The sequence below is a fragment of the Poecilia mexicana genome, unplaced genomic scaffold (assembly GCF_051168715.1).
Source record: "Poecilia mexicana isolate PSO_F unplaced genomic scaffold, ASM5116871v1 scaffold_15, whole genome shotgun sequence".
NCBI lineage: Eukaryota > Metazoa > Chordata > Actinopteri > Cyprinodontiformes > Poeciliidae > Poecilia > Poecilia mexicana.
In genome coordinates this window covers 30,537,100-30,598,047 of record NW_028263384.1, presented here as the reverse complement: position 1 = coordinate 30,598,047, position 60,948 = coordinate 30,537,100, and the positions used below count along the sequence as shown (strand labels likewise).

The window sequence follows — 60,948 nt, the reverse complement described above, 5'->3', positions numbered from 1 at the left end:
TTGAAAATTTCCTCCAACTTTGATGTTTTCTTCAGTTCAACTGTGAGAAAATGACTGGAAGACTCCGGTCCGGTCCAGTCCGGTCCGTTCTACTCCGGTCCGGTCCAGTCCGGTCCGTTCTACTCCGGTCCGGTCCGCATAAAGTTTTGACATTTATCCATTTAATGATTAAAACTCTGCACAATAATTGCAGCTGTTTATTACGCTTTATTATTTTATTATCAAATATTAATCACCTATTGTGTCATTTGGTTTTTTCTCTTGGTTTAATATTTGACTCATATTCACTCAGGATACTTGAATAAAAACGACGCGCTTGTAAAAATATACTTGTAGAATAAAATGCAGCACAAAAGGGAAGCAAGAAAAATTTCAGGAAGTTTTGTCTTCATTTGTTAACACGGAGCCTCCAATAATCTACCGATCAGTTCATGAGCATAATTGATTCTATAAGCCTTTCTTACGGTGGCCGCCGTCATTTCTACTTTAATACAAGGTTATGTAAAGTTTTTCCATTAATGTTAATATCTCGTTGTGAAAATCTGACGTTTTATATCTTTTTCTGTAGTATAGAAAGGCACCGGCTGCACAGTGGCGCAGTAGAGCTGTTGCCGTGCAGCAAGAAGGTTCTGGGTTCAATTCCCAATTGCATGTTCTCCCTGTGCATGGTGGGTTTACTCCGGGTTCCTCCCACAGTCCAAAAACATGACTGTCAGGTTAATTGGCCTCTCCAAATTGCCCCTAGGTGTGTGTGTGTGTGTGTGTGTGTGTGTGTGTGTGTGTGTGTGTGTGTGTGTGTTGCCTGGCGACCTGTCCAGGTGACCCCGCCTCTCGTCCAGAACGTTAACTGGAGAGGCAGCAGCACCTCCTGACCCCACTAGGGGTTTGGGTGTACAGATAGAAAGGCACCACAAACTTAAGATATAAACAGAAACTTTCTGTAAGTAGGAAAGAAATAATAATACATCCAAACTATTTGGACTATTTCTGAGTTATTGTCGCAGGGTAATCAGTCATCTGCAGTTTTGATTGTCTCTTGTGCTGGTCTGAATGGTTTAAAGTGCTGCTTTTACACCTTAACACACCTGGTGCCTAACGGCTCATCAGCAGAACGAAAAACAGAAGACCGGCCCTCAAACGGCACGTCGGAGGAAAACACGTAAAACAGACACGTTCAATGACGTATAGGAAATGTTAGAACAGAGGATCAAGGCACAAAACAGACAAAATAAAATTCTGAAGGAATTAACTTATTATAATAAACAAAACAAACTGGGTGGGATACCTTTGAACTATGATAAACATGAACAGTAAAATAAATAAACAAACTAATAAATTCAGTGTCTCTCTCTCTATGACGTATTACCATCCACATCACCGTGCGTGGCCTGACGTCATTATTGCGCGCCGGTTGCAAACAGGAATGTAGTTTATCCGGAAGTTGACCGGGTCGGTACCGGTAGGTCCTGCTGGAGTCCAGCTGACCTGGAGCAGCGGACTGGTTCGGTTCGGTTCGGTTCAGGAACTGTCCGGTTCGGAGAGTTATTCCGGGTCATGCTCGGTTATTTGAACGGAACCTGAAGATCGACTGGGTTCAGTCTGAGCTGACCCGGTTCGGCACGCTATCATCATTATCAGAACCGTGTCGGAACCTGGGCTCGAACTCAGCCAGCTGTTTCCCTTCGGAACCAGGTGAGTTCTGCTTCCGTCTTTCAGATGGTCAGGAGGTTCTGGTTCTGCTCCCAGACCCGGTTCGGTTCATCATAAAGCTTTAGGCTGTTCTCACTGGACCGGCGGAACCGGGCTTACAACCAGCTCATTACAGGTCCATAAAGGTTCCGTTCAGAAGTCTCAGTCATCTGGTTCTGGTTCTGGACCTGGACTGATCTGTTCAGAACCAAACAGATCAGATAAACTGAGCCAGAACCTCCTGGAGGACATCTGGATCCAGAACCGGGTCTGATGAAACCAAAGCAGAACCTTTCTGATTCGGGATCATTTCGGTTTCGGTTATGGCAGCATCATGCTGCGGGCTGAACTGGTGGTTCTGACCCAAAACCTGGTGTGGTTCCAGAATGCGATCCAAGATGGCTGCCCTGTTCCTCCTCCTGGTTCTGGTTCTGGTTCTGCTCCTCTTCCTCCAGCGGTTCTCCTCCTCCTCCTACCGGCCGCCGCCGCACCGACCCGCCTCACACAGAACCGGGCCGGCCCAGCCCGGTTCCTCTGAAGGAGACGGACTCCAGTATGGAGTCATGTTTGATGCTGGGAGCACTGGGACCAGAGTCCACGTGTTCCGGTTCCGGATGGAGAACCGAGGTACCGGGTTCTGGTGGTTCTGAAGCATCTAACCACTGTTAACTGGGACAGACTGAGGTTCTGGTTCTGGTCGTGCTGAACTGGGTTTGGTCCTTCTCCTCAGGGTTTCCCAGTCTGGACCGGGAGACGTTCCGGGCCATAAAACCGGGCCTGTCCGCGTACGCCGACGACCCACAGAAGGTCAGAGGAGAAACTGGGTCAACCCGGTTCGGTGATGGTTCTGATCGGTGTCGTCTCGTCTCTGCAGTGCTCCGCCGGCATCATGGCGCTGTTGGACCTGGCCCGGTCCGTCGTCCCCCCGTCCCAGTGGACCAGAACCCCGGTGGTTCTGAAAGCCACGGCCGGCCTGAGGCTGCTGCCTGGAGACAAGGCCGAGCAGCTGCTGGACCGGGTGAGGTTCTGACCCGGTTCTGGTTCTGTCTGGATCTATTTGACCCGGGAGCTTTGGCTGTGAGGTTCTGGAAGAACCATGGAGGTTCTGTCCAGTTTGGTTCTGATGGTCGAAATCTGTCCAGCGGTTCTGGTTCTGATCCGGTTCTCTTGTTGTCCAGGTGAGGGCGCTGTTCCGGGAGTCTCCCTTCCTGTCCACAGAGGACGGCGTGTCCATCATGGACGGAACCGACGAAGGTACGTCTGCTCCAGAACCGGGTCGGTACCGGGGCGGATCAGCCGGTTCTTGGACCTGTGGAGGTTCTCCAGAACCCGCTCAGCATGTGGGAAACACCGGACTGGACATCGTTTATTAGGAGGGCCATATGGGCCTGGCGACCCGGGCCGGTACCGGTGGTACTGGAGGAGCCATGTGACGGCAGATAATCCGTCAGATTAACGGACGGTGAAACCAGTTCTGAACCCGGTTCTGACCCATATGGACTGCTTATGAATGACTTTAAAAAGATTAGGTTCTGGAGAACCACCCCGATTCCAGAACCTGGGATCACTGGGTCGGGATCTGGACCAGGAGGTCAGAACGTCCAGAACCACCCGAACCTGGAGGAATGGTTCTGGTCCAGTCCGGTCTGACTCGGTCTGGTCCAGCTGAGAGCCAAATGCTCCTGGAGAACTCCAGAGCCGACCCGATACCGGGTTCTGCCTCCAGCTTCAGTCAGAACCTTAAGAACCAAGAGGCGGAGTCTGGATGGGTTCTGGTGACATTTCAGAACCTGATCCGGTTCTTCTTCTCTCCTCAGGGATCTCAGCCTGGATCACCATCAACTTCCTGACAGGTGAGCAGAAACAGGAAGTTCTGATCCGATCCAACGCCTGGAGGACCAGTGGTTCTGAAGAACTGGGCTGGTTGGTCCAGTCCGGTTCTGTTTTCTGGACGGGAGCAGGTAGAGCCCGTCTCGACCTGGTTCTGGACCAGCAGAGAACCAGGCCAGAGGTCCTGGTGGTGCCTTCACTGAGCCTGGGAGACAGGGGATCTGGAGCTCTGAACCCGGTTCTGATAAAGCTGTGTTCTGGTTCCAGGCGGGCTGCAGGGTCCGGACCGGCCCACCGTTGGGATGTTGGACCTCGGCGGCGGCTCGACCCAGATCACCTTCAGTCCCCGTCATGAAGTGAGGACGGGTATTACATGACCCGCTTTGTTCACCTCGGTTCTGGTGGTCAGCAGCCCAGAACCAGAACCAGAATCTGTTGTTCTCTCTTCATTACAGAAAACCATCCAGATGTCACCAATCGATGACATCAGATCCTTCCAGATGTTCAACCGCACACACACCGTCTACACACACAGGTACACACACCGTCTACACACACAGGCACACACACCGTCTACACACACAGGTACACACACACCGTCTACACACACAGGTACACACACCGTCTACACACACAGGTACACACACACCGTCTACACACACAGGTACACACACCGTCTACACACACAGGTACACACACACCGTCTACACACACAGGTACACACACCGTCTACACACACAGGTACACACACACCGTCTACACACACAGGTACACACACCGTCTACACACACAGGTACACACACCGTCTACACACACAGGTACACACACACCGTCTACACACACAGGTACACACACACCGTCTACACACACAGGTACACACACCGTCTACACACACAGGTACACACACCGTCTACACACACAGGTACACACACACCGTCTACACACACAGGTACACACACACCGTCTACACACACAGGTACACACACACCGTCTACACACACAGGTACACACACCGTCTACACACACAGGTACACACACCGTCTACACACACAGGTACACACACCGTCTACACACACAGGTACACACACCGTCTACACACAGGTACACACACACCGTCTACACACACAGGTACACACACACCGTCTACACACACAGGTACACACACCGTCTACACACACAGGTACACACACACCGTCTACACACACAGGTACACACACACACCGTCTACACACATGTTTGTCTGACTATCTTTGTGGGGACTTTCCATTGACTTCCATTCATTTCTACAGCCTAAACCTTATCCTAATCCTAATCCCAACCAAAACTCAATTTACACTTAGTCCTAAATCTGACCCCCGATCCACAAACAGCATTTCCCTTTGTGGGCCCAGGCTTTGGTCCCACAAAGAGCAATTGGTCCCCACAGCGAAGTATGTGTCAGGAAAATGGTCCCGACAAAGTATTACAAACAAACGCGCACGCACACACACACACACACGCACACACCCTCTACCTGGGTCACACGGTGCAGTCATGTGACCCATTGGAGCCGTCGGTCAGTGACTTCCTGTCTGTCTGCAGCTATCTGGGTCTGGGTCTGATGTCAGCTCGGCTCGCTGTCCTTGGAGGCGTGGACACCCCCCCCTGTAAGTATCTGACCTTTGACCTGGCCTTAAGTCATGAGTCGTTTGTGGGTCCGGTTCTGGTTCTGTTCTGTAAACCAGGTGTTGAAATGAGCCATGTTGAACCAGAACCTGGTTCTGGTTTTGTGTGTTTCCTGTCTGACTTCCTGTGGCTGGGTGTGTTTTCAGGCTGGAACAGGAAACAGGAAGTGCCTGGCAGTGCTTCCTGTAGCTAAAGGCTAGCGTGTGTTTCTGTGTTCCGACAGCAGGGGGTAGTGCTGAGCGGGTCAGCCCCTGCCTTGCTCCAGGGTTCTCGGGCAGCTGGGAACACGCTGACATCGTCTACATCCTGAAGGGCCAGAAGGAAGGTAGAGGCATCTGATTGGTCTGTGACATTTCCCAGCATGCAGCAGGTAGGAACCTGAGTGCTTTCTGTGTTTCCAGGGGAGCCGGTTTACGAGGCGTGCCTGAACAAAGTCCAGAAGGTTCTGTACAGGAAGTTGAGCGCGGTGCCTGAGGCGGCGGACATCGACTTCTACGCCTTTTCCTTCTACTACGACCGCGCCGTCAACCTTCAGGCCATCGGTACGGAGAGCAGCAGCAGCTCTGGCTCGGCTAGTGATGTCTGCTAATCAAACTACATTTAGATCTGCCTGTTATCGCCATAACATCCTGGTGAGGTTTGAAGAGTCCAGAGCTCTGATTTAGCTCCGCCTAAGTAATCAGTGATGAAACATTTAGAGAAATCAGAGATTAGAAATCAATAACTGTTTGGATTATTGATTCTCAGTTTGCAGCGATGGATCTGATTTAGTCTTGGTTTCCTGATAATATTGTTTCTGAGCGGTTTGCTAGTGTTAGCATCTTAGCATCCATCGCTGCGTTTTGCTTAGCTAGCAGGGAAACTGGTAAAAACTTTTTTTTATCGTTATTTATATAAATCAACCTGATAAAGGTTCCATAATGTTTACATCATGAATTCATAGTAAACACATAAACAGAACAAAACTAACAGTAAAAAAACCAGAACAGACAAATTAAATACATCAGGACAAAGCAGGGCGACATAAATAAACAACATAAAGAAAAAACAAACAAATACTTCAAAGCATTTTTCGACTTCACCAAACAAAGATTATCAAACAAATTTAACTCATTCTTCCACTGTATGAAATTAGAAATGGTTTTAAAGAAACGACATTTGTGTTTAATCAATGATCTGGTCATTGATTAAACTGAAGATCTTTACAAAAATATTGAACAGTTTCATACGTGAAAAACAAATGATCTAAATCTTTAGTTGCTATTTTACGGTTCACATTTATCCACATCCATTTTAAACCTCAGGAAGTCATTAGTTGGATAAATTTTGTTTATAGTTTTAAATTGCATTTCTTTTATTTTGGAAAGATAAATATTTCAATCTTATCTTTCCAATTTGTTCCTGGTTAAAGTCTCTAAGGATATTCTCCCTTTTAGTGGCTCAATAACTGGATCAGCAGCTTCTCATAAACTTATTATTGCATTTGACAAAATGAAAATCAACATTTTCAATATAAAATCTGAAAACGAGGGAAAACCTTGGAGTATATTAAACCCTGTCGATACCAGCTGAGTGAATTAATATTTCCTAATATTTAATATTAATATTTGAAAACTGGTAAAGCAGCAACACATCGAGTGGTTAAACTGGCTGCTGATTAGTCGATAACCTTGTGAACGCAGCTGCTTCTGGCCAATCAGCTTCCAGGATTAAAACTCTTCAGGATCGTTTGGATCGTTTCACCCGGTTGGTCCTGATCAGTCCGCTGGTTACCGCACGCTGCGCTCTGATTGGTCAGGAAAGCAGACAGGATGAGCAGATCCATGGTGGTGCACAGAGGTCAGAGGTCAGGCTGGAGAGGACCAGACCTCCTGCAGACCCAGGATGAGACAGGTTCTGGTTCTGTTGGATCAGTGCTGGTTTCTGACGTTCTGGTTCTGGTTCTGCAGATGAGGCGACGGGCGGAACCATCAGAGTGTCGGACTACGGCCAAGCTGCTGAGAGAGGTGAGAGGGCGCCCCCTGGTGGCAGCTTTCACACCATGCTGTTAACGTCATCAGAATTAGGAGTCGGGTCCAGCAGAACCAGAACCTGGAGGTTCTTGCAGACCAGATTTTTATAGAATGTTAAACATTTATTTATATTAAAATGTTTGCTGTATTCATTACACTTTGCTGCCAAACCTTTTTTATATGAAATGTAAAAAACAATAAACTGTTTCTGAACATTTTTATCCGCCATTAAATACAGAAACACGTTTTCTAAAACACCAGATGAATTTGTACATCAGTTCATATAAAAAGCCTCTAGGAAGTCATGTGACCTGCTGCTTGTCTCTGATTGGTCGGCTGTCTGCAGTGTGCCGCGGCCCGCCGGACCTCCAGAACCCCTTTCTGTGTCTGGACCTGGTCTACATCTCGGTTCTGCTGCAGGAACTCGGCTTCCCGGCCCACAAGCAGCTCAGGGTGAGTTCGGACCTCCGGAACCCTCTGACCCGGTTCTGACCTGGAACCGACCTGTCCTGTGCTCTGGTTCTGCAGCTGGCCCGGACCGTCCGCCAGGTGGAGGCCAGCTGGGCCCTCGGCGCCGCCTTCCAGCACCTGGAGGCCCTCAGGAGAGACTGATGCTTTTATTCTGAAGGGCTCCACACAACATCCTGCTCCGATCCAAGCAATCTGGAGGCGACCTCTGACCTGCAGTGGGATCATCAAGATGCCATGGAGACGAACAGAAGCTGTGACCTATGACCTCACTTTCTGTGTTGGTTCTGGACCAGAACCGCTGAGTGGTACCGATGGGTCTGCAAACAGACAGGACCAGGTCTGGTTCTGAACTGGTACTAATTGGACTCTTGGACTGGTGAATAAAGCTGTGAACTTTGACCCCAGCCACCAGCTGCAGTCTGTTTTGTTTCTCACTGAAGTTTAGATCTGATTTATTGCTAAATATTGATCAGATTGTTATCGGGAGATTTTAACATCATGTTGTCTCCGAAGGTGTTAGCTTAGCTTTCATGCTAAGCTAACACCTTCCAGTCCAGTCCTCAAGGGCTACCGTTCTGCAGCTCTGCTCAACACACCTGGACCAGACAAACGGCTTGGTTCCGGCCCATTGCAGAACTGAACTAAATTCCTGAAGAAACTTAACCGGGGCCTGCCAAAGTGTGCTCAGTTTGGACCCAGTGTTGTGATGCTAAACCAGGAACATGTCCGTGCAGACCTGACCTGCTCCAGTCCTGGTCAGAGCCAGGAGCACGTCTCACGGTTCGAAATAAAAAAAAATAAAGACAGAGGAGAATTGTTTTTTTTAGCAAATTTTCAAGCTTCATATTCAGGATTTTAATTCACATTCAGAAATTCTGAGGAATAAATTTATGTAAGCGAAATAGAAATAGTCCTAGGAAATATTTATTTTTCCCACAATGCATTGCGAGACCGCTCTCTGCCCCTGTCTGGGCTCCGTTGCTATGGTAATTAATTACCTGCACCTGTGCTCTCTGTGTCAGACAGAATGGTGGAGAAAAACTTCCTATCTTTGTGAGACACTCAGTGTTGGTCTGAAGGACCTTGACAGAAAACCATAAGCCCTAGACCAGGGGTGTCCAAAGTTCCCTGGAGGCCCGGCAGCCTGCATGTTTTAGTCTCTCCCTGGTTTTACACACCTGGATCAAATGATGGCTCGTTAGAGGCCTAAGGAGAGTATGGACCTGCTGAGGAGGTTGTTACCACCAGGGAGAGAATAAAACACGCAGGATGCCGGGCCTCCAGGACCCACTTTGGACACCCCTGTTCTAGAAAAATTTCAAAAACATTTTACAGGAGAAAGCATGTGTATCTATGTCATGACCGACTTTGAGACCAATAGGGTGATATTTGTGGCCGTGAGGGGGAGTTGGTCATTAATCCACTGTGCTTTGTGTGTGTCAGACAGACTTTGAAAAAAACTCATATCCTTATGAGACACCCAGCCTTGTTTTTTGCAATTTATGTCACCATTTTAACTCCAAATCTCACTAAAAGTAATAGCTCCCTTCCCGGGATTGAGCCAGATGTTTTGATAGCACTTTTGTGGGGGAGCTCGCAGCGGTTCGAACCGCAGTAATGGTGACGGAAGAAGCATAAATAATAGAGACCACTTATTGGGTGTAGAACAGTAGGTTCCTGCCATGCATTGCATAGGCAGGCCCCAATGAACGCTGCTGAGGGAACTCGGATGTCTTGGAGCAGAGATGCAGCTAGAAGTTGCAGGATGGCAGCCCGTGAAGATGGGACTGGGAGACCCCTGATCTTTAAGGTTCTGGGGTCGAAGGAGGAGCTCCAGAACCTTCAGTCTGCTCTGAGGCTCTTTTCCTCCAGGCGGTTCTGAAACTTTGGACCAGAACTCTGATCCAAACCTGTCAGGGAACCCCTCACCTGCTGAACCTGCAGCTCTGACAAACGGCAACCTTCATCAGGAATCAGACAAACATCTGGGCAACGAGATTTAATGACAAACATTTACAGAATAAGGAGGAGAAAATCTGGCAGCTCAGAAAAGCAACGCAGAGCGGGAACTGGAGGGGCGGGGCCTCTGGAGGGGCGGGGCCTCCGGAGGGGCGGGGCCTCTGTGGAATGGGCGTGGCGTCCTCACAGGAAGGCGTCGCACCAGTCCTTCAGGCACTGGGCACAGTCATCAGCCTGCTTGCTATTGGCTGCGGTGACGTCCTTCAACCAATAGCAGAACAGCTCCGTGTCTTTTCTCAGCAACAGGAACTGACCCAAAACCACGTAGGCCTGGAAACAGAACCGAGTTGGGTCAGAGGTTCAGCTCAGGGCTGACCCATTTGGACTTGATCCAGTCCTGGTTCTGATCCCTGCAGGCACTGATGATTCAGAACCAGAACCAGGGTTCAAACCAGGTCAGACCTTCACATCTTAAACAAAAGGTTCATGCACAGTGCCTGTTGGAGCGGCAGCGACCCCTGGGGGCTGGAACGGGTCGGTGGCTCTGTCGGGTTCTACCTTATCGTAGCCCTGCTCTGTCAGGCTGTGGCCCAGTCTGTCTCCGATCCCGGCCAGCGCCGTGACCGGTTTGTCCGCCATTGGCTCCGATACAAAGTTACGGTGTTTCTGAGACGTCGTCGACATTCTGAGAGAAACAACATGGCCGTCAGCAGAACCAGAACCAGTCTGCTCCAGACTACACATAAAGTTCAGAGTTCTGATTCAGATAGATTCATTCTGGCTGCTGCAGGATTAGATTCTAAATATTTCAGTTTTCACATTCGTCCCAGCTCAGAGTGAGAAGCAGCCATCTTTGATTCAGGTGTAATAATTAACCCCATTAATGGCTGCAGTTCTTAGCCACCCTCATCCTCGCTGCTCGTCCAGCTGACGATCAGATTATTGGATCTGATCAGATCATCATGGTGGGAAATTTAACCTTCATATTGACTCTGATCCTGTTAGCCTGAATATAACTTCAAAGCTAGCTCAGACCGGTAGCTTCAATGCTAGCTCAGACCGTTAGCTTCAAAGCTACCTCAGACCGGTAGCCTCAATGCTAGCTCAGACCGGTAGCTTCAATGCTAGCTCAGACTGGTAGCTTCAATGCTAGCTCAGACCATTAGCTTCAATGCTAGCTCAGACGGGTTGCTTCAAAGTTAGCTCAGACCAGTATCTTCAATGCTAGCTCAGACCATTAGCTTCAATGCTAGCTCAGATCGGTAGCTTCAATGCTAGCTCAGAAAATTAGCTTCAATGCTAGCTCAGACCATTAGCTTCAAAGCTAGCTCAGACCGGTTGCTTCAAAGTTAGCTCAGACTGTTAGCTTCAATGCTGGCTCAGACCGGTAGCTTCAATGCTAGCTCAGACCATTAGCTTCAAAGCTAGCTCAGACCGGTTGCTTCAAAGTTAGCTCAGACTGTTAGCTTCAATGCTAGCTCAGACCGGTAGCTTCAAAGCTAGCTCAGACCGGTTGCTTCAAAGTTAGCTCAGACCATTAGCTTCAATGCTAGCTCAGACTGTTAGCTTCAATGCTGGCTCAGACCGGTAGCTTCAGTCAGTGGATTCAGTCCTCTCTCTCTCTGGTCTCCAGACCTCATGCTGAGTGAAGACAGAACGATACTTCTCCATAACTCTGATGGGTTTAATAACCTCTGACTTTATTTTCACTGAGTTTCACTAAAGGAGATCTATAACTCTAGAACCTGATGTGTCACAAACATGATGATCTTCCAAACCTTCATCATTTATGTTGGACTGAATCAGAACCAGATTATTAATAAACTGTTTCCTTTGATGGATCATATCCATCTGAGATATGATGAACCTTTCCTCACATCCACAGGCGTTAAGCTGGACTCAAACCTCCAATAAATCACTGATCTATACCTGATAAATCAGCTGATCTTCCTCTGATCTAAAATCGATCATGTGTCTATCACCATATTTATTGATTTAATATCCATCCCTACTGTAAGTTTTATGTTATAAGCTGGTGGTGCTGAAATAAACTGACATGAATAAATCGAACCAGCTGCTCAACCAGAACCAGAACCGAAGCGTTACTGTGTTACATAACCCAGAGAAACATTTACTTGAGTAACTTTTTAGGGGGAAAAAACTCTTCGGAGTATTTTTACTACATTACCATATACTTTTACTTGAGTAATTTTATAGTTTATTATTTTTACTCTCAACTGAATAAAGTTTGTGGATTTCCTGCTGCTCACTGGATGAAGAACAAAATGTTTTAACCCAAAATTCACCAGCTGCACTTCTGCTTCGTTTCATAAGTTTTATATTGAAAGAAACTGATTTGAAGAAAATGATTCCCAACATTTCCACATAACTTTATATTCGCTCTGTCTCATGATGACGTCATTTTTACATATTAAATGATAGAAGTTCTGATGCGTTACTCTCAGTACTTGGGTCGCCTTATTACCAAATACTTTCTTGGACGGATACTTTTTACTCTTGTTTTGGTAAAAATACGTTCACGTATTGCTACTCCTACTTGAGCTCAGTTTTTGGGTCCGCGGCTCAGATCAGAACCGACCCGGTTCGGAAACGACTCCTTACTGCGGACAAAACACGTCAAAACCGCCAAACGGAACCAGCTGGGATCCCGTGACGCGTTTACCAGGAGCGGATCCGAACGGTCTGACTCACCTGGACTCGGAACACCGCCCGGACCCGAGACCCTGAACATGTGATAGAGAGGCGCTTTATTCTGAAAGCTGCACGCCAGGAGCAGGGCGGCTGACGCTCTGCCGCTGACGTCATGACGCACAGAGTCACTGCTGCTCTGAGAGGAGATGAGTCACTCCCGGTTTGACCTCTGACCTAATCAACATCTCCTTTACGCTCAGGATTTGTAACTTCATTTACCAAAACATTTCCAAACTAGTATGGCAATGTGGAAATCTATAAATAACAGCGTCTACGTCATTTAATAAACTAAAAGCACCAAAAACAAGGAAGTACATGTTTTATAATTAACAGGCATTAATCGATTCTATTGTGACCTTAGATCTTCTTTTACCAGGTCATACAGGTAAGTTTGTAAAACGATTAGGCACTGCTGAAAATTACATAGTTTATTGAGTTCAAATGTAGTCACAATTTATTTTATTGTACAGAAGTGACCACACTAAAAGTGAGAGTCTATGCTGGCCCTGGGAACCTTAAAGCTGAAAAATAGTTAAAACCTAATTAAATAAAATTAGACTGCTTGGGGGAGGAATAATAATAAAGAAAACACAAACATAAATAAATACACCTAAGTGTTCCTCAACAAAAACACACTCACACAAAAATCCCTGGTGAATACAGCAAAGAAAAGAAAAACTTTCCTTCTTCAATCTAAACCAGTGTGTCTCCACCCTGGTCCTCACCTCCCCCCTGCTCTGCATGTTCTAGATGAGCCTCTGTTCCAGAACAGCTGATCCAAATGATTGCAGGATCATCAGGTACTGCAGAAACCTGTTAATCACCCAGAGATACAATCCAGGTGGCAGAAGGATGAGAAACACTGATCTAAATAAAACAGCCTAGGACCCAGGGACAGCATAGGTCCCTGTTTAAAACAAGCTGGGGGCCGGACAATAGAAACTCCCCTTCCCTAAACAAAACCAAAAAAATAAATAAATACTTTTGATCAACAATAACTATCCAAAAAGAACTAAGCTAAACTAAAGCAAAACTGAAATTGAAACAAATCGAAAACTAAAACAAAAACTGAAACAGCAGCAGGCCAACCTTCTCTAAAGTGAAACCAGTAAACGGCGTTCTTGACGTCTCTCTAAAATATGTCCCCTCTGCACGAGTCATCAGCCTGGGACCTGACCCCCTCAGCGATCACCTGCTTTTAAATGTAAATGCTGATTTCCTGTCTCGATAACAAACTAGCTGCCCTCTGTCACAGCATCTTCCATATATGGACAAGAGGAAGAGGGCGCAGCACCATACTTCTAGGACAAGATGCCCTGGCTACACTATTAATATTTCACAGCTCTTCACATGTTTTAATATATTTTAAAGATTTAAAATAAAACTGGGATTCAGATAAGAGATGTTAAAGACTGGAGAAGAGCAGCGCTAGCGCTTCTGTTTGTGAATAAAGAATTTCACCAGACAAAATGTTAGATCATAAGATTACCACTGAGTTTTGTTTTTCTATAATAACCAAATATTATTATATCTCTAGACACAGATTCAGGAAGTTTTATGTTTGGTTTGATCCACCTTATTTCAAAGATATTTGATGTTTTTTGTTTTTTTTTAGCTTTGTAGAAAACACAATTTGTTGTTTCTGTGTTCTTTCCACAAAATAAGCATTTATTACCATCAAGGTTGTAGATTTGATCACATATAAGCATAAATGTGTGCAGTAGAGACAGTTGGATGTCCAACATAGACTCTTCTAATGCTGCTGCTAAACACCCAAAGTGTAAAAGCATGTTGTTGGTCATAATGACTGGAAATCGCTCCATAAGTTCAGCTCATTAACCATCTTTCTTTGGAGTTACTAAGAATGTTGATCTCGGGATTAAAAGACAAACGAGAAAAACCAGCAGAGTGAGACCTCTTCCTGTGTTTCTCGGTCTTTTTTCCACAAACCACTTTTAGCCCCGCCCTTCCTCCCCCCAGTGGGCGGAGCTTCCGTGTTTTCCCGCTCTACCTGGACGGCTCGCTCCTCCCGGAGCCCTGCCGCTCCTCGGGCCGCCCTCTGGAGGCCCTCCGCGGGCTCTGGATGCTGTCTCTGTCTTCCACCGGTGGTCCAGAGTTTTTATTTTAAATCTCGTCTTTTAGATCTCATTTGATTTAATCTCTAAAGTTTTGATGATCAGTTTGAGACCAGAACCACTTGGATCGGTTCCGAACCATCCAGGTCCGATCCGTTCGGTTCACTTTTGAACCGTTGATCCTTAAGTTCCGACAGTCAGAGAACGTTCTCCCGGTTCTGTTCGGGAATAAAATTATTTCTGTTTCATAAACAGAATAATTATTTTTTATGTTTTGCATGTATTCAGTAGCATTGCCTTTGACTCGGTTCTGACCCACTGGGTTTCCCTCCACAATCGACCCAGTATTGGGGATTTATTTCTGAGCCATAAGTCCGCGGTCATGTTTATGACCTTATTAGGATTTTTTCTATTTATTTTGTTTGCACATTTTGGGACACACATCGTTCCATACCCAGTTAAACCAGTTAACATTGTTTTACTCCACCAGCTTGCAGCGCCTCTCTGATTGTTGTTGCTGTTTTTTATTAAATGCTAATAACTAAAGTTTCTTGAATAGCTGTTAGAGAGTATGGAAGTTTGTCTCCCCGGAATTAGAGAACCGGAACTGGACAACCCAACTAGCTAGCTGCGGTTCTGACTTTGTTGTCCTGAAACCATAATAACCTCTCCGGTTATTTGTTATTCATCTAGGACATTTTATATGTCACAAAATATTTTACTTTTTTTTAAAAGCATATGTTTCTGTTTTGTGTTAGCTTTAGGAGTAATTAGTGAGTTTGATGGGTACAAGTTGTAAAGTAGCTTGTAAAGTTAACAGTAAAAAATTAGCTGCAATAATTTAGATAATTTAATCTATCAGTGAAAAGCACAAGTTTCATTTTTCAAAGTCATATTTCCACCATGTTATTCAGTTATTTAGTTTATCAGCAAAATATTCAGCTTGAACAGAGCTAAACATTAGCAACCTAATGAGTTAACCAGCTAGCTAAATTGTTTATTAGCAAGTTAAATATTTCTCTTTAAACTAAATATTTAAGTATTTAGTTTTAAGCCAAATCAGTGAATTAATAACCCTCCCTCATGTTTTCATCTCATTCCACATTAAATTATCAATTAAATTCAGTTAATTTTTGACTGGGTAACTTTACAAATGGTAAGCGGTAGTTTGTGTGAGCGCGCTGCCCTCTGCTGGATAAACTGCATCACTTCCTGTTTCCGGGATCCATCCGGTCCCAGTGTCTGTTCCCAGGCCATTAGGTGAGGACCCTGCAGGGGGCGCTGCGGGGTCTGCAAACCTGTTCATGTTCAGCAGGAGGATCGAGAAGGGCCTCGCTGCAGCAAACAGAAAGGGGCGGGGACGGACCACTGTTAGCCTCTTACCTTATTTGGAAATGGGACCATTGCACTCCGGAAGTGAAGGGGGCCCTATTTCCTATATTATCCGCGGTCTCCCGTTTTAATTTTCTTTTTAAATCTGTGGTTTAACTTTATCGTTAGGAAGGAGTTTCACTCTCAGCATGTATTTCAGCGTCTCTTTTTTATTAACTTCAGCGAAGCTCACAGCTTTTAACAAATTCCGTAGCTTTCAGTGTACTTCTAAATCTGCTTCTTAGTCGCATCTTTTCGGGCCTGCTACTGCCTCTAGTGGCGTGGGGGTGGTAACACAACTAATATAATTACGGCACTAAACGAGAATACCACAAAATCTTTATTATTTACTATTAATTTCGCCATTTCTGGCAACGTGAAAGATAAATTATCTTCTAAAATACCATATTTTTCTTCAGGATGTAGAGCTAATTAGGTGACATAAACCTTTATACATTATAAATAACATCTATATATCTAAATCACTTATAAGAGGAAGAAAATAAATAAGACATGAAAAACATGATCAACAATAAAAATACCATATACAATGCATACATAAGAAATTTAATTGAGCAAAAGTCAATAACAAACAAATTAATTAGGTTCACAGACGAATAACCAGGATTGTTAAACAAGCAATAATCCACATTTTTGTTTTGTTGGTAGAGTCCTATATATAGAAAAAATATGATTAAACTATTTAGTCTTCCAAGGTGGAAATTTTTCTTTGACTCTAAAACAATAAAATAAAACTCATTAATAGAATCATAATATCAACAATTTGTGCATCAAGTAAACACTTAGCATGCTACAGGTAAATGGTATCATTTAGTTTGGCTAAGAATAATTATTGCACTGTCAGTGAATGACGTCTAATAGATGTTCTATATTTACCAGAGGAACACAATAACGCCTTCATGAGCTCAAACTGACGGGAAAAAAAGGATGGATGCTCTAAATAGTTGAGACACAGTTGTTATTGGTTTCACCACTATTTACCTACTATTTTTCCAAGTATTCTTAAAAGATTGTCTGTTAGTCTGCAGCTCATGTGACCAAACCAGCCAAGGAGATGAAAATCTAAAGCCCTCAACAGTTAAAACTTGAGATGACTTAAAACTTAAGTTAAATTTTTAAGTTTTAACTCATTGTTAAAATGCTAACATTACTTAACTAGAGGTAATGTTAGCTAATGTTACCTCTAACTAACTAGAGGTTTTGCACGAGTTGCACTTGTTAGGTAACCCCAAGATCACTGGGTCTTCTTAAAAGATAGAGTGACGTTTCTTAAACAATGTAGCCAGTGTTTTCAGCAAAATTGAGCTGACTGTCCAGGAATGATCCAAGGTATTTAAAACTTAAAACTTGCCATAGTTTTAACATCGAGTGAAACTGGAGCCACTTTCACGTATTGTTTGTCATTTAATTAGCTCTGCTTCCTTAAGAAAATTAAAAGGTATGGTGTTTTGTGAGGGACTTTATCTTTTGAGGTTCCAGTAATGCCAGAATTAATAATAAATAAGACTTTGGTATTTTGATTTAGTAATGTATTTATTAGTTGTGCTACCATCCCCACGCCACTAGAGGCAGTAGCAGGCCCGAAAAGATGCGAAAAAGAAGCAGATTTAGAAGTACACCGAAAGCAACGGAAATTGTTATAAGCTGTGAGCTGCGCTTAAGTAAATAAAAGAGAGAAGTTCAAATACATTCTGAGAGAGAAACTCCTTCCTAAAGATAAAGTTAAACCACAGATTTCAAAAGAAAATTAAAACGGGAGACCGCGGATAATATAGGAAATAGCGCCCCCTTCACTTCCGGAGTGCAATGGTCCCATTTCCAAATAAGGTAAGAAGCTGACAGTGGTCCGTCCCCGCCCCTTTCTGTTTGCTGCAGCGAGGAGGACTTGGGAGGATCCGGTGATGCTTTCAGGAACAATCCGAAACATAAACACTGAGCAGTTCTAGATTTGACCCAAAGCTCCCCCCCCCACACACACATTAAATCTGTGAAATCAAACTTACACTTACAGTTATTCAGATCAGAGTTGATTATGAAACAAACATTTATTACATTTCTAAAGTTTCAAGCCTGAAAATGACTGGAAACTGGCCAATCAGAGATTGTCTTTCAGTTCTGATACGTTGACCCATTTTCACAGAGAACCTAGATCCAGAGACGGTAGATTTCCCTCCAGACGGATCAGAACTGCTCAGCTGAACTTTGCTCCTCTCTGTTCTGGTCCAGTAGAATAAAATGACTTTTTAGACTAGAACAAAGGTTCTGTGTGGTTCTGCTTAGTTTGACTCCAGAATCTGGGGTCAAACTGAGGTCCAGAGCTGCCACAGGTTCTGGACTCATGAACCTGTGGACCTGTCATGAAATCTGACTGGTTCTGGTCAGGTTTTATAGGTTCACTGGAGAGTCCAGCTCTGAGGTCAGCCCAGGTTCAGTTTTAAACTGGTACTGGTTCTGCTGTAGCAGCAGACAGCTTAGAACCTTCAGAGTCCGTTTGGGACCAAATCAGAAAAAGTTCTGAGCTTCAGCATGAAGAACTGTCAGGTTGTCTAAAGGCCAACACACCAAACCAGTAGTGGGACTGCTAGCTAAAAAGCTAGCTGCGCTAATCCTGAAGCAGCAGTCATGAATATTACTTTGGCTGATGCTAAATCGCTATGTCAATATGGTGTTTAGCAGAAGCTAAAATGCTAGTAGCTAGCATATTTGTTAAACATCCTGATTGTATTCTTGATTTGTTCTTTTGTTTACTTCCTGTTTGCTCAATAAAGTTCCTTAAAAACAAGAGATGTGAGTGTATGGTGGTGGCACAGGGGTTAAGCACAATCCACATATGGAGGCCTTAGTCCTCGATGCAGCTGTCACAAGTTCGATTCCTGGCTTTGGTGACCTTTGATTCATGTCTTCCCCCTTCTCTCATTACCCACTTTCCTGTCAGTTAACTATCAAATAAAGGCCACTAGAGCCAAAAAAGAGAGATGTGAGAAAAGGAAACAGAATTGTGTCAACCCCTTCAAAATAAGAGGACGAATATCCATCTAACTACAGGAAGAATTTTTAGCAGCTGATACCAAAACAGTAAATTAATGAATAATTAATTTCAGGGAAACTAAGTGTGCTAATGTTTTCAAAGTTAGCATAAAGGATAAATGCTAAGCTAACAATTAGCTCCACTATTTGTGGATTAGCATAAGCATGCACACCACTGGTCAGAAACAGTTGAAGACCAGCACCAGTCGGGTTCAGGTTAGCTTCTTAATCAGCTAGACGTTCAGAAAGAGTGACATCACTTCCTGTTTCCTGCTGCTGCGGAATCGGTACCAGAACCGGACCGGCTTCTTCAAACCTGCAGAACCAGAACTGTTGAGAGGAGAGAATATGCTGAACATCTGGAGGTTCTGGAGGAGTGATGAGGTCCGGTTCGACCAGAACCAGAACCACCCAGAGGTCAGTGAAGGAGGCTCAGCTACATAAAACCAGATTTAATTCATATTTCAAGTCAGAACAGGAAACAGTTTCCTGCCGATGGTGAGGAGGAGCGAACCATGCAAGTGAGAAACAAAACCTCTGCTCTGCAGCCCAGGAGACACAGTCACCGTGGTAACCATGGTAACAGTGGTAGCCGTGGTAACCGTGGTAGCCGTACCGTCAGCTGGGATGTTGGGAATGCTAACAGGAATGTTCAAACCATGAAGACGAGCCGTTGTCACGCCACAGCAGGGTGAGCTGCTCCCAGGAAGTCACTGGAACCAATCAGAACGGGTCAGAACCAAACAGAACCAGGGTCCAGTCAAACCCTCGGGGTGGGATGAGAACCTACCTGAGGATGTTTGGCAGCTCCAGGCTCCTGTAGATGAACTTGTGTCTGAAGGCGAGAGCCGCCGGGAACGCCACGAACTGAACCTTATGGCCGCTCAGGCTGCTGGAGCGAGACGCCAGACTGTAGAGCTGCAGGAGTGCAGAGGAACTGTTCAGAGGAACTGTTCAGAGGAACTGGTCAGAGGAACTGTTCAGAGGAACTGGTCAGAGGAACTGGTCAGAGGAACTGTTCAGAGGAACTGTTCAGAGGAACTGGTCAGAGGAACTGTTCAGAGGAACTGTTCAGAGGAACTGGTCAGAGGAACTGGTCAGAGGAACTGTTCAGAGGAACTGTTCAGAGGAACTGGTCAGAGGAACTGTTCAGAGGAACTGGTCAGAGGAACTGGTCAGAGGAACTGTTCAGAGGAACTGTTCAGAGGAACTGGTCAGAGGAACTGGTCAGAGGAACTGTTCAGAGGAACTGGTCAGAGGAACTGTTCAGAGGAACTGGTCAGAGGAACTGGTCAGAGGAACTGTTCAGAGGAACTGGTCAGAGGAACTGGTCAGAGGAACTGTTAGGAAATACTGTTAGGAGGAACTGTTAGGAGGAACTGGTCAGAGGAACTGGTCAGAGGAACTGTTAGGAAATACTGTTAGGAGGAACTGTTAGGAGGAACTGGTCAGAGGAACTGGTCAGAGTAACTGGTCAGAGGAACTGTTAGGAAATACTGTTAGGAGGAACTGTTAGGAGGAACTGGTCAGAGGAACTGGTCAGAGGAACTGGTCAGAGGAACTGGTCAGAGGAACTGTTAGGAAATACTGTTAGGAGGAACTGTTAGGAGGAACTGGTCAGAGGAACTGGTCAGAGGAACTGGTCAGAGGAACTGGTCAGAGGAACTGTTAGGAAATACTGTTAGGAGGAACTGTTAGGAGGAACTGGTCAGAGTAACTGTTCAGAGGAACTGGTCAGAGGAACTGGTCAGAGGAACTGGTCAGAGGAACTGTTAGGAGGAACTAGTCATAGGAACTGTTAGGAGGAACTGTTAGGAGGAACTGTTCAGAGGAACTGTTAGGAGGAACTGTTAGGAGGAACTGTTCAGATCTATGAACTCCAGATCATTCCAATTCCTAAACTTTCTACCTGATCTTGTTTAGAACATTATTCCGTAAACGTCCTAACCAAATCATCTGGTCAGAGTTCCAGTCTGTAAAGTTCTGACCTGTTTGGACCTCGTACCTTTTTACCCAGATGGAACGGAACGACTCCGTCGTCCTCGGCGTGTAGAATCAGAACCGGACAGGAAATGTGGTCCACACTGAAACCAGACAGTAACCATGACAACCAGCACTTCCTGTGGCCGCCACCAGGGGCCGCTGCTGCACCATACAGATCGGTCCGATCAGACCCGACCCGCAGGTTCTGGAGCCGCTCAAACATTCAGACACAGATAAAGCTCCAGAACCAGCTAACCGGGTCAGAACCATTAAAATGGGTCAGAACCTACTTCTCGTCGCTGGCGAAGCGGATGTTGTTGGCGGTGATGGAGTCCAGAAAGAACCAGTCGAAGCCGGGCAGGAAGCGGTACACCTGAAACACACACACACTGTGACCACCTGCTGGGCCCCGGAGGTCAGGGGGCGGGGCCTGTGGTTACCATGGAGAAGGGGTGGCTCTTGGCCTCCTCTCTGATGTTGGTGAACGGGGACTCCAGGATGAGAGCGTCAGGAGGACTTCCTGTTCAGACAGGAAGACGGCGTCACAGAGAGAGTGAGTGTGTGTCTGGCTGTGTTTCAGGGTGTGTGTGTGTGTGTGTGTGTGTGTGTCTGGCTGTGTTTCAGGGTGTGTGTGTGTGTGTGTCTGGCTGTGTTTCAGGGTGTGTGTGTGTGTGTGTGTCTGGCTGTGTTTCAGGGTGTGTGTGTGTGTGTGTGTGTGTGTGTGTCTGGCTGTGTTTCAGGGTGTGTGTGTGTGTGTGTGTGTGTGTCTGGCTGTGTTTCAGGGTGTGTGTGTGTGTGTGTGTGTGTGTGTGTGTGTCTGGCTGTGTTTCAGGGTGTGTGTGTGTGTGTGTGTGTGTGTGTGTGTGTGTCTGGCTATGTTTCAGGGTGTGTGTGTGTCTGGCTGTGTTTCAGGTGTGTGTGTGTGTGTGTGTGTGTGTGTGTGTCTGGCTGTGTTTCAGTGTGTGTGTGTGTGTGTGTGTGTGTGTGTGTGTCTGGCTGTGTTTCAGGGTGTGTGTGTGTGTGTGTGTGTGTGTGTGTGTGTGTGTGTGTGTGTCTGGCTGTGTTTCAGGGTGTGTGTGTGTGTGTGTGTCTGGCTGTGTTTCAGGGTGTGTGTGTGTGTGTGTGTGTGTGTGTGTGTGTGTGTGTGTGTCTGGCTGTGTTTCAGGGTGTGTGTGTGTGTGTCTGGCTGTGTTTCAGGGTGTGTGTGTGTGTGTGTGTGTGTGTGTGTGTCTGGCTGTGTTTCAGGGTGTGTGTGTGTGTGTGTGTGTGTGTGTGTGTGTGTGTGTCTGGCTGTGTTTCAGGGTGTGTGTGTGTGTGTGTGTGTGTCTGGCTGTGTTTCAGGGTGTGTGTGTGTGTGTGTGTGTGTGTGTGTGTGTGTGTGTCTGGCTATGTTTCAGGGTGTGTGTGTGTCTGGCTGTGTTTCAGGGTGTGTGTGTGTGTGTGTGTGTGTGTGTGTGTCTGGCTGTGTTTCAGGGTGTGTGTGTGTGTGTGTGTGTGTGTGTGTGTGTGTCTGGCTGTGTTTCAGGGTGTGTGTGTGTGTGTCTGGCTGTGTTTCAGGGTGTGTGTGTGTGTGTGTGTGTGTGTGTGTGTGTGTGTGTCTGGCTGTGTTTCAGGTGTGTGTGTGTGTGTGTGTGTGTGTGTGTGTCTGGCTGTGTTTCAGTGTGTGTGTGTGTGTGTGTGTGTGTGTGTGTGTCTGGCTGTGTTTCAGGGTGTGTGTGTGTGTGTGTGTGTGTGTGTGTGTGTGTGTGTGTGTGTGTCTGGCTGTGTTTCAGGGTGTGTGTGTGTGTGTGTGTCTGGCTGTGTTTCAGGGTGTGTGTGTGTGTGTGTGTGTGTGTGTGTGTGTGTGTGTGTCTGGCTGTGTTTCAGGGTGTGTGTGTGTGTGTCTGGCTGTGTTTCAGGGTGTGTGTGTGTGTGTGTGTGTGTGTGTGTCTGGCTGTGTTTCAGGGTGTGTGTGTGTGTGTGTGTGTGTGTGTGTGTGTGTGTCTGGCTGTGTTTCAGGGTGTGTGTGTGTGTGTGTGTGTGTCTGGCTGTGTTTCAGGGTGTGTGTGTGTGTGTGTGTGTGTGTGTGTGTGTGTGTGTGTCTGGCTATGTTTCAGGGTGTGTGTGTGTCTGGCTGTGTTTCAGGGTGTGTGTGTGTGTGTGTGTGTGTGTGTGTGTCTGGCTGTGTTTCAGGGTGTGTGTGTGTGTGTGTGTGTGTCTGGCTGTGTTTCAGGGTGTGTGTGTGTGTGTCTGGCTGTGTTTCAGGGTGTGTGTGTGTGTGTGTGTGTGTGTGTGTGTGTGTGTGTCTGGCTGTGTTTCAGGGTGTGTGTGTGTGTGTGTGTGTGTGTGTGTCTGGCTGTGTTTCAGGGTGTGTGTGTGTGTGTGTGTGTGTGTGTGTGTGTGTGTGTGTGTGTGTGTGTGTGTCTGGCTGTGTTTCAGGGTGTGTGTGTGTGTGTGTGTGTGTGTGTGTCTGGCTGTGTTTCAGGGTGTGTGTGTGTGTGTCTGGCTGTGTTTCAGGGTGTGTGTGTGTGTGTGTGTGTGTGTGTGTCTCACCTCGCTCAGTCAGCCGTCTCACCAGGTTCGTTGCGACTCTGAAACAGAAAGTTCAGATTTAGGTCCTTGAACTCATCAGATTTACACTCTCTGTGAGGACCAGCAGGACATGCCCCCTGCTCTGATTGGTCAGATTTGATGACATGGGCGGACCCAACAGCTGGCAGCAGGAAGTTCATCCCAGAACCAGAATCGGAACCAATCAGAAAAGGGTCCAGCTGGACCAGCACAGTGTGTGAACCTGGTTTTTATAGCCTGGTGTGTGTGCGCGTTTGTTTGTAATACCTTGTGGGGACCAACTGCTCCTTGTGGGACCGAAGCCGGGTCCCACAAGGAGCAGTTGGTCCCACAAGGAGCAGTTGGTCCCACAAGGAGCAGTTGGTCCCACAAGGAGCAGTTGGTCCCACAAGGGGAAACGCTGTTTTTAAGTCAGGGGTCAGGTTTAGGACTAAGGTGTGAATTGAGTTTTGGTTGGGGTTAGGTATGTGATGGATGCCCTCAGCCTTAGTACTGGCTCTCCACAGGGCTGTGTGCTGAGCCCCCTGCTCTATTGTCTGTACACATATGACTGCACCTCTGCCCACCACAGCAACACCATCATCAAGTTTGCTGATGATACCACAGTGGAGGGGCTCATCTCAGGAGGTGACGAGTCCGCCTACAGAGGTGAGGTGGAGCGGCTGTCAGTGTGGTGCAGGGAGAACAATCTGCTCCTCAACAGCTCAAAGACAAAAGAACTCATAATAGATTACAGGAGGAAAAGAACGGATATTAAACCACTAATCATTGGGGGAAAATGTGTGGAAAGGGTAGCTGACTTTTGTTTCCTGGGGGTCCACATTGAGCAGGGCCTCACATGGGACATGAACACCTTCGAGCTGACAAAAAAGGCCCAGCAAAGACTGTACTTCCTGAGGGTTCTCAGGAAGAACAACATCAAGGAGAAACTGCTGGTGTCCTTCTACAAGTGCTCCATAGAGAGCATACTGACTTATTGTATCTGCGTATGGTATAACAGCAGCACTGCGGCTCAAAGGAAAGCTCTACAAAGGGTTGTGAATACAGCCCAAAAAATCATTGGCTGTCCTCTCCCCTCACTGGAGGACTTGCACAGCGACCGCTGTCTTAAAAAGGCACAACACATCACAAAGGACACTTCTCACCCCGGACATTCTCTGTTTACACTGATGCCTTCAGGCAGACGATACGGAGCAATCAGAACAAGAACCAACCGACTCAGAGACAGTTTCTATCCTACAGCAATAACAAAACTAAATGCAATCAAAAACAACCATTAATCATCATGAATGATGTGTGTGAGAATGTGGCTATTCTTATTTATTAGTTTTTGTTTCTTTTTTTATCACTTACTTGTTATGTATTTCTTACAGTATGTGTAAATTGTGAGACAAGTTTTTAATTTTTGTTGTTCTTGTGACAATGACAATAAAGATTTATCTATCTGACAGTGATGGCATAGTTACTTTGAAAAAGTAACTTTAATTGGATTACTGACTACTTGATTTGGAAAGTAACTAAGTTACATTCAAAGTAACTTTTTTAGTTACTTTCAGCAGCTGCTAACAACAACGCCCCGCCGCCTGTGAAAATTACTTTGAGCTTTGCCAAAACTTAATTATAAGCTATTTTATAATAGTATCATCACCAATGTGTCTCCACTTATAAGAAGGGGAGATTGTTTTATGGTTACAACAGTATAAAAAAACCTTTAGTAATTTGTGTGTTTCAATTGTCTGGAAAACTCTAAGAAGGATTTTAGAGGCCCCATCTCCCCCCCGGCCTCCAGGTTCTGTGTTACGGCCCTGCGTTTGGTGTCAGCACACAGAGCTCCTGCTGCAGCTCCACAGCTCAGACGGCTGCTGCACAGATTTGTGACACTTATCTTAACATTAATTATTATAATGGCGTTTAGTTGCACAACTTTACTGACTCGTCCATTCGTGGCTGTTTTCACGTTTTTTACGCCGTTCATATTAGTCTCGATGTTTGTGGTTTTGTGGAGCGCAACGCGAAGCTCGACTTCGTTCACAGCTAATATATTAACTTGACTTTAACAAAGACACAGCGGGACGGATCATCTGGGAAATGATGGACAGGGAGAGTCTGACTAAAATGACCTTAATGATGGACAAATTCTGGGGTTTATTGAGTCTCTGACTATTTCCGAGCCCAAATGAGCAACTTCACGTTCAAAACCGAGCCCAAAAAGGCGCAACCAGCGACTCATTAAATTTGCTAACGACTTAAAATAAAATACAAGCCCAAAGCCGCTTATAATAATTGGACTTGGCGACAGAAACTCAAAATAGTTCCTGTTGTTTCAGCAACAAAAAGCGTGTCTCCCTCCATTGTTTACGTTTCTGTCGCTGCTGATACTGTCGCATAGAGACGTCGGTCAGTCGACAAGACGAGTAGAAATTTAATTAAAATTTAATTAGAACGGAACATAGTAACCGATAAGTAACTGTAATCTGACTACTGGATTTGAAATAGCAACGCGTTCGATTACTCGTTACTGAAAAAAGTGGTCCGATGTCAGTTACTGACATGGTTAGGGTTAGGCTGTACAAATGAATGGAAGTCAATGGAAAGTCCCCACAAAGATAGCCTTGCAAATGTGTGTGTTACCCAGTTCCCAGGGAGTGGCCCCAGATGTAGAGCGGCAAAGTTTTCTCCATCCTCTGTCTCAGCCAATCGTAGATGAAAAGAGCGTCTGATGTCATCCCTCTCTCTGATGGTGATCCGTCTGAGTCGCCCCACCCTGGTCACACACACACACACACACACACACACACACACACACACACACACACACACACAGAGAGCTGTCAGACTCAATGCAGCCGCTCGGTGTACTTCCTGTCTGCCGTGGTGTGACCTCTGACCTCTGTAGTCGAAGGTCACCACATGGTATCCCAGTGAACTGAGGACCTGAAGGAGGACAGACAGGGGTCAGGTGGTTTCCTCTCAGCAATCAGGAGCCATTCAGCTCTTCATCACCTTGTACAGCTGCACCCGGTGGTCGCCGCCTCTGGTCCCTGCGTTGCCATGGAGATAGAGGATGACGGGGTGGGCGGAGCTAAAGGTGGAGCGGTACCAGTCGCCATCTTTGTCCTGAGCATTTCTCCACATCTGAGCGGGAACCGTGTGCCTGAAACACCAGATGGCTTCAGTCAGGACACTGGCCTAGTCAAAGACCAACTAGAGACCAACTTTTGGACCAACTGGATACAAACTGGGGACGTCTCCAGTAGACACAAACTGAAAATTTAAACTAAAAGCAGCATTCTGGATTCAAAGCTCAGATTCAGGAACAGAAACAGAAACCAGGAGGGGGCGCTGCTACAATATATCAGATTTATTCAACTGTAAGAAGTTTTTTAGGCAAATTTGACTTTTGAATATCTGCAAATTTAGATGAAAACCTATAAACGAACTTTACTTATAAAATAAGTAGAAAATGTCTTTATGGATTTTTAAAAACTTTCATCTGCATTGATTATGACTGTTTAATAATTGTGCGACAGTTTGTTGTGTTAATAATTCACAGAATATTCAGTATTTCCATTTTAAATTTGGTTTCTCAATATTTACACACTGTGACATCACTGCATCATTTTAAGGTTGATTCTTATTTTTACTGTTTTTACTTTCAGCTGGTTATTAATTTAATTAAATGTTTTTTCCTCAGTAGTTTTGTTACCAGAGCAGCGACTTTATATTTATATTAACTCAGATATGAAAAACTTAATTATTTTGTTCTTGGTTAGTTTTGTTTTCTCTGATTAAAAAAACAAATCAAATCTGTAGGTTCTGTAGGTTCTGGTACCAGACTCCGATCTTCAGGCCCGCCTCAGGCTCCAGGTAGAGATTGTGTGTGTGGTTCAGCCCCTGATCCAGAGGTCGCTTCAAGTCGATGAAGTACGGCACCCTCACTGGAACAAAAAGCACAGACATGTCACATGACCTCTCTGGCAGCTCGCCATTGGTCCGTTTGTTTCAGCGAAACATCGTTATGAGCAGCAGGTTCTGATTGGTTCTGCTCAGCTGAAGCTGCAGAACTCTGATGTCCCATGCTGCCTGAAGGCAACACAGGAAACAGGAAGCAGTTCACCAGATGGATGAACAGGAGCATCGATGAAGGCCGCGCTCCATCCTGGAGCAGTGAATGCTGGGTAAAACACCTGAATTACTTCCACTAAATGGAACGCGGCTTCATGCTAACAGCTAATCCAAACATCTGTCCTACATCGCCCCCTGTTGGCTGCCATGCAGCGGAGAACCGGCCAATCAGAGCTCAGTTCAAGTCCAAATGAAACTCACCGAAGTTGAGGAAGACGAGTTTGGCCTGGATGGAGGGGAAGAGCTTGATGATGAAGGGGATGGAGACGTAGACAAAGAGCAGCACCATCATCATCCTCTTTATCTTTCCCAGCAGCCCCAGCCTGAGGAGAGAACAGCCAACATCAGCCGACCAATCAGGAAGCGTCCAGCCTCAGCCAATCACTGTTCAGCGCACAGAACCAACGCCCGCTGCAGCCGGACAGAGTGGAGCATCTCTCGTCAGACACTCTCTCTGTCTCAGGCCAGCAGGCTCAGATGGTTCTGATGGAGCGAGCCAGTGAAACCCGACCCAGACTGAGCGCGCTCAGAACAGATCAATAATTCATGGAGGAAGAAAGAAAGATCAGCAGGATGGTGCTGAGGAGGACCGGGTCTGGTTCCGGACCGGGTCTGGTTCCGGACCGGGTCTGGTTCTGGACCGGGTCTGGTTCTGGACCGGTTCAGTGGGAGGATCATGATGAAGCTCTGGGACATCAATGCAAAAACAGCAGACAGCCAGTCTGTCCACAAAGAGTTACTGGACCGGACCGAACAGATCCAGAGCGGTTCTGTTCGGATCCAACAGCGGGTCATCTGAGCTGGAAGGAGTTTGCATCAGAACCCGTACCGGGCCCGACCCGTCTGACCTGGTAAACAGAACCAGTAAGCCAAGCCGGCCAGCAGCTGAATGTTTCATCAGGTCCAAACAGAACCACAGAGGTTCTGATCCCTGCTGCCCGACTGATACCAGTCAGAACCGGTTCTGACGGACTCCAGAACAATGAGGAGGATTTACTGGGTCAAACCAGATGGAGGGTTCTGATTGGATGAAGACTCCTCAGTCACCAGAACCCGGCTGCATCTTACTGAGGTTAAAGGTTCTGAAGGTTCAGAAGGTTCTCGGTCAGTCTTCAACCAGAGGATATCAGAACCGGGCCTGACCCGTCCACATCAGAACCTTCTAGTTGGACTGGCCAGGTTCTAGGTCTGGTGGTTCTGACTGGGGGCTATAGGGAGGGGGCGGGGCCAAGCAGTCAGTGAACGCATCACGGCGCTGTGTTCAGGGTCACATGACGCCGCGTCAGACTCCAGACTTCCTGTTCTGCTCTGAGGTCACTTCCTGTCCCAGTGAAGGTGAAGCTGCTGCTCTCAGTTTCACTTCCTGCGTCGGGTCAGAACATCTGGACCTGAGCAGCCCAGGCCCGGCTCCACTGAGCAGAACCAACCAGAACCGGATCAGGTTCATCCAGAAGGTTCTGCAGCGTCCTGATCTGATCCGAGATCACCTTCAGGAGGAAGAGGAGGAGGAAGAGGAAGATCACGTGACCTCCTGAGCCGCTGAGGTCACAGCTCCGTCTGGACAGAACCCGCCTGCCCGGTCCAGATGGTCCAAATCAGCTCAGAACCACATCTTTGGTCTGAGCGCGCTCAGTGTCAACATCAAGACTTAGAAACATGTCCTCCTGTCTCTAAATGTCCTCTGGTGTCTCTAAATGTCCTCCGGTGTCTGACCTTCCAGTCCAACCAGATCAACAGTCTCACTGGAACCAGTCTGACCAGTCTGGCCAGAGACGGTCTCTTTGTCCTCTGACGTCCCGCCCAAACTTTAAAACCTTAAAGATTTTAATCTTTTTATTTAATTGTTCAGTTTATATTTTTCACCATTTTATTTAAACTCCCCTCCCCCACCTGTTTCCCCGGTGCCCACCTCCTGAACGGTCTCTTCCCCCTCCCCCACCTGTTTCCCCGGTGCCCACCTCCTGAACGGTCTCTTCCCCCTCCCCCACCTGTTTCCCCGGTGCCCACCTCCTGAACGGTCTCTTCCCCATCCCCGGCTCCTCTCCCGGGCCCTGTCGGCCTCGGGTCGCCGGATGCGCCGCCGCTCTGCCGGGTCGCTGCTTCAGCTCCGGGTCGCTGTCCTTCTCCGCGGTCAGGGAGCTCCGCCTCCGCATCACTGGAAGCGGCAGAGAGACGGCTCGTTACCCGGGGGAAGGTGACCGAAAAGCGGGGCCGGTCCGAGGTGAAGAGTCCTCGTTCTGGCCGGCGTGGGAGCGCTGAGAGGCGGCGGGAGTCAGACAGAGCGCCCGCTGGAGCCGCACTGACATCCGCAGAGAACAGCTGATCAGTGCCGAAGCTGTCACAGCCAATCAGGAGGCAGACTGCAGACCACATGGTCAAAGCAGTGCTGCCTCCACGGTCTCTGGGGAAGCGTAGGAATAACGGCTTCCAAAACATAACCAGCGCTGCGTTCATGCGCAACTCGGAAATTTTAGTGAATTTAACGCTCATTGAAACAAATTAAGGTATGAAACACGAATGTAATTTAATAAAGAAGATAAATAAATGATATATGACGCGTTTTACCAGTTTGCGTCAGAAAAATTTAAACTGTTTTTATAAAGTTTATTTCCTGTTAAAATCTTCATGAAACCTTCAGAGAACAAAGTGACTCCAGATCTTCCTCAGACGCTTCCTGTTATTCTGAAACAGACAGAAGGTTTCTATTTTACCGTGTGCCCCTGAACGCATCTCTGAGGCTGTAAATATAGCAGGTAGGTTTTCAGATTAAAAGCATGTTGTAATGTAAATATGATTAAATCTCGACTTGACGCTGATAAAGCAGGAAACCTGTTCATCACCCAGAGCTCCTCCGGGTCAACAGGAGATCAGCTGGGGTGGACAGTCCGCTGAACTTTGACCTTGAGAGCTGCAGTCTCCAGGCTGACTCAGCAGCTCCCCCCAGTGTTCAGAGCTCAAAGAGCAGCTGCTCGCCACCATAAAGCTGACCAATCAGGACATGGCTTTCCCACACCTGTCCAGGTGCAGGACAGGTTGTCCACCGGAGATTTGATCTGATTTGTTGAATCAAATAAAATTGATGTCTCAGTTTTAAGACTCTAACTTTGGGCTTTTATTGTTTCACATGTTTTGATTTTCTTCAGTAACATTTCTAATTGTTTTGTTCGGGCTTCACATTTCCTCCAGTTGCCATGGTGAATCACACCTGGTTCACAGGTGGGTTCACTCACTTTGTTGACCCGCTTCCTGAAACAGGGCTCAGGTGATCACGTGACGGACCAGTAAAACGTTCATAACGAACCTCAAATCGGTTGGTTCTGTTGGGTTCGGCCGAACGAGGTTTAATTGATGAACTGAAAAAAGATTTGATCTAATTTTAATTGGTTTTAACGTTGCCGTGAACCGGAAGTACTGACGCAGGTGAAGTGATTGATCTTGGAGCTAAACTGATTGTTTTCATTGAGAAACATCAGCAACAACAACAACAAAACGTCCATAAATCATCAATAAATCACCGATAAATCGTCAATAAATGAGGAATCCTACCCGGTAAATGTAACTGGCCTGTTTCACCACATCGCCGCTGGAGCTGCTTCTTTGTCCCTCCGCGGCTTCCGGAGAATTACGTCACCGAGTCATGTGACCACAACAAAGAATTTTACCGCGAAGCTGCTTCTCGGCTCTCCGGGTCAGTCAGTCCCGGTTCTGAGCTCCAGGATGTTCTGTGAGAAAGCCATCGAGCTGATCCGGGAGCTGCACCGGGTGAGCGACGGCCAGCTGCCCGCTTTCAACGTGAGTATCCCGGGTGGGATCCAGCAGCTGGAACTCCGCCCAGAAACGTTCTGGTTTAAGGTTTGACCGCTGCTTTAAGCTGAAAACTGGAAACCACAGATATAATAGTAATGTTATCAAAAATAATGTCTTACTTAACATTTCGGTTTTTTAATATCAGATTTATTTATTTAAAATAAAGGCTCTAGTGGCCTTTATTTCATAGTGAATTGACAGAAAAGAGGGTAATGAGAGAAAGGTAAGACATGCGGCAAAGGTCACCGGGTCGGGAATCGAACCTGCGACGGCCGCGTCGAGGACTGAGGCCTCCAAATGTGGATTGTGCTGAACCCCTACGCCACCGCATCATACCCAATATCAGATTTCTAACTGAAATTATTCTGCGGAACTTTGCTGAAGAAGTTTATCGGCTTAAGAGTGATCGTGTCTAAAAAATTAAACTGAAAGTTCATTTTAAATACATTTCTAGTTAATAGACGGCGGATCCAACACCTGATTGGAACAGTTTCATAAATACGAAGAGAAATGATGGCTGCGATGGATTAATTGGAATGAGTTCTTGGTTCCAGGAGGACGGACTGCGGCAGGTTCTGCAGGAGATGGAGGCTCTGTACGAACAGAACCAGGCTGATGTGTGAGTACTGACCCACTGCACGGTTCTACAGGGTCCAGGCTGGTTCTGGTTCTGTTAGGTTTAAGTTCCTGTTGGCTTCAGAACCAACCTCTGACCCGTAGCTCAGAGTTAAAGGGCCAGTATCCTGTAAACTCATCATGTTCTGTTTTCCTCTCATCATAAACAAACCTGCAGTGTTTCATGAGAAATCAATTAGTCTCCATGGCAACCATTCAACTGTCAAAATGTCTGGGTGGACCTAGCCCCGCCTTCAAGGACACAGCTCCTCCCCCACTCAGCTACTTCAGACTAGCCAGCAGCCATTAGCAAACAGCGACTGAGCTCATTACAGGAGCTGCTGCTCAGAGAGACGCTGGTAAAAACGTTAAAGGGCTAAAAGGCGTAAAAACAGGAAGTCAAATTCCTTTGAGGTCATATTTGATATAAACAGCAATTTTATAACAGCAGAGGGCGACACAGTTACCGATTGTGCTATAAAACATAATACTGGCCCTTTAAGGGAACCATTCCCTGGTACCGGTCCAGAACCGGTTTCTCTGGACTGGTACCAAAACCGGATGTGCTCCGTCTGACCTCCTGACCTCTCCGTCTTCTGCAGGTCGGAGGCGAAAGCCGCCGGCCGCGGTGACCTCATCCCCTCCATCAAGCTGCGCCACTGCTGCCTGCTGAGGAACCAGCGCTGCGTCGTGGCCTACCTGTAACTCCGCCCAGTCATGTGACCTGCTGGTCCAGGTCTTGTGACCTCTGATGCTGACCTTTGACCTGCTGTTTGCAGGTATGACCGTCTGCTGAGGATCCGCGCACTGCGCTGGGAGTACGGTAGCGTTCTGCCCGCCAACGTCCGCTTCCACATGTCTGCAGAGGAGGTCAGTGACCTCACTTCCTGTTGGGGGTTTCTGCTGGCTCACCTGAAGACTGAGAGCACCTGTGTGCGTGGTGTGTTCAGGTGCAGTGGTTTGGCCAGTATAAAAAGTCCCTGGCCTCCTTCATGCGGTCCATTGGAGGACAGGAGGGACTGGACGTCACGCAGGACATGAAGCCTCCAAAGAGCCTCTACATCCAGGTGAGTCTGACCTCTGACCTCTGACCTGCAGTCTGGCCCCACTGACCTCCCTGTGCATTTCCAGGTCAGGTGCCTGAAGGACCACGGTGAGTTTGAGATCGACGACGGAACGGTGATCCTGCTGAAGAAGAACAGCCAGGTGAGAACAGACTCCATGTTAGTGATGAGAGAAGCACGACAGTTGCTATGACAACGGTTCTGCTGGTGCTTTAATGGGATGTAACTGGGAGTACGGGGAGTGCAGCTGCTACCAGCTGAGGCAGGAAGTGAACAGGTGGCCCATGTTCTGACTCATCCTGACAGGAAGTGGTTTTTGTTCACAGCACTTCCTGCCACGGTGGAAATGTGAGCAGCTGATTCGCCAGGGCGTTCTGGAGCATGTGATGTCATAACGTCCAGGAGACAGATGGTGTCTCGGCTGCCATGTTTGCTTTTTTACAAATAAAGTTGTTTTTTTCTTTCCTTTGTGTCGTCACTGAGAGTTAAGTCTGTTGCCGGGCAGATTTCACAGATCCAGGCGAACATCAGCGCCTCATTTTAACCCAGAACAGGAGGTCTCACTCTGACGTAAAAACCTAGTACCTGTCCAGGTGGGGAGGCCACGCCAGGGGCGCAGTATAGGGGGGGAAAGTTATGACAATTCCAAGGGCCCATGACCAACAGGGGGCCCTACACAACTCTGTTTTTGTTCATAGTAATTTAAAAAAAAATGGGCCCCTGTCATTTACAAAATTCATTATATTGTGTTTACTAAAATTGATTTTAGCAGTAAAAATTAAATGTTACCCCTCCCAGACCAAAACACACACATCCGCATTTGCCCTGAACCCCCCTGGATCTGCATAAAATGGTTTGTTCCTGCTTGAAGGCGACACTGTTCAGAAGTGTTTGTAGAAGACAACTGGGGCTGTTACTATGCTGCTAAGAAAAGTTAGCATAGCCACCAATGACAGCAGATAAACAGTTTTCCTGCAATGATAAGTTGTTTCTCCACCATTAGCACATTTAGCAGTGAGTGAATGAGGATGATTGACAGCGCTAAGAGCGTCCTGCTGGTTCTGATTGGTTGTTTTGGTCAGAACGGAGCATTACTTTAACCAGTAATTCAGGAAGGAGATGGAGGAGATTGATTGTGTTCAGATTATCTGCCTCAAACTGGCACAAACTAAAATTGTTAAACTGGTGACAGCTTTACCAAATATGGAGAAAACATTTTTTATTAGTTATGTACTGCAGCTTGAATAAAATGCAGCTACATAGCATTTTTAGAGGTCTGGATTGCTGGATGTGTAGCTGCATGTTGCTTTTGACTGTTGCTCATGCAGAGAGACATTCCAGTATCTAAAACTAAAAAAATTGAAGCAACCTACCTGCATACTGGATGTGGACTGTTGGATGTTAAATTCATGAGCAGTAAATATTGTGCTAATCATCAGTATTGAACCAAAGAAAGCAAGGCAGATGCAGCCTTTAAAGTTGAGACGCTTTTTATGGGTCAAATAGACTCAAAATATGGTAACAGCAGCTGGTCAGGGGGGCCCAAACTAATTTTTTGTCAGGGGACACAAGATTTCTGGCGGCACCTGAGGGCCACGCCCACCAGTTTACACACAGTGACACTGAGCCGACAGTTTACAAAACTTTTAAAGAAATTTTATCAAGTTTAAAATATTCCACAGAAATTATATTAAAAAAGTTTATTAGAAATCAGTTTTTCTATAAAATTCCCCTTAAAGCTGAATCATTTCAGACAGAAAAAAATCAGAAGAAAATATAAACAAATAAAAAACCCTCCATTTACAGTAAAATCAGCTTCAATGTCTGAATGGAACCAGAGCAGATAAAAACACCAGAAGGTGAGCTCTGATTGGACGATCCTCAGCTCTGATTGGACGATCCTCAGCTCTGATTGGACGATCCTTGCTGAAGGTTGTCGGCTCTCAACTAGAGGTCAGCTGGAGGTCATGGCAGCGGCCACCACCTCCCTCAGCAGCGCCCCCAGCGCTGTGACCTTGTCCTCCAGCTGGCTGTTCTTCTTCTCTGCCTGTTTCTGCCGCAGCTCTGTGACCTGCAGCGCCGCCAGCAGCTGCGCATTCTGCAGGTGCAGGTCCTTCAACACGCCGCTCGTCTTGTTGCTCCGCTCCATCTGGACAGAACCAGAGGTCAGAATGGGCTGGTGGGTCGCTGCCAGCAGAACCACAGACTCACCTGCTCCTTCAGCTGCTGCACGTTGTCCTGCAGCACGACGCGCAGCGCTTTCAGCTGCGCCTCCAGGCAGGCGGCCCGCTGCTGCAGCACCGCTGCCGCTCTGTCGAACTGTTCCTGAAGGCAGCATAGAGGCAGCAGTCAGAACCAGAACCTGTGAGGCCAGGCCAGATCTGGTTCTGAACCCACCTGCTTCAGGGTGGCCTGGGATCTGCTCTGCTGCAGCTGCAGCTCCAGCTGCGCCTGTCGCTGCTGGCTCCGCCCCCGCTCCGCGTGCAGCTCTGCCTGCAGCTGCTGCAGCTGCTGTGCCTTGGCCATGCCTAGCGCCGCATCTGCCCGCTGCACCTGCAAACACACACACAGGTTCTGACTCGGTTCTACTGCTCCAGGTGAGGTGGAGCAGCAACTGCAGCTCTAAAGTCTTTTTAGCTTGTTTAGATTGAAATTTAGATGGTCTTTTATCCGATTATCAGTAAATGTTGATCAGATCATCATGAACTTTATGGTCATGTTGACTCCAACAGTGTTAGCTCAGACTGTTAGCCTAACTGTTAGCTCAGACCGTTAGCCTGAGTGTTAGCCTAACTGGTAGCTCAGACTATTAGCTTAACTGTTAGCTCAGACCGTTAGCCTGACTGTTAGCCTAACTGGTAGCTCAGACTGTTAGCTTAACTGTTAGCTCAGACCGTTAGCCTAACTGTTAGCTTAACTGGTAGCTCAGACCGTTAGCCTGACTGTTAGCTCAGACCGTTAGCCTGACTGTTAGCCTAACTGGTAGCTCAGACTGTTAGCTTAACTGTTAGCTCAGACCGTTAGCCTGACAGTTAGCCTAACTGTTAGCTCAGACCGTTAGCATGACTGTTAGCCTAACTGTTAGCTCAGACCGTTAGCCTCACTCTGAGGATTCACCGTCTCCTGACCTCATGCTGATGGGTAACTGTTCTCCCTGCGCTGTCTATCTGGTTCTGGTCCAGTTCTGACCTGCTCCTCTGCCTGTGTCCGCGCCGTCTCCGCCTGGTCCAGTCTGGACATCAGGTTCTGCTGGTCCTGGTTCAGGTCCTGGACCCAAACAGAACCAATCACATCATCATGGGTCCAGTCTGGGCTCGGTTCTACAAGTTCTGTTGGTTAATCGTGAAGCCCCGACCCCTGGTACCTGCTGCTGTAGCTCCTGGTTCTGGACCATGAGTCTGTGGGTCTGCAGGTTCTGCTGGAGCTCCGCCTTCTCTTCCATCAACCTCCGGGCCTCCGCCTGCTGCTCCTCCACCTGCAGCCAACAGAACCAATCAGACCCGGGTCAGAACTGGGTTAAACATGACGGCTGCAGCTGAGCTCACCTTACTGAGCGCCTCCCTCAGCTTCTTGTGGAGCTCCGTCACTTCCTGGGCGTGGCCCAGCTTCTCCTGGGTGGCAGCCAGCAGCTGGCAGCGCAGCAGCTCGGCCTCTGCCTGCAGGGCGGCGACACGCACCTGCTGCTGCTGCACCTGCTGCTGCTGCACCTGCTGCTGCTGCACCTGCTGCTGCTGCACCTGCAGGACAGGAAGCTGCAGCTACAGCCTGACTCCAGCAAGCGGAGATGCTCTGATCCAGTGTTTCTCAACCTTTTTGGGCCAGCGCCCCCCAGCCTTCATCCAGGTCCCTCACCGCCCCCACCAAAGAATTTGCAGGCTACTTTGCACTGACTATTATTTTATCATTAATATTACTATCACTATTGTAGATGTTTTGATTTTTATGCTTGTTTCTGTATTTGTCATCAAAAATAATTTCCCAGAGAACAAAAAGCCATGGGAATAGAAATTATTTTCACAGGCGTCTAAGAAAAATTTAATGAACATTCAGGTTAAAATCTGTAGGCCAACAGCAGCCAATCAGTGGAAAAATATTCTTGTTCTTTGTCATTTTCTAGTTGTTAAGTCTTCCAGAAAATGATAAAAGATGAACAACATGCCAGTTTAAACTTTGAACTATTTGCAAACCGACTGAACATTAAAACATGGATAGAACTGGAACTACATTAATCATAGCTCTTCTTCTCTTCAGTGTTTCTGTCAGTTTCTGGTGGTGCAGCTCTGTGCTGCCTTCAGGAGAATGGGACATCAGAGTATCATCCATAAAACTTCACCCACATGGCATTTAGTGAGCAAACCAGAGCTTTCACTGGAAAAACAAAAGTTCCTTTTAATGACATAGAAATATGAGACAGAAACATGGATTATATCTTTATATAGACCTGTCTATTGATTATAGATTAATAGTTTTACTGGACAGAAATGACAAAGAACAAATCTGGTTCTTCATCAAATCCTAATGAGTCAAACTGAAAGTGTCATGGAGTCATCAGCCTCATGACATTAACACTGACATGAAAAATAATATTGAAGAAATAAATATATCAAATCTCATTAAAACCATGAATAAGTGATCAGTTATTTACTGTTATGGTCTGTCAGATATATTTATTCTCAGTACTAGATGTGGTCTCAACAAACCCATGGCACTTCAACAATATTATTTTACCTTTTATCTGGAAATAGTGTCTGTTTATTCTTGCCATACAGTCTCTGTATTAATTATTGCTCTAAAGGTCTTGCCATACCAGTTTATTCCTCTGTATTTACTTTAGTTTCTTAGTTTATTCTTGGATTTTCTTCTTCATTCATTCCCATTTAGTTTCCTCTGATTAGTATTATCCTCTCCTGGTTTATTGCTGTGTCCACTTTAGTTTCTTTCTGTTAGATTTATTTTATCATTTATTGACCATCAGTAATCTTCACTCATCACCTGCTGTGCCTCCTAATCGCCATGTTTCACATCATGTGTTGATTTTTCACTGTTCAGCGTCGGATTCTCTGTTTTTATGCCATAATTCACATCTAGTTCGTCGCTCCGTTTTATGTCCCGCTTCTCCTGTTTCAGAGTTTTGCTCAATGTGCAGGTTTTTTTTTTTAACCCCCTAAGGTGCAGGGCGGCTGGGAAACGTGTCGATGGGGAAAAGTCAGACTGACATAAACCTTTTAAAGCAACAGAAGCAATTTCAGTATTCTGATTATTGAAATTTAAAAGTGCTGTGTTGTTCTATCAGCCCCGTTTCAAACCGGACCTTACAGCTCCGGTGTTAAAATGAACGCTATCGAGGTGTCACCATGGAGGGGTTTCTTTATTTAAATGGTTCATTTTTCAGAGGGACACACAGTGAGGGTATCGTGATTTTAGTCATTACATGTTTATAAGAGCGATTTTCTGTTGTCCTTCCATGGAAGCGGGCAGCTTTCAAACGGAAATAAAACACTTTTTAATATAAGTTGCTGCTTTGACATGATCACAGAACTGACAAAAACATGTGTACAAAAATACCAGACAAAGTGAATCACAGCAACGTCATCAGCCGGTGAGACGCTGAACTGATGTGGTGAAGCTACTAGTAGCAGGAGCTACAAGCTACAAACACTGAACAGAAGAAGAAGAGCTGCCATCGATACCGTTGCAGCCAGGCATGATTTAATGTTACACAGTACAGTTTTAGGAAGTTGCTCAAAGTCTAAACTGGTATTGTTGTGATTGTAAGGTGTAAAGTTTACCTTCGACCAAACGCCCCCCAGAGGAATCCCAGCGCCCCCCTTTTGTAAAAAATTTCGCCCAGCGCCCCCTGCCGTCCTCTGAACGCCCTCCGGGGGGCGGTACCGCCCACGTTAAGAGCCGCTAGTTTAATCCCTGCGCCCATGTCTGGACAAAATGGCCGCTGTGCTGGCTTTAAGACTTTAGGTTAAAAGTCATATTTATTATTGGTTATTATGAAACATTTCTTCAACATCACTGAAGAGCCATCCTGTCATTTTTCACTGCTGATAGAAAACATCGAGTTAAATATGAAAATCATTTAGTTCTGCAAACTGAGCTTCATTAAGCAGTTGTCGCTCATATTAAAGGGGCGTGTCTTACAGTAAGGTGTGTTCTGCCCACTGGCTGCAGGTGGCATTATTGCACCAATCTTACATAGTATTTCTGCTGCTCCCTGTCTTTCTGCAGCTCTTCCCTCTCCTCCTCCACCTTCTGAAGCTCCGCCTTTACCCCGCTAAGCTCCACCTGCAGCCGCCTCACCTGAAACAACAGCACCTGTCAGCTCCAACAGCTTTAACCTTTGAACTCTGGCCAATCAGCCCGACTCACAGCAGCCACCTCCTCTTCCTGTTCCTTGGTAACGGTTGCTAGGCACTTGCGCAGCATCCGGACCGTCTCCTGCTCGCTATGGAGACGGTTGCTAAGGTCACCGTTGTTGCTGCTGAGCTGCAGGTTCCTGCCACTCAGGTCCAGAATCTCCTCACGGTACCGGGAGTTCTGCAGTGAGAGAAGGCGGGTCAGGAGTCTGGAGGCTGGTTCTGAACCGCCTCCAACACCAGAACCAGGAGGTTCTGATGCCTCCCAGCTCAGATGAACAGTTCTCTGATGCCTCACTGGGAGCCTCCAGAACCTTTATTGTGAAAGTCTGACAGCACTTCCTAAGCATGTGGGCCAGGTCAGAACCTCTCTGTGGAGCCGCTCCTCCTCCTCTCTGCTCCTCTCCCGCTCCTCCTCCACCTCCTGCTGCCTCCTCCTGCCAGCAGAACAGTGGACCGGGTTAGGCTCCTCCAGAACCGGCAGCAGATCAGAACCCGGGACCTGGACCCAGACTCACCTCCTCTTCTCAGACTCATCCTCCAGGTTCTGGACCGTCTGCTGCAGAACCTTCAGCCTCTCCTGCAGAGCCGCGTTCTCCGACCGGACCGCCTCCAGCTGGGCCCTGCAGGACAGAACCCAACAGAACCTGAAGATACACAACCTGAACCGGAATGGAGCAGTTAGTGCTTCACATACAGAGGATGTGATTGGTCCATGAAATTCATGCAGTTAGATCATTGGCCGGTCAGAGATGGAGCCGTGCGTTCTGATTGGCCAGTCAGAGATGGAGCCATGCGTTCTGATTGGCCAGTCAGAGATGGAGCCATGCATTCTGATTGGCCGGTCAGAGATGGAGCCGTGCGTCCTGATTGGCCGGTTAGAGATGGAGCCGTGCGTTCTGATTGGCCGGTCAGAGATGGAGCCGTGTGTTCTGATTGGCTGGTTAGAGATGGAGCCGTGCGTCCTGATTGGCCGGTTAGAGATGGAGCCGTGTGTTCTGATTGGTCATACAGACCCGGTTCCAGTCCACTGTAGCTGACACACCTGTGAGGTTCAGTCTGGTCGGCCCGGTCCTCCCAGTCGGTCCGGCCCTCCAACTCCAGAACCAGGTTCTCTAGCTCCACCAGCTGCTGGGCCAGCTTCCTCTTCTCCGTCTCAAAGTTCTGCTGAGTTCTGCTCAGCTGGTTCTGGGAGTCTAGCAGGGCCCGTTGCAGCAGGTCGATCTGCTCTGAGGTTCTGCAGTCCAGAACCGGGCCGGTGGCGCTGAGGGAGCACAGCTCCTCCTCCATCTCCATGATTTGGGAGGACAGCTGGTCCACCAGAACCATGTAGGTTCTGTTCTCCTGGCCCAACTGGGTCGCCTCCTCCTGCAGCAGCGAGGTCCGGTTCTGCTCCTGCTGCAGTGCTTCCCGCAACACCGTCTCAACGCTCCTGATCTGGTCTAGGGAGTCCGACCCGGTGCTGAGGAGCAGAACCTCCTGCGGCTCCGCCCCCAGCTGCTCCACCTGGACCAGGAGCTCCGCCCCATCCAGGTCGGCCTGGGATTGGCCAGACTGTGGGGCCGCCTCCTCCTTCCTGCTCACAGCGGCAGCTCGGCTGTGATTGGCTGGAGGCTATGTGACGCTGATCTGTGATTAGCCCACCTACCTGACGCGCATCACTTCCTGTTGTGTGTGCAGCTTAAGCTCCGCCTCCAGCTGCTCCTTCTCGGCGCTCAGCTTCTGCACCAGGTTGCTGATCTCTCTGGCGTAGTTCTGCTCCAGCTCAGCTCGCTCCCACTGCACCCTGAACAGAACCAAAACCGGGTCACTGTGGCGTTCTGACCCGGCAGATCCCCGGGGAACCAGCAGGGGACGGACCTGCGCTGCTCCTCGGTGCTAAGCCCTGCCCCCTGCTGGTTCTGGAGGCGGGTCAGCGCCTCCTTCAGCTGCTGCTCCACCTGGACCTTCTGCTCCTCCAGCTCACTGATCTCCACCTGACGAAGAAACATCATCATCATCAGCAGCAGCAGCAGCAGCTGGACCTCTGGTTCTGGTTCTGGTTCTGCTCACCTTGAAGGCCTGGCAGATGTCCTTCCTCTCCACCTCCATGTTCTGCTTCATCATGTCCAGCTGCCGCTCGTAGTAGTTCATCTGAGGAAGAGGACGACGAAAAGTCAGAGGTTCTGCTGGGCCAGAACCGGTACCACCGGGCCGGCAGCAGAACCGGTACCTGGGTCTCCAGCTGGATGTGCAGCTGCTGCAGCGCCTCCTGGTGACTCTCCTTCAGCTGCTGCAGTGCCAGCTCCGACTGGATGCTCCTCATGTCCGGGTCGCCTGGAGAGGAGAGACCGGGTCAGAACCAGAACCAGAACCAAACCCAGAACAGAACAGGAACTCACTGAGAGACATGGCGCTGCTCACACACCAACACACACTCTGCTGCTCTGCAGGTGTGTGTTGGTGGGCGGGGCTTAGCCAGACCTGTAGGTCCGGTTCCGGCAGCCTGTGACTCAGCGGCTCGGTCCGACCCGTTCTCCTGGTTCCAAAGCTTCCAGAACCTTCCCCCATCAGAACCCGGCTGACAGCTTTTATTGTGAAGGGAAGGCAGTGGTTGCTATGGTGATTTCATTGCACAACATCGCTCCTGATTGGACAAGAATCGGAGCCAGAAAGGATCAGAACCTTCTGGTTCCTCATGATTATGAGTCAACAGAACCTCCAGGTCCAGTCCCTCTGGAACCAACCAGAACCAATCAGAACGAGACCCACTGAGAGGGAGAGAAACATGCTGCTCTCTGATTGGACAGAAACCAGGAAGGAGGAACTGCTTGAGTCCAGAAGGTTCTGAATGTTTGACCAGGTTAGAACCAGAACCATCATCACTCCGAGCTGAAGGTTCTGGAGGACGTCTGGAAAAATGGACCAGAATCGTAATCAGGTCCTTCATCAGCCAATCAGAGAGCCGGAAACAGGTTCTGGTTCTGACCCGGCCAGGCTGCTGCGGTACCTGCTGCGTCGCGCTGGCTGCCGGTGCCCCCTGCTGGCCTGGAGGACCTCCTGCTGCTCCTCTGGGCCTCCAGCAGCTCTGAGCTCAGCTCGTCGTTTCTGTCCTGCAGCTCCTGAATGCACCGCAGACATAGAGAGACAGGTGAGCGTCCTGCTGGCTCTGAGGTTCTGCCCGGTCAGACTGGTACCGGTCCTACCCTGCACTGGCGCTGCGACTCTCTGAGAAGCTCACAGAACCGTTCCTCATGGCTCAGTCCGGCACCGGCCGGATCCAAACCACCGAGCTGTCAGAACATTCAGAGCAGAGCAGTCAGCGGAGCGGGCCCAACGGTTCTGATCCGTTTGCAGCAGAGACACAGGCTCATCAAACATTCATCAGGAGAGTGGGAACAGAAACCAGACCCGGCCGGGTTTCACCAACACCTGGCCTGGATCAGCTGGACAGGATCAGAGCTACAGGCCAGGGTTGGTTCTGGTCACCTTGTGTAGCAGCAGCTGGTCCAGATCCGTCTGCAGCCTCTGAACAGAACCGTCTGATTCCCTCAGCGCCGACTGCAAAGCGCCGAGCTCCTGTTGCAGGCGCTGCTTCTCCTGGAGCACAGAAGCAACAGAACCGGGTCAGGACCAGCAGAACAGGGCCAGGACCAGCAGAACGGACCTGTGCGGTGGCATCCAGCTCCTCCTGAAGCTCCGCCTCCTTGCCCCGCAGCAGCTGCAGCTCCTGCCGCATCACGCTGCGCTCTCGCTCGCCCTGCTGCAGCAGCGCCTCGTTCTCCTGCTCCGCCTGCAGCCGCAGCGCCGCAGCTCGCCGCCTGAAGTCCGACTCCAGATCCCTGTTGGGTCAGAACGGGTCCATCAGAACCAACCTTCACCTCCTGCACACGCTTCATGGGTCTAGAACTTTACAGAACCTCCTCTGTCTGTGGGTTACATACAGTCTGGCTCCAGAACCGGGTCCTACCTGATCCGGTTCTGGTTGAGCGCCTCCATGCTGGCGTGCCGGTCGTCCGCCTCCCGGACCAGCTGCAGGTTCTGCTGGTCGGCCCGGTCCAGATCAGACCTCAGCTTGTCTCGCTCCCTGCTGACCTGCTCCAACGCCTCCCTGGAAAACAGGACGGGTCAGAACCGGGTCCGGGCGGGCCAACCCGGGCCGGCCGGTTCTGGAGCCTACTGCAGGTGCTGGATCTCGGTTCTGTAGGAGATGAGCGCCGCCTGGTGGACAGAGTTGGCGCTGAGCAGCAGCTCGTTGTCCAGAACCAGGGTCAGGTCCGATAGGCTGAGCCGCTCCTCCAGGGGGAAGTCCAGACTCTGCGCGTGGGCACACACACACACACACACAGCTTTACAGAACCAGAACTCCTACCAGCAGGAGGCACCGCTCAGACTAATGCTGCAGATTGAAGGTTCTGGATGCAGGTTTGTCCAGCTGACGATCAGATTATTGGATCAAATTTATCTGATTAATTGGTAAATCCTGATCAGATCATCATGGTGGGAACTTTAACCTTCACAATTACTCTGATGCTGTTAGCCTGAATATAGCTTCAACGCTAGCTCAGACCATTAGCTTCAATGCCAGCTCAGAATGATAGCTTCAATGCTAGCTCAGACCGGTAGCTTCAAAGCTAGCTCAGACCATTAGCTTCAATGCTAGCTCAAACCGTCAGCTTCAAAGCTACCTCAGACCAGTAGCTTCAAAGTTAGCTCAGACCATTAGCTTCAAAGCTAGCTCAGACCATTAGCTTCAATGCTAGCTCAAACCGTCAGCTTCAAAGCTACCTCAGACCAGTAGCTTCAAAGTTAGCTCAGACCATTAGCTTCAAAGTTAGCTCAGACCATTAGCTTCAAAGTTAGCTCAGACCATTAGCTTCAATGCTAACTCAGACCGGTAGCTTCAATGCTAGCTCAGACCGGTAGTTTCAAAGTTAGCTCAGACCATTAGCTTCAAAGTTAGCTCAGACCATTAGCTTCAATGCTAGCTCAGACCGGTAGCTTCAAAGCTAGCTCAGACTGTTAGCTTCAAAGCTAGCTCAGACCGGTTGCTTCAAAGTTAGCTCAGACCATTAGCTTCAATGCTAGCTCAGACCGGTTGCTTCAAAGTTAGCTCAGACCATTAGCTTTAATGCTAACTCAGACCAGTAGCTTCAAAGTTAGCTCAGACCGGTAGCTTCAAAGCTAGCTCAGACTGGTAGCTTCAAAGTTAGCTCAGACCATTACCTTCAAAGTTAGCTCAGACCATTAGCTTCAATGCTAACTCAGACTGGTAGCTTCAAAGCTAGCTCAGACCGGTAGCTTCAAAGTTAGCTCAGACCATTAGCTTCAATGCTAGCTCAGACCGGTAGCTTCAATGCTAGCTCAGACCATTAGCTTCAAAGCTAGCTCAGACCGTTAGCTTCAAAGCTAGCTCAGACCGGTTGCTTCAAAGTTACCTCAGACCATTAGCTTCAATGCTAGCTCAGACTGTTAGCTTCAATGCTGGCTCAGACCGGTAGCTTCAATGCTAGCTCAGACCATTAGCTTCAAAGCTAGCTCAGACCGGTAGCTTCAATGCTAGCTCAGACCGGTTGCTTCAAAGTTAGCTCAAACCATTAGCTTCAATGCTAGATCAGACCGGTAGCTTCAATGCTAGCTCAGACCGGTAGCTTCAAAGCTAGCTCAGACCAGTTGCTTCAAAGTTAGCTCAGACCATTAGCTTCAATGCTAGATCAGACCGGTAGCTTCAATACTAGCTCAGACCGGTAGCTTCAAAGCTAGCTCAGACCGGTTGCTTCAAAGTTAGCTCAGACCATTAGCTTCAATGCTAGCTCAGACCGTTAGCTTCAATGCTGGCTCAGACCGGTAGCTTCAAAGCTAGCTCAGACCGGTTGCTTCAAAGTTAGCTCAGACCATTAGCTTCAATGCTAGATCAGACCGGTAGCTTCAATGCTGGCTCAGACCGGTAGCTTCAGTCAGTGGATTCAGTCCTCTCTCTCTCTGGTCTCCAGACCTCATGCTGAGTGAAGACAGAACGATACTTCTCCATAACTCTGATGGGTTTAATAACCTCTGACTTTATTTTCACTGAGTTTCACTAAAGGAGATCTATAACTCTAGAACCTGATGTGTCACAAACATGATGATCTTCCAAACCTTCATCATTTATGTTGGACTGAATCAGAACCAGATTATTAATAAACTGTTTCCTTTGATGGATCATATCCATCTGAGATATGATGAACCTTTCCTCACATCCACAGGCGTTAAGCTGGACTCAAACCTCCAATAAATCACTGATCTATACCTGATAAATCAGCTGATCTTCCTCTGATCTAAGATCGAATATCTGGGTCAAGTTGGTCTGAAGGGAACAGCAGTAAACTGGTTTAGTCCCATTTGTCGCACTGATCCCAGTTTGTTCCTGAATGATAAATGATCTTCAGACTGCTGGGTTACTGGTGGAGTCCTACTGGGCTCTGGGCTCGGCCCAGTTCAGCAGACGGGATCAGTGTTATGCTGATGATATTTCCATAAATCCAGATTAATCTAATCTGTCAGGATTTCAGACATGAAATGAAAATCTGCTGCCAGTTTTATTCTGAGGCTGTTTATCAGATTATTATTATTATTATGTTTTTTGTTGTTGACAATAAGTCTCTAGATATGTTCCTGCATAAATAAAGGATTAATAATAATAATAATAATAATAAAGATACGCTGAATATTTCCCGTATTAAAACTTTCCTCTGCTGATCCCTGGCCTGCTGGCCGGGGTCATCCTGAGCTCCTCCTGTAGTCATGATGCTACCGGCTGCTGCGGGACAAACTGGCCACTCCTCCTCTCTTTCTTCTTCTACTACTCTCCAGTTTGCACCGTTTGCTGTCATTTTCTCTCCATGGCAGATCCACCTGCTCTGTGTTCTGATTGGCTGATTCCTTCCTGGAGGCGGCTGACATGATGCTGCCATCACCTAATCGCTCTCCCTCTCCTGCTGGTTCTACTACTAAATAATCCAACATCAGTGCATCTGCTTCTTCTTCTTCTGTGTCTTCTCTAACCTCCAGGCAGTCGGGTCACATGGTACTGAGCCCGGTTCTGGTTCTGCTGCGTCTTCTCTAACCTCCAGCTGATCACCGACTGTCTTCATTAAACGTAGTGGAAACGAATCCATTCTATTAGCATTTTCTATAGATCTAAAATCATCAGCATCAGTTCAACACAGTGAAGTTTTTCCAAATCAATCATGGAGAAATATGGGACACCTTCGGTACCGACCCGACCCGATCTGACTGGAATGTGAGTAATCTGAGGTTCTGCTGTGCATTTTGGATCGGGTCAGCAAGTAACCAGAACCAGACAGAGTGTTCTGGGACTCCTCTTCTTGTGGTTCTGGCGTAATCCAACAGAACCGGGTCTGGACCCACCTGCAGGATCTGCTGGCTGTTCCTGATGCCCGCCTCGGACCACAGCGCCGCCACTCGCTCTGGGCTGGTGCCGCCCGACCCGTCATCCAGGCGGGTCAGAACCCTGGGGCCCACAGTGGCCGACAGCAGGGAGCGGGCCGGGCCATCCGGTACCAGCTGCTTGTTCTGGATGGAGAGAGAGAGGAAGGAATAAGATGTGCTAATCTGGATTATCCCAAGCAGAACCGCCTGATTGTATCCGACTGATTCTACAGAACATGTTTGAACCAACGGCCCAAACACTGAGCAGAACCTCTGGTTCTGGTTCTGGGCCCGGACAATCACCTGACTCTGGTCCATGCCGACCCGCTGGGTCACCAGCCTGGTTCTGCAGAACATGACAGACTGCAGCTGCCTGAGGAGAAACACCTGTTCACCTGCAGCACCTGGCGCTCCTTCTGGCCCCGCCCACCTGCTCACGCAGCCAGCTGTTGATTGGTTAGCAGGCTGTGCTGCCTTCAGGAGCATTGGGTCAAACTGGACCAGAGTGAAACATTTCCATGTCATAACCGGGTCAGAGAGGTTCTGGATCAGGAATCAAAACCGGACCAGAACTTTAGTCCAATGGGCTCTTTGGATGTCAGCTTCCCGTTCGGGGAAACGTGGCTCGGTCGCTTCGGTCTGTTGAAAATGTCATTTTACACTCGGAGCTGCAGGGCTTGGCTAAGCTAACAGTGAGTGCTACCTCGTTAATCTAATGGGTTTCTCCATGTTTTAGCTCCTCCTTTGTCATGATTTGTCTACAGGAGACAAATCATGACAAAGGAAAAAAAATACATTACCAGCAGTGATGTTAGTTTCTCTTCTGCCACCTGGGTTGTATCTCTGGGTGATTAACAGGCTTCTGCAGCACTTGATGGTCATGCAATCATTTTAATTGGCTGTTCTGGAGCCACATCTAAAACATGCAGAGCAGGGGGCTGAGGACTGGAATTAACGAGTAATCTAATGGGTTTCTATTTCAAATCCAGTAATCAGATTACAGTTGCAGATCCGAAGTCCCAACAAATCAGCTGGAGAAAAGTTTTAAGATGTACACCTTGTTATACATTCACAGATACAAAGGTGAGTTTTATTGGCCTTAAACTTTGTGGCTAGCATTAACGTTAGCTTATGCTAGTAGGCAATATTCTAGGACATTTTTCTTGTAAAAATGTGATATTTAAGTATCTAAACATTTTAATCCAGTCTAACGGGTAATGTTTTTGTCTTATTTTGTTTTTATCTTATTTTGTGCTTATTTTCAAGTACCGTATTTTCCGCACTATAAGGTGCACCTAAAAAGCTTCAATTTCTTCAAAAGCCAACAGTGCGCCTTATGATCCGGTGCCCCTTATAGTGCGGAACATACGGTACGTTATATGTGTTCATTGTCGTTAGTCGCAGAGACCAAGTAAGGTTCAAAGATCCTGCTTTTATAAAAATATGTCTCCGTGTTATTTAGTCTTATTACCTTTGCATGTTTCTTGTTCAGAGCTCAGACAGGACGGTGTTTACTGCGGTGTGTTCAGGCGGATCAGTAGCTCGGCTCTCTGGTTCCCATAAACTCTTTCAGGCTGAATACAGAAGTGACTCCATGGAAATAACTCAGGAGGCTCCTTTATTCACCATCCGTATCCCCGGTAGTTTTAGGCTGAAGAAGCTGATCCGGAGTGAAGTGAAGGCTGCAAACTTTACTGTGCGGCGTTAGCTTTAACTGGTAGCGACGAATATTTACAAGCCACCATCTTCTTAATTCAGGATTGTTTGGAAATCCATGAAAACTTAAAAGCCCATTATATCGTGAGTTCAACAATGAGACACATTGTTGATGTTCATAAAATAAATGGCGATTACAGAAGTTTTGGCAAAACTCAGTGTAATTTTACATTGATTGATGCTGAAAGTAACTCAAAAGTTACTTGTAATCTAAGTTACTTTTTCAAGGAGTAACCAGTAATCGGATTAAAATTTCTTTTTCAAAACTATGCCACCACTGATTATCAGTAATAATAAAAAAATGACCCTGTTTAGAATCATAAATGTTTTTTAAATAAAGTTTTATATTGTTTCTTTTCTTGTGGTAATTGATTGGAGTCTGTTATTTATAACAAAACTTCATTTTTAGTGTAGACTTTTTTCTACTTCCATTATTAAAAAAGTCTTAATTTTAAACAGTCATTAATATTGTCACTGCACTCCAGAGCTGAAGGTGGCGCTACTGCCCAGCATGGCTGCTGTTGTTTCTCAAGTCTTTAATTTAGGTCGTTGTTAAAATTTTCTAATTATAAATCGCTTTTATCTAAATTATCTGTTTATTTTCTACTCCTTGTATCTGAACAGAATATTCTTAGAACATAATTTTACCCAGAGTGGCGCCCTCTGCAGGTCAGCTGACCGGATGGGGGTGGAGCTTAGCGTGGGGGAGGAGCTCCACAGAAACTTCCTGATGGTAACCCGTCTATCCTGGTTAGCGTCCAGATTAGCATCTCGGTTAGCGTCTAATCTCTGGAGCTGAGCGTCCTGCAGACACAGTGGGATCATCAGGCTTGGTTCAGCTGCTTCTGGCTCTGGTTCTGGAGGTCCAGCTACCTGCAGGTCCAGGTGATCATATACTGGAGCCACATCACATCCTCCTGCTCTCCCTCCTGCATCCTGCTGCTGATCTGCTGCAGAGACGGCAGCATTTAAAGCTGCTGTGTAATTTTTATAGAAAATGTTTTCCCGTATCAGTTCAGTGCGTCTCCAGGTTGTCATGAGACAGATCGATCTCTGCCTTCCCACTGCTAACTAGAAACAACCAATCAGAGCCAGGAGGAGGGTCTTAGTGCTGTCAACTGTCCTCCATGCTAATTGCAACTAGCATAGTCTGTTATGAATGCTAAGGCTAGTTAGTAAGCATGGAAGCAGATAAACAGTTTCCGTTTACTGGTAAGTTCTTTCTCCACCATTAGCACATTTAGCAGCGAGTACATGAGGTTGATTGGCAGTCCTAAGCCCCGCCTCCTGGCTCTGGTTGGTTGTTTTTGGTGCATTTTTCAGATGCATCAATCTGTTCTCATTACAAACTGTCACAACATGGAGACAGTTTGAGCTAATATGGAAAAACACACTGCAGCTTTAAGTCAGAACCTCAGACCCGGTTCTGGTTCCAATTTCTAGTGCAGAGTACCTTTAATGTGAAAGAGCTGCTGGTCCATCCTGCTGCTTCCTGTCTCTTCATCAGATTTCAGGCTCTGCAGAGAAAACATGGAGCTGAGAGGAATCAGTGTGTGTTCAGAGTGTGTGAGTCCCAACAGCAGGATAAACTGTAATCATAAGGAATTCCTGAACAGATTTAGTTCTGCTGGATGAACAGAGACTGAGAGGAACACACACACACACACACACACACACACACACACACACACACACACTGCTGAGAGGATCTAATCTGGTTCTACAGCAGCTGTTCCTGGTTCAGATTAAAGTCTGTGTGGAGATGCTGCAGCAGAACCAGAACTTTATCCGATTTCATTTTTATTGACCTACCAACATGCATTTAACTGGTAACCATGGAAACCACACCCAGCACCAACCAATGGGCTTCTGCCAAGAGTCACATGACTTCCTGTCAGCAGGTGGACCAAACCAGAACCTTCTGGTTCTACCAGCACATGAACTCAACAGAATCTCCAGAACCTCAGTTAAAGAAGTGGAACCAGAACTGGACATGTTCTGGTTCTGTCAGTCTGACCCAGAGGAGGAGGAGCCAGGATGAAGAGGAGGAGGATGAAGGTCATAGCGGTTTGTGGCTCCAGCATTCCTTTCCATCCCACTTCCTGAGGAGAAACCCACCAACCCCCTCAGGTATTCCAGCTGCAGGAATCTTCCTCTCTCCTGTTGCTGCAGCAACGCAGTGGCTGCTAATCGCTTCTGATCCAAGTTCATCTGCCGAGCTCTGCAACCAGAACCAGAACAGAACTGGCTCACTGACTCTAATGAACCTCCTGATGGTGGACCACAGGAAGCTGAGAGTCTTCAGAGATCCAACACTCTGATGAAGGTCTCTTAAAGACCTTAAAACCCACCCAGACACTCTTCACACTCACCATGCTAAGGCTAAAGCCAAAGCTAGGGCTAAAAGTTGGAACTTGGAGCATATGACGTCACACCGGAAGTGTGACGTCACTTCCGGTGTCACTTCAAGTTACCATGGCGACGCCCAGGTAGCCATTGTTCGCAGAATCTCTTCCAAACATCACCAGTGTAATTAGTTCAGTTGAGAGCTGCAGGTGCTACGTGTAGCATTGGTTTTAGACGTTTCCACCACAGCTTCCTGCTGCTGATGTGAGGAGCGGCCATATTGAAACGCAAAGTCAACTTTAAAAGTTTCTGAGTGGGAGGTCCAACTTCAGCGGCCATCCACTAGATATTTCTGAGTTCAGATTATACATTGAATGCACATAAAACTAAAGCTGAAACTAAAGGTAAAGGTAGGGCTAATGCTAATGTCAGGGCCAAGGCTAAGGCTACCAGAGCAGCTGACTATTCCAGAAGTTCAAACAGATTAAATAAAAGAAAACCTTTTGAAAACATATGATTCCAGGTAGCATCAGTATTAGCATCAGCGTTAGCCTCAACAGTTGTTATTGTTGCAGTAGACTATCTCCACAGCAACAATAATAACTGCTAGTTCAATCGCAGGTTTATTAAACATTTTAAGGAAAGAGGGGAACCGACCACCACCCACACTCGGGTTCTGCTAGGGGCTACATAAGCTAATATAGGCTAACACAGGCTAACACATGCTAACATAGACTAAGCGTGGCTAACATAAGCTAACAGAGGCTAACATGCTAACGAAGGCTAACGATGAACCTCGGCCTGTTCACCTCCATGCTCTCCAGAGACGTGGACCGTCTCAGTTTGGCCCTGCGGACACGTGGGGACGAATCCAGGCTCAGGTCCACGGGTTTGGTTCTGGTCGGGGTCGAGTGCAGGCTGGTACTGGACTGGGTTTCGGGTCGAGAGCGGCGGCCATAACGCTTTGCTCCCTTCACAAACTTTGGCTTCACCTCCTGCGGGACAGCTGCAGGAGGAAGAGGAGGAGGGGGAAGGTCATCTGGCTGGACCAGAACCAGAACCAGTGACTACTGGACCCTGCAGTGTCTCACCTGGCTCCAGGTAGCTGCTGTCGTCCTCTGAGGTGCTGAAGTCCAGAGAGTGGGACAGAACCACCACCAAGCCATTCTTAAACTCATCAAAGTTCACCTGGAACACAAACAGAACCCAGACTGAGCCCAGCAGAACCCTGCAGAACCAATAGTTCTGGTCCAGTAGAACCGGTTACCCTGCCGTGGGGCCGCTCCCCCAGCAGCGTGTCCAGCAGCAGCGGCAGATGTTCGTCCAGCTGCAGCTTCCTGCTCAGCTCGGTCAGCTCCTCCCGGTCCAGGAAACCCGTCGCTGTCGAGTCGCAGCCGTCAAACTCCGCCCTCAGCTGGGTCACGTAGCAGCTAGGCTCCGCCTCCTCCATCGGGACGCATCACACTGTGATGTCACACCTGGTGGGAGCAGACGGTGGCGTCATCTGACCAACAGAGTCACAGCAGGTCCAAACGGCTGGTACCGAGTCCTCCCATGTAGCCTGAGAACCTCCAGAACCTGTGAAGCTCGTGAAGTACCTCAGGGATGAGTCCTCAGTCCGGGTTCCATCAGAGTTCTAACAGTGGGAACCATCAGGGATCAGAACCAGGTTCCATAAAACTCCAGGTCCACAAACAGCAAACACACTGAACCGACCCAAAAAACGAGACCAACGAAAACACGCAGAAAAAAAATCACTTCCTGTCAATAAGACAACAGAACCAGTGAGTCCCAGTAACAGACCAGTGAATGAAAACCAGAGATGCTTTGTGTCTTATCTGAACTCTGTTCTGGATCTGCTAAAAGTGTCTTCAGGTTAACAGGAAGTAGTTTCTCTCCAATGTCGCCACGCGCTTGTTCCGGAGGAGGAACTGGGCTTCCCGAGATAGAAAAGTTTGGACCAGTTGGTGTTTTGAACGGAACCAGACTGGACCGAATTTCTTCAGCTACAGAATCAGCACCGCAGCTGACCTTCAAATCGAAGTCTTAAGGCTTCTTTATGTCATGCCCGGTTCTAGTGACCCGGTTCTCTTCCAACGGTTCCAACAGTTCTGAACCCAGATTGAATGAATCCGTCTGTGGTGCTAATTTCAGAATAAAAACCGAGTCCGCTCCTCGGTCGCTCGTCTGTTTCCGGAGAGCCCTCGGCTCTGCTCGGAGAGCCTCGCGGGCCGCAGAAGCTTCACCATGGGAACGGAGGCGCGAGCCGCAGGAACAAAAGGCTCGCGAGGCAAACCGAGACAGAAAGTTATGAGGTTTATATCCGCGCTGTTAGCTGCGGCTGGTTCGGACAGAAGAACCATCCCGCTAACTGGGACTAACTTACCCACAGAAAGTTCTGCTCCGGTCCGGTCCAAACCTCACGGGTCCTCCATGAAGGAGATACTGGAGCTGAGTCAACCGTTACAGAACCGAACCAGGGGCAGAGTTACCGGAGCTGCTGACCCAGAGAACCGAGACCCGAACTGACCGGAGCAAAAATAAGATTACATACACACAAACTGACTTCCGGTCTGATTTCAAAATAAGACACAAAACACTCCGTTTTTCGGCCGATTTCATGGTTTCTTTCTTCTATCATTTTGTTGAACTTATCCTACATCAAGTTTACCTTTTTACGTTAATTATTATAAAATACTTTAGATGTTTTATTTGGTTCATAATATTTTTTAATGTCTTCAGCGGGGAGAACATGCAAACTCTATGCAGAAAGACCCTGGGAATCGAACCCAGAACCTTCTTTCTGCAAGACAACAGCTCTACCAACTGCGCCACTGTGCAGCCCAATATGTTAATTTAATACACTAAATTAAACTTTATTATGACTGTACAGTAACTGATATGTTATATGGTATAAAGTCATACCTATTGGAGTAAGAAGATACGTGCATGCTGGGTTCTCTCCGGGTTCTCCGGCTTCCTCCCACAGTCCAAAAACATGACCGTCAGGTTAATTGGTCTCTCTAAATTATCCCTAGGTGTGCGTGTGTGCGTGCATGGTTGTGTGTCCTGTCTGTCTCTGTGTTGCCCTGCGACAGACTGGCGACTTGTTCAGGCTGTACTCCGCCTCTCGCCCGGAACGTTAGCTGGAGAGGCACCAGCACCTCCCGACCCTACTAGGGGTTAGGGTGTGTACAGAAAATGGATGGATGGATGAAATTAACATATTTGAGCAAGCATTATTTAAATTGGTATTATGCTGGGTTCTTCAGACAGAACCAGTTTAGCCAGTTAGAATGATGAACAGGTCCTAACTGATGAGTTCGCTGAGAATCTTCGCTACTGAACTGAAAGATTAAAACCCTGCCAGCTGTTATTTTGGTAGGAGAAGCAACCCGTTCCGGTGTGCTGCTGTCACTGCTGCCGACTTGATGGAATTCTGATTGGTCGGACTTAAACGTGGTGCAGAGCACAATTCTTCCGCTGGAGGGCACTAAAACACAGCAGGTCTGAACTACAGGAGACCAGAGAAGAACTTGGAAGTTTTCTGAAGAAATTTACGTCACCGTTACGGAGTAAAAACGCAGGTAGACCAGCGGTCCAGAGGTCATCAGAACCTTGGAGCTGCTGCTGCAGAAATTGCTTTTACATCATTAATATTTGATTCATTTCACCAGGAACCTCAAGAGGAGTTTTTAGGTTCTTAGGAAAATAAATCAAAATGTCTCTGATTCCATAAAAACAGTAAACCTGTGGAAAACGGTCAACATTAGAAGTTCTGACAGGTTTTGAGTCGGCCCGGTGGACTCTAGGGTTCTGGTCAGTTTGGAGCAGGATGTGAGGTGAAGGAGCTGCAGTCTGATGAAAACATGAAGCAGAACCGGTTCTGCTGGTCCGATCACATTCTGCTGCTCAGACCACTTCTGGTTCTGGTTTCACTGCTGCCTGTGCGGGTCGGTACCATGATGCTTTAACTAAACCGTGCAGAGAGCGGGGTTCTGGTGGTTCTAATGGTTCTGATTGGTTCTTGTGGTTCTGATTGTTTCTAGTAGTTCTGGTGGTTTTGATGGTGGTTCTGATTGGTTCTGATTGGTTCTCAAGGTGGTGTTTGTTCTGAGTGGTTCTGGTAGTTCTGGTGGTTCTGAGTTAGAAGAACTGGAGCAGATCTTGAGCTGCGCCTGGTTCTGATCTTCTTTCTGATAGCGCTGCAGGTCCAGTTTGGCCAGTTCTCCTCAGTGAAGCAGAACCTTTGGTGAAAGATGTTGTTGATGTTCTAGATGAGGAAGATACAGAACTGGGATCAGAACCAGAACCAGTCAAGATCCTGACCTTTCTGCCCCTCATTACGTCGCAGGTTTGCTGTTTCCTAACGCTGACTCAGCAGAAAAAGTGCTGAGTCAGCAGGAGAGCCGCTGATTGGATCAGAACCGATCACTGATGAGCCCAGAACTAGTAGGAAATAAAATCACGTTCAGTGAACACAGTGTCCTGGTTCTGACCCACAAATCATCAGAACCGACCGATCAGAACCGAAACCATCCTTTAATAAACAACAGATCCAACAGAACGGCAGGAAGACTAAAGACAGAACTTTGGTTCTGTAACATCAGTTCTGCCGGTCGTTTGTTTTCCTGCGGTCCCTGAACGCACCAGAGCCTCCCTTCATGAGGAGCCAGAAGCGGATGTCTGATTGGTGTAGAGCTGTTGACGTCAGCTAGAGGAGGGCGGGGCTAAACGAGGAAAAAGCAGCTGTTGATCAGCTGGACTGAAACTGGATCCGAGTTCCGAACCTACGGCTGGTGAGTTCACGTCCCGCGTGACGTCAACAGCGTGTGACGTCACAGGGTTCTGGATAGATTCGTGCGGGGTTCTGAACTGGCTTCATAACGGGTTGCGGGGGTTCGGGTGGTTTCGGGGGTCTCCACTGGAACCGACGTGTTTACCGGGTCAGAACCGAACTTGTCCCTCCTTCATTCAGAACATTCAGAACCGGGAACCGGTCCAGTGGTCCAGAGATCCCAGCAGAACCAGCAGCGGTGCCAGATTGGACCTGAAGGATCCGAACGGTTCTGCAGAACTCCTGGCGACGGAACCGGTCCAGTCAGGATCAGTTGGCTTCTCACAGGTAGGATCTGAGGGTTGGTTCCGATTCACCTACAGCCCGAACCGGGTCCAATTAGAGGCCGAGCTCTGCACAGATTTATGCACAAGATTCTGAAGTTCGGTCGGTGGTTCGGTGCTGAAGTGTTTGGGTGTAAGTCACCGAGCAGTGTGTGTGTGTTTCTCTCCAGATGGGGGCCCAGGTCTCGGTTCCGGACGGGGTCCACGTGGTGGTGGTTGGCGGCGGGTTCGGCGGCATCGCGGCGGCGCAGCAGCTCCGTTCGGCCGGGTTCGACTTCACCCTGCTGGACCTCCGGGACTCCTTCCACCACAACGTGGCGGCGCTGCGGGCCTCGGTCCAGCCCGGTACCGACCCCTCCGACCTGTCGCTGGCCCCACTGTACTCCCTGACCTCTGACCCCTGACCTCTGACCCCAGGCTTCGCCCAGCGGACCTTCATCCCGTATGTGGAGACGTTCGGAACCAGCTTCCTGCAGGGCCGTGTGGAGCGCGTGGACCCGGAGAGGCAGCTGGTGGTTCTCCAGGGAGGCAGGGTGAGGAGGGGCGGTGGGGTGAGAGCGGCTGCTGCCCCCTGCCGGCCAGGTGAGCTCTGACAGGTGTCCCCCTACCGCAGGAGGTCCAGTACTCCCACCTGATCCTGTGTACTGGTTCTGATGGTCCGTTCCCTGGGAAGTTCAACACCGAGGCGTCGCTGCAGGACGGCGTGACGGCGTACGAGGACATGGTGGGACAGGTGAGACGGGGGGAGGGGGACAGAGGCAAATAGTGGGACAGGACACTGCTGACCCTGGTTCTCTGTGTGTGTCCAGATCCAGGCGGCGGACTCGGTTCTGGTGGTCGGGGGCGGAGCTACAGGGGTGGAGATGGCGGCTGAGATCAAGACGGAGTATCCAGACAAGAAGGTGGGTCGGGTTCAGCGGTACTCAACAGAACTTTTCCCTTCAGTCTGTATGAAAGGTTCTGGTTCTGTAGGCCCTGCTGAAACGGGTTCACAGTTATTTGGTTCACACCAGTCCTGAAGGTTCTGTGGGTCCAGATTGAGTTCTGGGCTGTTTTCTTTGATTCCATGAACCGGATCAGAACCGAGTCACCTAGACTTCTGCTGCTGGGTGGTTCCTGTACAGCAGGGGTTCCCAACCTGGGGGGTCGGGACCCCTTGGGGGTCAGGAGACTCCAAGGTTGGGTCACAAAATGATTTGCAGAATGAAAGTGACGCCTGAGGGGTACGGAGGCCCAGAAGGGACAGAAATGCATAAATCAGCCATTAAGTTAATTAGCAAATATTTTTAGCATTTCTGATAAATAAATTTATTTAAAATATTAAGAATTATGTGACTCTGTATCAGCGGTGCTCAAGTCCTCCAGAGCGACGTCCTGCTTCCTGCTGAGGCAGGTGAACGTTTGGTTACCTGGTCCGATCCGATCCTGGCCTGTTGGACTTGATCTCCCCTGATCTAAACATTTAAATGGAGAAAACTCGTCTCTGATGCTTTTATTTTGAAAAGCTGGGGAACCCCTGCTGTAGATGAACCCAGTTGGTCTGGACCTCCAGAACCTCCAGAACCTGGGGTTCTGGACTCCGTCCTCACCTCTGTTTCTCCTCCAGGTGGTTCTGATCCACTCCAGGATCGGGCTGGCTGACCCGCAGCTGGTCCAGAGCGTCAGGCAACAGGCCAAGGAGGTTCTGCTGGAGAAGGGAGTGGAGCTGGTTCTGGGTACGCTAGCCGCTAGCCGTTAGCTGTAAGCCACTACCCGTTAGCTGCTAGTTGTTAGCTGGTTCTGTCCAGCTCCCGGCAACCTGCTGCTGTGTTTCAGGTCAGAAGGTGTCCAACTTGTCGGAGCTGCCACTGAACCGGACCCAGAAGAATCTGCAGGTCAGAACGGACAAGGGGGAGACTCTGGAGACGGACCTGATCATCTGCTGCACTGGCATCAGGATCAACTCTGGAGCCTACGCCTCCAGCCTGGGTGGGTCCGCCGGGGGGCGCCTGCTGCTCGCTGCCACCAGAATCTGCTGTACAAAAGAATTTGGGAGATTTAACTGTGATGAGAAGAAATGGGGATTAATTTTTCTCTCATATTTACGCCATATTGTACTTTCATTTATAGATAACAGTGTGTGGCTAAATATTTAGCTACACAATAAGCTAAATAGTTTAATGCCAAGTTAAATGTTTAGCTAGCAAGGCAAATATTTAGCTTAGAGTGATGCTAGCTAGTTGCACACTAAGCTAAACATTTGGTGTGAAACAGACATTTATAACTGAATTAAGAACATATGTAAATATGACTCTGAATTATAACCGACTAAATGAGCCAAATTTCTGCTGTTCATTTTGACTTTAACTTTACAAACATGATCAGCTTTGCTACAGGAACAGCTGCTAGCTTAGCTTCAGCCTGCAGGGATTTTGCAGCTTTTAGTCTCTGGGACCTCCTATCAGCTGATGGTCCCATCTGTTATTGATCAAATATTGATCTCTCATTGATTGGATATTGATCAGTTAATAGCCTGCTACTGTGTGTTCGTTCAGCGGGCAGCATGGCTGCTGATGGGGCGCTGAAGGTCAACCAGTACCTGCAGGTTGAGGGTTTCTCCAATATCTTCGCCGTTGGCGACTGCGCCAACCTGCGCGAGGCGAAGCTGGCGTACCACGCCGGCCTCCACGCCTATATCGCCGTGTCCAACATCATCAGCAGCCTGAGCGGGAAGCCGCTGACGCCGTATCGCACAGGTAGGCTCCACCTGAGGCAGACGGGTGGCAAGTCGCCTGACCCTTGCTGACCCTGTGGCGGTTGCTAGGTTACGTTTCCATGCTGCTGGCGATGGGCCGAGACGACGGCGTGGGCCAGTTCAACGGTGTCCGGCTGCCCCGCTGGCTGGTCGCCCTGGGGAAGAGCCGTGACCTGCTGCTGTGGAAGAGCTGGAGGGAGATGCAGCAGAAGCAGCCCTGATGGTCTCCATGGAAACGGCTGAGGATCACCAGCATCACCTAGTGCCTATCGCTCTGACCTCTGACCTTAAAGCTTAACAGCATGATAACACGTTAGCAGCTGTTTCACTCATGATTATCATCCAAACTGATGTTTTTCTCTTCTGCATTAATAACCTCTGAATATAAACAACTTTTTACTGAATAAACTCAACATGTTGAAAATGTTTTTGTTCTTAAATGCTTTCACTTTTATATGCAGAAGTATTTGTGTTTTTCAGGTTTTATTCCCTTAAAGCTAAATGTGTCATAAAGTCAGGGGTGAAAGTAGTTTGAAATTCTTGGGGGTACTATGACCAAATATATATACATATATATATATATATATATATATATATATATATATGTATATTGCTTCTTCGTGCACTTTGCAGTTTCTGTGCTGATTAATGTTTTTTGTGAAGTGATAAAGGCTGGTAGCTCTTGAATTGCTACAAAGTAAAGCTGTATCTCCTTCAGCCCACTGGCTGCCATGTTGAACCTTGAGATGCCAGGAGACCTAAATCCTGAACATCATGGAGTCATCCAGTTTTCCATGTCTGGCATATAACCATTCATTTTATCTTTTAAACTGGTTCTATTGATCCTGTGTCCAGACAGAGGGATAATCAGCAGCCCAGCATCATGACCTGTTTGTTCTGAAGATCCTGCAGCTTCATCTTCCCAACATGGCTCCTCCTCACCCTGACAGGAGGAACCTCAGAGCTCTGTGAGGTTAAAGCTCATCTTCTGAAGTTGGGATGTTTTTCCTCCAACAGGTTCCAGAGGAATCACCTCAAACCAGATGTTGGACTGGATTTTATTTCATTTGTGAATGTTAGAGCCTCATTTTCAACAGTGGAGCTTTAAGGTTGAAAAAGGTTTTAATTTTAGAGAAAATCTCATCAACATCAATATTTCCATTAAATAAGAGGCAAAAAAAATTGTTTGATAAAGGAAAAGCCTCTCAGACTCTGAGCCTGACACCAAACTATTTTTTTATTAGACAATTAATTTAATTTCACATCGCAGTAGAAGCCATTTGTTTGTTAAATACTTAATGAAACATATTTACCATGTTTGATGTTTGTTGTAAATGACTTATAGTCTCAAATAATGAGGTAATTAGTCCAAGTTTGTCGTTTATTGAACTACAGCAGCTGTGACGCGCCAAGGCAAAGGCAAACAAAGGTAAAATAACTGAACAGGTGATCAACTCTAAACCACTCGCACCTTTTTACTCTCTGTCATTTAAGCACAGCCGTTGCCATGGCAACCGTCTCAGCTCCACAAGCCGACCAGAGATTACGTTAAAAACATTCAGTCCGTTAGATATTAGTGTAGTGGTATAGAAATATACATAATTCCCCACAAATAGTTTCCAGGTGAGAAGTTCCGGTTCTTAAAGTGGGCGTGGTTTATATAAAGAGCATTCAGGCATGTCTCGTCTTTGTTCTCCCACCCTGCCAGCACCTAGGTGGGCCCCATGTGGGGAAAAGGAAGGCAGACCATATGGGTCCCACCTAGGCATGCTGGCTGGTGCATGTTGCGCTGATGTTCTGGTGGTAGCTGTTCTCTCTCTCTCTGCACTTTAGCTGATCTTAGTCCGAAAATCTAAACTGAAGTGTGATCGTAGGTAAAACGCCACTGCGCTGCGCTCCTTCTCTTCCTCGGTCTGCATGTTTTGTGGATCAGCAGGTAATAAATTAACACTCATCTAAGCTCCAGCTTCTTGTTTTATTTAAAATGGTGACAATTTTTTTATAGGTTCCCCACAGTTGAACCATTGCTGCTCTGTCTGCGTTAATCTCCCGGATTTCTGCACAATTGTTCTAAAGTTGGACTGCGGCTGCGTTATCCGCCCTGTTTGGGGTGTGGCATCGGCGCGCCCGGGCCACGCCTGGTCTTAATGTTTTAAATTGTATTGTCTGATTTCTATCTTTCTACTTATTTTGTTTACAGCCCTTTTGTTTATTTAGTCGGGCTGATTTTGTTCTTTTTAAGATTGTTATATTGGTTAACTGTTTTTTTTGTTTGCAGTT

General features: G+C 47.7%; 6 protein-coding genes across 17 annotated transcripts; 3 read left to right on the top strand and 3 right to left on the bottom strand.

The window, feature by feature from the left end:
- Positions 1–1,401: 1,401 nt before the first annotated feature.
- On the top strand, positions 1,402–7,942 carry entpd6 (ectonucleoside triphosphate diphosphohydrolase 6). The gene is made up of 14 exons (XM_088013389.1): positions 1,402–1,692; positions 2,075–2,316; positions 2,420–2,496; positions 2,564–2,712; positions 2,873–2,943; positions 3,507–3,542; positions 3,787–3,875; positions 3,975–4,054; positions 5,101–5,165; positions 5,408–5,509; positions 5,586–5,726; positions 7,134–7,190; positions 7,543–7,649; positions 7,725–7,942. The coding sequence occupies exons 2-14, from the start codon at positions 2,076–2,078 to the stop codon at positions 7,806–7,808; spliced, it is 1,299 nt and encodes a 432-aa protein (XP_087869515.1). The 5' UTR covers positions 1,402–1,692; position 2,075; the 3' UTR covers positions 7,809–7,942.
- Positions 7,943–9,651: 1,709 nt separating this feature from the next.
- On the bottom strand, positions 9,652–12,525 carry LOC106908877 (barrier-to-autointegration factor A-like). 2 transcript variants are annotated; one of them, XM_014975119.2, is made up of 3 exons: positions 12,339–12,525; positions 10,185–10,311; positions 9,652–9,956 (listed from the first exon to the last, which is right to left on the bottom strand). In XM_014975119.2, exons 2-3 carry the CDS (start codon positions 10,308–10,310, stop codon positions 9,810–9,812), a joined length of 273 nt encoding a protein of 90 aa, XP_014830605.1. In that variant the 5' UTR covers position 10,311; positions 12,339–12,525; the 3' UTR covers positions 9,652–9,809. The 2 variants fall into 2 exon arrangements, with proteins under 2 accessions (XP_014830605.1, XP_087869525.1); XM_088013399.1 differs by lacking the exon at positions 12,339–12,525 and adding an exon at positions 12,162–12,315.
- A 5,306-nt stretch (positions 12,526–17,831) lies between these two features.
- On the bottom strand, positions 17,832–31,126 carry abhd12 (abhydrolase domain containing 12, lysophospholipase). The gene is made up of 13 exons (XM_088013391.1): positions 31,037–31,126; positions 29,498–29,645; positions 27,692–27,813; positions 27,198–27,303; positions 26,369–26,519; positions 26,254–26,299; positions 25,997–26,129; positions 23,348–23,385; positions 21,256–21,335; positions 21,106–21,188; positions 20,838–20,916; positions 19,623–19,750; positions 17,832–19,545 (listed from the first exon to the last, which is right to left on the bottom strand). The coding sequence occupies exons 2-13, from the start codon at positions 29,641–29,643 to the stop codon at positions 19,509–19,511; spliced, it is 1,149 nt and encodes a 382-aa protein (XP_087869517.1). The 5' UTR covers positions 29,644–29,645; positions 31,037–31,126; the 3' UTR covers positions 17,832–19,508.
- Positions 31,112–33,441, top strand: gins1 (GINS complex subunit 1 (Psf1 homolog)). The gene is made up of 7 exons (XM_014975892.2): positions 31,112–31,282; positions 31,852–31,916; positions 32,515–32,613; positions 32,692–32,782; positions 32,863–32,979; positions 33,044–33,118; positions 33,303–33,441. Exons 1-7 carry the CDS (start codon positions 31,208–31,210, stop codon positions 33,369–33,371), a joined length of 591 nt encoding a protein of 196 aa, XP_014831378.1. The 5' UTR covers positions 31,112–31,207; the 3' UTR covers positions 33,372–33,441.
- Positions 33,442–34,448: 1,007 nt separating this feature from the next.
- On the bottom strand, positions 34,449–53,361 carry ninl (ninein-like). 9 transcript variants are annotated; one of them, XM_088013368.1, is made up of 30 exons: positions 53,200–53,359; positions 52,412–52,449; positions 52,081–52,291; positions 51,905–52,001; positions 51,623–51,819; positions 49,921–49,984; positions 49,341–49,417; positions 49,116–49,271; positions 46,731–46,895; positions 43,501–43,637; positions 43,291–43,431; positions 42,988–43,162; positions 42,810–42,920; positions 42,527–42,613; positions 42,331–42,442; positions 41,723–41,908; positions 41,554–41,657; positions 41,394–41,474; positions 41,202–41,317; positions 40,990–41,127; positions 39,860–39,964; positions 39,709–39,778; positions 39,355–39,522; positions 39,181–39,285; positions 36,522–36,713; positions 36,341–36,451; positions 36,166–36,243; positions 35,374–35,529; positions 35,188–35,301; positions 34,449–35,125 (listed from the first exon to the last, which is right to left on the bottom strand). In XM_088013368.1, the coding sequence occupies exons 3-30, from the start codon at positions 52,261–52,263 to the stop codon at positions 34,931–34,933; spliced, it is 3,621 nt and encodes a 1,206-aa protein (XP_087869494.1). In that variant the 5' UTR covers positions 52,264–52,291; positions 52,412–52,449; positions 53,200–53,359; the 3' UTR covers positions 34,449–34,930. The 9 variants fall into 9 exon arrangements, with proteins under 9 accessions (XP_087869494.1, XP_087869501.1, XP_087869496.1 ...); XM_088013375.1 differs by lacking the exons at positions 41,723–41,908; positions 52,412–52,449 and adding an exon at positions 40,387–40,917 and having other exon boundaries at positions 36,522–36,683; positions 53,200–53,361; XM_088013370.1 differs by lacking the exon at positions 52,412–52,449 and having other exon boundaries at positions 39,364–39,522; positions 53,200–53,360.
- A 2,147-nt stretch (positions 53,362–55,508) lies between these two features.
- On the top strand, positions 55,509–59,092 carry aifm2 (AIF family member 2, ferroptosis suppressor). 3 transcript variants are annotated; one of them, XM_014967867.2, is made up of 10 exons: positions 55,509–55,612; positions 55,792–55,938; positions 56,105–56,279; positions 56,352–56,467; positions 56,548–56,667; positions 56,744–56,836; positions 57,541–57,649; positions 57,750–57,902; positions 58,469–58,669; positions 58,738–59,092. In XM_014967867.2, the coding sequence occupies exons 3-10, from the start codon at positions 56,105–56,107 to the stop codon at positions 58,887–58,889; spliced, it is 1,119 nt and encodes a 372-aa protein (XP_014823353.1). In that variant the 5' UTR covers positions 55,509–55,612; positions 55,792–55,938; the 3' UTR covers positions 58,890–59,092. The 3 variants fall into 3 exon arrangements, with proteins under 3 accessions (XP_014823353.1, XP_087869519.1, XP_087869518.1); XM_088013393.1 differs by having other exon boundaries at positions 55,546–55,612; positions 55,801–55,938; XM_088013392.1 differs by lacking the exon at positions 55,509–55,612 and having other exon boundaries at positions 55,644–55,938.
- Positions 59,093–60,948: the final 1,856 nt, after the last annotated feature.

Coding starts and splice junctions, on each gene's coding strand:
- entpd6 (XM_088013389.1), top strand. CDS start 2,076: ATGCGATCCAAGATGGCTGCCCTGTTCCTCCTCCTGGTTCTGGTTCTG. Junction 3,543..3,786: donor CACCATCAACTTCCTGACAG/GTGAGCAGAAAC, acceptor TTCTGGTTCCAG/GCGGGCTGCAGGGTCCGGAC. Junction 4,055..5,100: donor CACACCGTCTACACACACAG/GTACACACACCG, acceptor GTCTGTCTGCAG/CTATCTGGGTCTGGGTCTGA.
- LOC106908877 (XM_014975119.2), bottom strand. CDS start 10,310: ATGTCGACGACGTCTCAGAAACACCGTAACTTTGTATCGGAGCCAATG. Junction 9,957..10,184: donor CAGAGCAGGGCTACGATAAG/GTAGAACCCGAC, acceptor TTCTGTTTCCAG/GCCTACGTGGTTTTGGGTCA.
- abhd12 (XM_088013391.1), bottom strand. CDS start 29,643: ATGCGGAGGCGGAGCTCCCTGACCGCGGAGAAGGACAGCGACCCGGAG. Junction 23,386..25,996: donor GGCCACTCCCTGGGAACTGG/GTAACACACACA, acceptor TTTCTGTTTCAG/AGTCGCAACGAACCTGGTGA. Junction 21,189..21,255: donor AGAGCCACCCCTTCTCCATG/GTAACCACAGGC, acceptor TGTGTGTTTCAG/GTGTACCGCTTCCTGCCCGG.
- gins1 (XM_014975892.2), top strand. CDS start 31,208: ATGTTCTGTGAGAAAGCCATCGAGCTGATCCGGGAGCTGCACCGGGTG. Junction 31,283..31,851: donor GCCAGCTGCCCGCTTTCAAC/GTGAGTATCCCG, acceptor TCTTGGTTCCAG/GAGGACGGACTGCGGCAGGT. Junction 32,614..32,691: donor CGCTGCGTCGTGGCCTACCT/GTAACTCCGCCC, acceptor TGCTGTTTGCAG/GTATGACCGTCTGCTGAGGA.
- ninl (XM_088013375.1), bottom strand. CDS start 52,263: ATGGAGGAGGCGGAGCCTAGCTGCTACGTGACCCAGCTGAGGGCGGAG. Junction 49,272..49,340: donor ATGATCACCTGGACCTGCAG/GTAGCTGGACCT, acceptor CTGTGTCTGCAG/GACGCTCAGCTCCAGAGATT. Junction 41,658..42,330: donor CAGCCAGCGCGACGCAGCAG/GTACCGCAGCAG, acceptor TCTCCTCTCCAG/GCGACCCGGACATGAGGAGC.
- aifm2 (XM_014967867.2), top strand. CDS start 56,105: ATGGGGGCCCAGGTCTCGGTTCCGGACGGGGTCCACGTGGTGGTGGTT. Junction 56,468..56,547: donor TGGTTCTCCAGGGAGGCAGG/GTGAGGAGGGGC, acceptor CCCCTACCGCAG/GAGGTCCAGTACTCCCACCT. Junction 57,650..57,749: donor GGGAGTGGAGCTGGTTCTGG/GTACGCTAGCCG, acceptor GCTGTGTTTCAG/GTCAGAAGGTGTCCAACTTG.